General features: G+C 39.8%; 3 protein-coding genes, 2 long non-coding RNA genes and 1 other non-coding gene across 7 annotated transcripts in view; 2 read left to right on the top strand and 4 right to left on the bottom strand.

The window, feature by feature from the left end:
* The window catches only part of LOC110875312 (protein FAR1-RELATED SEQUENCE 5-like), a 2,009-nt gene extending 1,014 nt beyond the window's left edge, over nucleotides 1–995 (bottom strand). Inside the window, exons 1-2 of the mRNA XM_022123509.1 lie at nucleotides 731–995; nucleotides 1–103 (exon numbers count right to left, since the gene is read on the bottom strand). The exon at nucleotides 1–103 is cut by the window's left edge and continues 708 nt beyond it. Coding sequence (XP_021979201.1) covers nucleotides 1–103; nucleotides 731–995 — 368 coding nt within the window. The remainder of the gene's footprint in view (nucleotides 104–730) is intronic.
* A 19,233-nt stretch (nucleotides 996–20,228) lies between these two features.
* Nucleotides 20,229–20,334, top strand: LOC118482413. The gene has a single exon (XR_004868453.1). It is a non-coding gene; the product is annotated as a small nucleolar RNA R71 (small nucleolar RNA).
* Nucleotides 20,335–29,008: 8,674 nt separating this feature from the next.
* On the bottom strand, nucleotides 29,009–29,732 carry LOC110874135. Its single transcript, XR_002555672.2, has 2 exons — nucleotides 29,676–29,732; nucleotides 29,009–29,175 (listed from the first exon to the last, which is right to left on the bottom strand). It is a non-coding gene; the product is annotated as an uncharacterized LOC110874135 (long non-coding RNA).
* Nucleotides 29,733–35,234: 5,502 nt separating this feature from the next.
* Nucleotides 35,235–36,766, bottom strand: LOC110877226. The gene is made up of 3 exons (XR_002556845.2): nucleotides 36,609–36,766; nucleotides 35,990–36,046; nucleotides 35,235–35,489 (listed from the first exon to the last, which is right to left on the bottom strand). It is a non-coding gene; the product is annotated as an uncharacterized LOC110877226 (long non-coding RNA).
* Nucleotides 36,767–42,532: 5,766 nt separating this feature from the next.
* On the top strand, nucleotides 42,533–45,450 carry LOC110875313 (probable protein phosphatase 2C 51). The gene is made up of 3 exons (XM_022123510.1): nucleotides 42,533–42,641; nucleotides 43,766–43,996; nucleotides 44,315–45,450. The coding sequence occupies exons 1-3, from the start codon at nucleotides 42,533–42,535 to the stop codon at nucleotides 45,424–45,426; spliced, it is 1,452 nt and encodes a 483-aa protein (XP_021979202.1). The 3' UTR covers nucleotides 45,427–45,450.
* Nucleotides 45,451–45,625: 175 nt separating this feature from the next.
* On the bottom strand, nucleotides 45,626–53,799 carry LOC110877227 (disease resistance protein RPV1). 2 transcript variants are annotated; one of them, XM_022125387.2, is made up of 8 exons: nucleotides 53,166–53,795; nucleotides 50,300–51,440; nucleotides 50,153–50,218; nucleotides 48,752–48,973; nucleotides 47,905–48,639; nucleotides 46,870–47,473; nucleotides 46,705–46,781; nucleotides 45,626–46,108 (listed from the first exon to the last, which is right to left on the bottom strand). In XM_022125387.2, the coding sequence occupies exons 1-8, from the start codon at nucleotides 53,591–53,593 to the stop codon at nucleotides 45,857–45,859; spliced, it is 3,525 nt and encodes a 1,174-aa protein (XP_021981079.1). In that variant the 5' UTR covers nucleotides 53,594–53,795; the 3' UTR covers nucleotides 45,626–45,856. The 2 variants fall into 2 exon arrangements, with proteins under 2 accessions (XP_021981079.1, XP_021981080.1); XM_022125388.2 differs by lacking the exon at nucleotides 46,705–46,781 and having other exon boundaries at nucleotides 53,166–53,799.
* Nucleotides 53,800–72,089: the final 18,290 nt, after the last annotated feature.

Here is a 72,089-nt window from a genome sequence, read left to right as displayed (position 1 = left end):
TCAATTCTTGGTTTTAGGTTATCCGGAGCAGCCGGGCACCAGTAGCGTGTCCCATTTGGAGTGAACCAGGAAAAGCACTCATCCTCTGACTCTGTGGCGTGGTCTGCGAAACAAAACACACCAAAAAAATTTATATACTTCAGACATAAAAGCCGACTACATAAAAACAACTGATTTTTGGCGTAATTTAAAAAACTGAACAGAGGATTTAGTTTGCTTGAAACAAATTGTATTAGGTGGGGGATCTAGCACCAAAACATAAAACACACAAACATTTGTTTATTTTTCAAAAAAAAAAATCTATAATAACCAACAATTAACTATTTTTTACACTGAAAGTAAAAAATCTGAACCATGCGTGAACCTACATCAAAATGTATAAACTAATATACAAAATTAACAACAGGGTGAAGCAGTATAAAACTTAACCCCCCCCCCCCCCCAAAACTCAACCCCCACACCCAAACATCTGTTTATATACAATAAAATATGGATAACAAACAACAAATAAGTATTTTTTACACCGAACGTAAAAAAACTGAATTATGGGTGAACCGACATAAAAAATGTAAAAACTAATTTACACAATAAACAAAAAGGGTGAGGCAGTATAAAGTTAACCCCCAGCATTCAACCCCGATTTTCATTCTTGATTACCGATGCTAAGTCAGTTCCCAAAATAAAAAAATAAAAAAAGTCAAATTAAGGTTTTGACCGGAATATGTGTTACCAATGTCTGTTGCCTGAGTTGTTGGCATCAACGGAGTCTGGAAACCACCTGAACTTGATCCTCTCTCAACACCCACCGGATGGGCTTCGACATGTGTGCCCCCCCGCATTCCGGAGAAACCAAACTGCTCTAGAAACAGAGTGCCTCCGACATCAATCCCAGCCCCGGCTCCCCGTTGGGGGGTGCCAATGATCAGATTATTGGCTACCCCGGCGGCGCCACCGGTGATTTCTCCTTCCCCGTCGACATTCGGAGGATTATACATTTCTGGGACTTTTTGATTATTGGTTTGGTTTTTTCTAGTGAAGGGGATGGTTGAGGATGGAGGTTTTTAGGAGGTGAGAGGGAGAGGAAAAAGGCCAGAAGGTGAAATGTGGGGTGATTCAAGCAGGGAGAGTTTGTTTATATAAAGAGTGAGGGAAATATTGGGATTATGAAAAAGCTACAGTGGAAATCATATCATTTAACTGACAAATCGAAATTGGGGAAAACGGCCATGACAAGGTGGGCGATGGCTGATTGAAAAGGAGAGAGAGGTAAAATTACCTTATTAACCTTCACAAACGTCATGTGGAGAAATGACATGGCAACTTGTTATTGGACAATATTAGTTCTCATGGTTCTTACAACTGGAGGTGGTTTTCATTTTAGCGGTCCCCTATATATATATATATATAGGGAGAAAATCATGCGAGAACCACCTCTTATTGTGAGAACCGCGAGAACCAATGTGAACACACCAAAAATGCCTAAAAATAGCTAAAAATCACATAAAAAAATTTTTTTTGATTTTTTTAATATTTTTTAGGTTAAAATCGCTACTTTTCGAAGCAAAAAAAAAAAATTTTTTTTAATTTTTTTTTTTTTTTTTAAAAAAAAATTTTTTTTTGCTTCGAAAAGTAGCGATTTTAACCTAAAAAATATTAAAAAAATCAAAAAAAATTTTTTAGATTTTTTTTTGATTTTTTTAGATTTTTTTAGATTTTTTTTAGATTTTTTTAGGTTTTTGGGGGTTTAGTTTTTAGCATTTTAGTTTGGGTGGGGGGGGGGTTAGGTTTTTGGGGGGTGGGGGAGGGGGGTTTAGGTTTTTTTTGGGGGGGGGGGTGGGGGTTAGGTTTTTTTTAGTTTTTTTTTAGGTTTTTTTAGGTTTTTTTTAGCTTGGGGGGGGGGGTTAGGTTTTTGGGGGGGGGGGGGGGTTAGGTTTTTTTTTGGGGGGGGGGGTGGTTTAGGTTTTTGGGGGGGGGGGGGGTGGGGGTTAGGTTTTTTTTAGGTTTTTTTAGGTTTTTTTTAGGTTTTTTTAGCTTGGGGGGGGGTTAGGTTTTAGGGGGGGGGGGTTAGGTTTTTTTTGGGTGGGGGGGGGGGTTTAGGTTTTTTGGGGGGGGGGGTTGGGGGTTAGGTTTTTTTAGGTTTTTTTTAGGTTTTTTAGCTATTTTAGGTTGTGTTCACATTGGTTCTCAAGGTTCTCACAATAAGGGTGGTTCTCGCATGAGCTCCTCCCTATATATATATATATATATATATAGGGGAAGGTTCAAATGAAAACCACTAGTTATTGTGAAAACTAGAAAACTAATTAAAACCCACTAAAAAGGAGGGGGGAAGACTTTTAATGAAGGAGGGGTAAAATTGGAACAAAAAATATATAACTTTTCAAACATTTCCCATTTCTCCATACGTTATCATTTTAAAACAAAAATGGCACCATAAGATCATAAATTTTCTTATCTTTCATTCAAGTATATTCGAGCATATTTTTTATGACATAAAAAAAGATTTATGGTGTCGTCTTGTTTTCAATACTATTATTATAGTAGTGCACATGTGCAATATAACATGTACTACAATGTGCATTACATGCTTAAAATTAGCTTTTTGAGTCTAGTTTAGCTTTTAGGGTTAGATTTTTTGGAGGTTTAGGATTAGGATTAGGTTTTTGGGTGTGTGGGGGAGGGGGTTTAGGTTTTTGGGGGGTGGGGGTGGGGGGGGTTAGGTTTTTTTCGGGTTTATGTTTAGGGTTTAGTTTTAGGTTTTCGGGAGGGTGGGGGTGGGGGGTTTAGGTTTGGGGGGGGTTAGGCTTTTGGTGGGAGGGTGAATTTAGGTAAGGCGTTGCTAGATCTTGGAGCCGGAGTTAGCATTTTACCGGGGGGCTTATACGACCAATATGACTTTGGTCCATTAGCAAGGGTGGAAACGACGGTTGTTTTGGCTGACTTGTCTCATAAGTTGCCCCGGGGTATGGTTCAAAATGTAATTGTAAAAATTGATGAGTTTTATTACCCGGTGGACTTCTTAGTTTTGGATTACTCATCGGCGGACCCTAAGCAACAACAAAATATAATTTTGGGTCGGCCATTTTTAAGCAACGCACATGCTATTATTGATTGTAGATTTGGTACAGTTGATATGGCGTTTGGAAAACGAAAAATGCATTTGAATGTTTTTACTAACAATTCTAATGCTAACGGTGTTGATGAGTGTTTCATGGCAGACATAGTAGATGGATGCAACCCGCATGAGTATGAGGAGGATGGTTTGGATATTTGCCTGTGTGACTTTTCTGAACAGGTACATGCTTATGCACTACGGGTTGAAGAGGAAGCACAAGATGCTATCGCAATGAAAGAAGGTAGACCACCATGGACCCACCAATTCGAGGGTTTACCGGTGGAGATCGATTCGGGTACAAAACCATCATTGGAGGAACCACCAAAGTTGGAGCTCAAGGACTTGCCTAGCCATTTGAAGTATGTATTTTTAGGGGATAATGACACTTCACCGGTCATTATTGCCTCTAATTTGGAGTTGGCACAAGAGCAAGCATTAATGGAAGTTTTAAAAGCGAACAAGGGTGCTATTGGATGGACGATTGCCGACCTCAAAGGAATTAGTCCATCCATTGTCATGCATAAAATCATCACGACCGAAGATGCCAAACCGACACGAGAAGCTCAAAGGCGGTTGAACCCGAACCTAAGGGAGGTAGTTAAAAAGGAGGTAATTAAATGGTTGGATGCGGGAATCATCTATCCGATTTCGGATAGTGCTTGGGTGAGTCCCACCCAAGTTGTGCCTAAGAAGGCCGGCATTCAAGTAGTCAAGGATGAAAGTGGTGAACAAATTGCCACCCGACCGGTTACCGGGTGGCGGGTGTGTATTGACTACCGAAAATTGAATGCCGCCACTTCTAAGGACCATTTCCCGCTACCTTTCATTGACCAAATTATTGAAAAATTGTCGGGTCAAAAATATTATTGCTTCTTAGATGGGTATTCGGGTTATAATCAAATCGCCATACACCCGGATGACCAACACAAGACCACCTTCACATGTCCATATGGCACCTTTGCCTTTAGGCGAATGCCATTTGGTTTGTGTAATGCTCCGGCAACTTTTCAACGATGTATGATGAGTATTTTCTCGGACATGGTTGGAGAGTCGCTCGAAGTATTTATGGATGATTTCTCCATTTTTGGCACTACTTTTGATGCTTGTCTCAACGAATTGCAAAAGGTTTTGAAAAGGTGCGTTGAGAAAAATTTAGTGCTAAGTTGGGAGAAAAGTCATTTCATGGTGCAAGAGGGCATTGTGTTGGGGCATGTGATTTCGGAAAGGGGGATGGAGGTGGATAAGGCAAAGATACGGGTAATATCATCTTTGCCACCTCCTAAAAATGTTAAGGGTGTAAGGTCATTCTTGGGACACGCGGGTTTTTATCGACGTTTCATTAAGGGTTTTAGTGTTATCACCAAACCCTTATGTAACTTGTTACTAAAAGATGTCCCGTTTAATTTTACTAACGAGTGCATGCAAGCTTTCACTGTTTTGAAGGAACACTTGGTCAATGCGCCTATCTTGCAACCACCTGATTGGTCAAAGCCGTTCGAGATAATGTGTGATGCAAGCGACACCACTATTGGTGCAGTTTTGGGTCAACGGATTGACAAGAAACCGGTGGTTATTTACTATGCAAGCAAAACTTTATCCGAAGCACAACTTAACTACACCACAACCGAGAAGGAATTACTAGCGGTGGTGTATGCTTTGGATAAGTTTCACTCATATATTTGGGGAAGCAAGGTAGTGGTTTATTCGGATCATAGTGCGGTCCGGTACTTGATGGAGAAAAAAGATGCGAAGCCGCGGTTGATTCGGTGGGTCTTATTGTTACAAGAGTTTGATCTAGAGATCCGAGACAAGAAGGGAAGCGAGAATGTAGTAGCGGATCATTTGTCTCGGATTCCGGTGGAGGGGACCGATGATGTGAGTGAAATCAATGAAAGTTTCCCCGATGAGCAACTCTTAGCCGTTTCCACTTTCGTTGCACCGTGGTACGCTCATTACGTCAACTATTTAGCCACGGGTGCCATTCCAACTCATTGGACCAAAAAGCGTCGTCAACAATTTATGGTCCAAGTGAGGCAATACATTTGGGATGAGCCGGATCTCTTCAAGATCGGACCGGATCAAGTTATACGGAGGTGTGTGCCCGAGACGGAAGTGTTAGAAATTTTAACTCATGCCCATTCGTCCGCTTGCGGGGGTCATTTTAGTGGGCATAAAACAGGCTATCGGGTACTTTCTTGCGGGTTTTATTGGCCCACTATTTTTAAGGATGCAATTGAGTTCGCCCGGAATTGTATAAACTGCCAAAAGATGGGTAACATATCGAAGAGGGATGAGATGCCACTACAACCAATCTTGGTTGTAGAGATATTTGATGTATGGGGAATATATTTTATGGGTCCGTTTCCGAATTCGAATGGCTTTCTTTATATTCTTGTGGCAGTGGATTATGTCTCGAAGTGGATTGAGGCTATTGCAACACGAACGAACGACCACTCGGTTGTTTGTAAATTTGTTCAATCCAACATCTTCTCTCGCTTTGGAATCCCGCGGGTTATTATAAGTGATGGTGGTTCACATTTCAAGAACTTCAACTTCGGAAAATTATTGAAGAGGTATAGCGTGAACCACCGAGTCGCCACACCTTACCATCCGCAAACGAGTGGACAAGTCGAAGTGTCCAACCGTCAAATCAAGGAGATCCTCATGAAGACGGTAAGAACGGATAGAAAGGATTGGTCGAGCAAGTTGGATGATGCTTTGTGGGCGTACCGTATGGCCTACAAGACTCCGATTGGCACAACACCTTACCGGATGGTGTATGGTAAGGGTTGTCACTTGCCAATGGAGTTGGCGCATCGGGCGCATTGGGCGATCAAGACAGTCAACGCGGATTACGATGAGGCGGGTAAGTTGAGGAAGTTGCAATTGAGCGAGATAGAAGAGATTCGAGATGAGGCGTACGAATGTGCATCGGCTTATAAGGATAAACTAAAGAAAGTACATGATGCGAAATTGCGCAAGAAAACGTTCGAAGTGGGGCAGAAAGTTTGGTTGTACAACACACGATTGAAGATGTTCGCGGGCAAGCTTAAAAGCAAATGGATGGGTCCGTATGTTATTCGAAGAGTTGGGCGATTTGGTGATGTGGACATCCAAGATGAGCAAACATTGAAACAACAAACGGTGAACGGTCACCGCTTGAAGCCGTACTTGGAGGGAAATGACGTCAACAACTTGGAGCTTGACAAAGCGGGCTATATCTTACGCCCGGTCGATGAGGAACAACCATGAGAGGCCCAGGTTTGGTGGTAGTGTACATAGTAGTTTTGTTTTGTTTTGTTTTGTATATTTGCACAATTGCCATAGTTCCTCAAGGTCCGTGTTCGAAACAAGTGTGGGGATGTTCGGGTCACGAATTGCTCTTACATTGTGTTGAGGACAACACGGGATTTTTGAGGGGGTAGGGTAATTTTTACAAGTTTTTGAAAAAATTAAAAAACATAAAAAAATCGAAAAAGTTAAAAAAAAATCTAAAAATTTCACATAAAACCTCAATTTTTGACAAAACAGTGATGCCCAGTATGCACCGTAATTTACGGTACAGCCGTAATTTACGGTGGCTATTATAATTTTTTGGGCTTTTACGGTAAAACTCTCCTGAGTTACGGCAAAGGTTTGATGTTTGGTGTTCACCGTAAATTACGGTCACACCGTAATTTACGGTGGAAGTAGGAATTGTTGAGGTTTTACGATAGAAGTCTACTGTGTTACGGTGCAAGAATTGATGTTCAGGTCTCACCGTAATTTACGGTGAGACCGTAAATTACGGTACGCATAAAATCTGTGCCGGTCGTTTGGAGTTCCGCAATTAAAGAAAAAAAATATAATAAACAACATCACGTGACTTTAACCCCAGCCACATATTCTCTACATTCCACACTCTTCCATCACCATCATCTTTCTCTCAAACAAACCCACAAACCTCCATAGCTTCTTCTACCTTCCATCGTTCATAAACCTTTCAATTTTTGTCCAAATCTAGTGGAACTTTGGTCTAACTTGACTAATTTTTCACAAGAGTGTTGATTTTGACGAAAGATCTCTGAGAAAACGCAAGTTTGGGGTCCGAATTTGAAACCCTAATTTGAGATAATTTGGGGGTTTTGGGGTTTTTGGTTTCACAAGCACTCTTCCATCTTTAAACAAGGTATGAAAGCTTATTTTGTTATATTTTAGTGCTACATTGTGAAAAGTAAGGTGATTTAGGTTATGTGCTCTTGCCCACTTGCTTGTTGTTAAGATATGACTATGAAATTGATTATTGAACATGGTTTGTGGTTGTAGATGTAGGATTTGTGGTTAAAGTAGTGAACTTTTGGGGTGTTCTACATTGTAGAGACACCATGCCCAATTTTTGAAGAAAAATTCTTGATACACTTTTGGTTCACTAACATCTACAACCATGATAACAAGCAAGTGTGGGGATGATTTTGAAGAGAGGGTTTAATTTGGTGTTTGCTTTTGTTGCTTGTCTCATGTGTGTAGGTAATGGCTAAGACAAAGGAACAAGCGGGATCAAGTTCATCATCATCAAAAGGCAAGGGCAAACAAAAGGAGCAACCACCAAGAAAAAGGCAATATATGGGTAGGGTTAGTGAAAGCGAAAGTGAAGGCGAAGAATAGATGGCGTTAGACCCGAGTGAAAAGCCGGTATGGAACTCGGGGTCTTTGGATGATCAACCCGAGATTTGGCAGCCAACACTTTACAATGATTGCATGAACAAGTGGAAAAACAAGGCAGCCGTGTTTATTTGTGAGAAAGAAGTTGATGAGCCCCAATTTGGCCAGTTCGGGGTGTTTGCTAAGTTTCGCGCTTTAGGTTGGGAGGGGGCGCTTAAATGCTTCGACAAAGACAAGAGTAACCTGTTTATGACAGAGATTCAAGAGTGGATGGCAACCTTACAATGTCACAATTTTAACAAGCCATCACAGATGAAGTTGATTGGGAAGGTACATGGGGTACCGGTGGAGATGTCATTCGACACGTTGAGGAGGCTGGGGAAGTATGACAGTCTCCCGGCTGAGGAGTACATGATTCCCACACTTGATGACTTATTGCTTAAACCAGAAAAGCATGTGAGATGGAACGACATGTTGGCAGCATTGTTTTTGCCCGGTAGATACAGTGGTATTCTATACCGGAAGAACTTGAAGATTGAAGCTAAATTGCTGCATACAATCTGCCTTCTCAATGTCATTCCAAGTAGGGGAGACAAAGAACAGGTGAGGTACCCAGAGATACCCGTTCTTTATTCGTTGATGCATGGGTCCCCACGCTTCCCGATACGTTACCTTATCATGCACCACTTATGGATCTGCCGGAACAAATATGGAAGAGACATCGTCCCGTATTGCCGCATAATTACGGGTTTGATGAAACAACAGAAAGCGCTAACATCCGAAGACCGAGGTTTGACAAAAAGGCACCAGCCGTTTACATTGGATAGGTTGGGGAATGTTTGGACGTATACTCAGTCGGAACGTTATCATAAGCTGAAATCTGAAGGTCAAAGGTGGAGGGCATTAAAGTTGAATGCAAGAGAGTTGTTACCGGGAGAGCCGGATGAGCCGGAGAGTGATGTAGAAATGGTTCCGAGTGGGGACGAGGATTATGCGGACGAGCCGCATGGTGGTGCAAATGTTGGTTTAGGGGGTTTTGGTGGAGGTCACGGTGGTATGTTCTACGACTATGCGCAGCAACCTTATGAGCCGGGGTGGGCTTATAGTGGTTCAATGCAAGAGGTGATCAAAAGTCAACGTCCGCCGGCATCTATTTTTGATACATGGTCGGGGTCGGAGAGGACGTTGTATGATCAAAACACGAGGAATAGTGCAAGCATAGAGCGGTCGTTAAAACATAGCTTCGATCGCAATGAGGCATGGAACCGTACCCACGCATACTCTCGAGAGGTGGATACTAATAATAGATATCATGATGATCAAATGAGGCGGATGCATGCGGATTGGCATGCCGGAAGGCCGGTTGTTGAAGATCCACAACATGTGGACTATGCCTCATTACCGCCTTATGATGGTAGCATTTCATACCCGACTCCACCACTTCACCATTCTCAATGGCTTGACCCGAGGCAGCAAGAGGGAGCGCAACAACAAGCAGGGAGTAGCAGCGGCGCATTCGGATTTGGAGAGTGGAATGATATGATGTCATCCATCTTTGGACCTCCAGGACCGCGCTACTATTAATCAGGTGGTATTCTCCCTTGTGTATAGTTTGTACATATTTTTGGTTTAATGTTGGTTATGGTTGGGAGGATGGGTGGTGTTTGATCGTGTGGTTGATTGTTGGGTTGGTGTTTGTTGGTGGTGTCGTGTTTAAAAGAAAAACATAAAAAAATATATATATAAAATGAAAAATACAAAAAGAAATTTGGGGTTTGAGAAAACAAGCTTTTGTTGATGGTGATTGAGTTTAGTGATCAAAGCCTCCCAAAGCCATACATTGGGGTCAATGTATCCCAAGTGTGGGGATGGGGGGAAATTTTGAGGTTTTTGAAAAATTTTGAGCCAAGCGAAATGATGTGAAATTTTGAACGCCCTAACCTAACCCCAAGTTGATGCACCGGCAACCCTTGATACCTTTTTCATTCTTGGTGAGAGTTGTAGCCACACTTGTACATAAATAATAATTGTCTTTGATGAGAGTGGCTACGGGTGGGGGTGCAATAGAACTTGTGCTTGAATGCGATTTGAATCCTTAGTTAAACATGAATGTAGAAAGGATAAGGGCATTAGGTAGCCTCGTCGATGGTGTGAGCGAGTGTGGGACTTGGGGGGTTGGACCTCATAAGTATATATATGAGCATGGTAGTGAGAGGGGCGGGGGTTTGGACATTTAGTTGCCCATTTTGTGCCTGTGAAGCTTATCATTTGTTTCCCCTAGCTGCTTCCTTAAAATTTACCCAAATTTGACCTGGTCGGATAGTGTTAGTGATAGTATTAGTAGTTTTGCTAGTTTGAAGTAGATATGGTTAATGCGTTATCGTATGGTTGTTTGAATGAAAAAAAAAATCAAATCAAAAAAAAAAGAGAAAAGCAATGAAAAGAAAAAAGGGGCTTAATTGTCTTGTATATAGTAGTGCGTTTGTTTTTGTTTGTAATAAAAAGACCGGGTCGAATTTTCGCTACTTCATATATATTCCATTTCCTACCTATACACCTAGCCGCGTTACAACCTTGAAGTCCCTTTGATTTGCATTCATGTTTGACCCATTGTAGGAGAATGATCGATTTAGGTACAAGCTTATGATTGTGCAACCACCCGTTTGCCTAGTGTGTGTCTAGCTTATCTTTGCTAGTTTTCACTTGTAGACGAGAGGAGAGAATTTGAGAGGGGTGCATTGCTTGGGTGTTAAAAAGGGGTTGGTAAAGAGATTGCATGCTTTGCTTGGTTTAATTTGATCACTTGTTTTGAAATCATTTTGATGAGTTGCTTGAGACAAGCAACGGTTAAGTGTGGGGATGTGACGGGTGGTCCTTTGGACAACCCTTAAGCATGTTAAAAGACGAAATAGTCCTCCACTTAATCGTGTAATTATCTTGAATTAGATAACTACGGTGCTATTGTTTCAGGTGCGGTTTAGGAGCTAAAAGATGGATTAAACGCAGCTTTGGAGGCTTTGGTGAAGAACGGGTCGAGAGTGGAACAAGAGACGAAAGAAAGAAGAAAACTCAGGTCATCACCGTAAATTACGGTCCCACCGTAATTTACGGTGGACCTGAAAAACAAAAAGATCCCACCGTAGCACAGACTATTCTCACCATAGCACTTTTCTGTTCACCGTAAATTACGGTGATGCCGTAATTTACGGTGGAGTCTGCGAGCAAAATGTGTAACTGCCACTTTTAAGTTGGTTTTGGGGTGTCTTTTCGATATCTCTCATCATTGGACGATTGTAGAGGAACATTGGGGCGATTTTGGAGAACTTGTTGGGTTTGTGAACATTTCTTATCATTCGGTTTGTATCTTTGATTCGTATGAACACTAGTTTGATGATGATGATGATTCACCGAGCCATGTCCGGCTAAACTCTTCGGTGATCATCTTAGGTGAATGTTTCTTGAACTTTTGTGTGTTTAATTTCTGCAATTTCTAGAATGATAACTTGCGTTGCTTGAATATCATGGTGTATGTTTGATTGTTTGTAGTTTGTTAATCAATATTGCAATTTCTAGTCTTAATCGTACGTTCTTGGTACCGTTGGCAATCGAGATATCACGGGAAGGGTTAGGGTTGGTTATTGATTAATTGTCATCGGGAAACAACCTCGCATTTATATAATCCGAGTACTTTGTCCCCTTTTATCACTTCAATCATCTTTACACGAGTTATGTCTATGTAACTCTTTCTAGTTGGAATTACACACAATTGTTTAAAGAAACTGAAACCTAAGGTGATCATTGTTCTCTACTAATTTGTTTTACAACCAACTTTGATTTGAATTAGTTTTTAGTTTAGTTTTCTGAATCAACAATCCAAACTCTTGAATTTTAATTTTTGCAATTTAGTCTAATATTAGTTTAAGTACAAGGCTATACAATCGACGCATTTTCCACATACTCCCTGAGTTCGATACACTCTTACCACTAACTACAGTTGTTTGGGGATTAAATTTGCGTGACCCACGACATCACGTCACCTGTTACCTCTCCGGTAACAAACAACAAGGAGGGACTTTAAAGGTGATAGGACGAGTATATTATCCAACATTCCATATTTACCACAAGACGTGTTCCTCTCAGGAATACCCAATTGATTTACCCAAACCCATCCCTCTCAGGGATGCCTAATGACTGTCCCAACCACCGGGACGCATGCTCAAGAGAAATGAACTCACATTTGATTTGCTCGGTAGAATTAATTACTCGTTTAACAACAGGGGTCAACCAAGCCCTAAGATAGTTTCACATACAATCAGTTTGCATACAAGCACTTCACGTATCAAACCACATTTATTCATCAGATAGTGCACACGAATACAAGTATTGGCATTCACCACACCGATACCTTAGACTAAACAGTTACGCATGTAGTATAATAGTCCATCAACCAGGTACGGCCCAATAAAACCTAAGGCCCAACCAGTGTGCGGTTCGTTTACAAGCGTGCAGTCTAATGGACTCGAGGCCCGGCTGTTTGTGTGATTCACACTAAAGTGTGAATCCACCATCTAAATAAGTTTGTTTAGTCCACACGCAACAGGCCCAACTAACGAAGACCCATGTACTTACAACTGGGCCCAATACCATATGTGGACATGAAATTACGTCGCAGCCCAAGTGTGTGCACAAGTGCCCGTTTACCACGCTGTGCGGCCCAAGTTTATTCCAGCTTATGTGTGTGGCCCAAATTCAACAGACCAACTCTAGTGTGTAACCCACATGACAAAACCATAACGTAAACAACTCCCGACCCAAGTAGGTGAGTAAGCTTATTATCGTGTAATCCATTTAATTTCCAGGCCCAACACGTTAATACCCTCAACTGCATAGCCCAATCCCCCATTCGAACATGTGCGGCCCATCTGTATAACCCTACATAAATTCCCACTAGATTATTTCAAACCAATTTACCAATCTATGGGTCAACCTACATCAATTATTAATACGCTAAGTATGATACAAGTATTCCATAAGAGAATAATACACTTAATCATATAGTGGGCATTATGAATGCATATTATAACTCATCCCTAATTCAGCATAAAACGTAAAAATCATCACACAAACTTTCACATACTAAGCATCACGTGAGTCACCATTATAAACTAATCATCATACAATTTCGAATTCACATGTATATGTCAGACATGCTTTGAATTCAATTCTCAATTGAATCTCAGTCAATTAATAGGCTAAACTGATTGGACCGAATATTTGCAAACAACTCCTTAATTGGACCTCTTTTGATCTTTCACATGCAATAGACTTTTGAATTGAGCCTCATAAGTCTTCACATGCATTCTTATTAATTGATTGAGATATGGGCCGAACACTTAAGGTAACCTGATTGGACCGATAATCTACTATTATATCAAAGTCTAATATGAATCACACATCAATCATTATATATTCGATATCAACCCTTTTCATACACAACACAAATTTACAACCAAATACATCACATAGTTAATCTAAAACATACGCTAACCTGATTAAGATATACAAGAACATCAAAATCGAGGGGAGTGGGGTTTCGATCCAAGAAGTCTGCCGTCCAAGATAGAGGGGTGAGGAAAAATAGTAGGGTTTGGTTTATTATATTGTGATGATGTGAGGCATAGCAAGGTTACGTACAAAGTAATTGTAGTGCCAAAAATCTAATAAGTGGGCCGATCCTAATACCTCCTTGGGTTACAAAATTGGGCCGAGTTGATCAAAGAATATGTGAGGTGAGTTGGGCTCAATGATCATTGTGGGCTGATATAGTGTGTAGTTTTAAAGTGTGAATATGTTATCCAACACATGTGCGGCCTAACAAATGCTAATATGCCACTTAACAAGGTTATCTTACGTCTAAGTTTAACAGCATTAAAACAGAACAGAACGTTTTAATACATAGGAGAGGGATAACGAGAGTTAAGATCACAAGATTAAACGTTGCTAACCTTTGAAAGTTCGGGTTGTCACATCATCCCTAACTTGAAAGAAATTTCTTCCCGAAATTTGACAAGTAAGCACAGAGGAGTGAAGTGATAAATCAAGATTGCACCAAATTTTCCTCAGGCGCCACATCATCCCCAACTTGAAAGAAATTCCGCCCCAAAATTTGCCAGTGAGATCAGGAGTTGATCCAACTGTTTGAACAATTGAGGATACTTGTGTTTTATCTGATCTTTGCGTTCCTACGTGAACTTCGGTCCTCGTATTGAGTTCCAACGAACTCTCGCGATTGAAATTCTACTAAGTTTTCAATGGATTTCTCGACACCTGCAATTTGTCGTCGATCTTTAGTTCTTGAAGTGGAATCACAAGTGTTTCATCGGACAAACACTTCTTTAATTGCGAAACATGAAAGACATCTTGAATGTTACCCAGCTCAGCAGATAACTCAAGTTTGTAGGTTGCGCCACCGATTCTTCCCAGACTGTTGAATGGTCCATCGTGACGTCTGACGTGATGTCGTGGGTCACGCAAATTTAATCCCCAAACAACTATAGATAGTGGTAGTAGGGTATCGAACTCAGGGAGTATGTGGAAGATGTGCTGATTGTATAGCTTTGTATTTAAACTAATACTAGACTAACTTGCAGAAATTAAAATTCGAGAGTTTGGTTTGTTGATTTGGAAAACTAAATTAAAAACTAATTCAAATCAAGATTGGTTGTAAAACAAATTAGGGGAGAACAATGATCACCTTAGGTTTCAGTTTCTTTAAACAATTGTGTGTAATTCTAACTAGAAAGAGTTACATAGACATAACTCGTGTATAGATGATTGAAGTGATAAAAGGGGACAAAGTACTCGGATTATATAAACGCGAGGTTGTTTCCCGATGACCAATTAATCAATAACCAACCCTAACCCTTCCCGTGATATCTCGGTTGCCAACGGCACCAAGAACGTACGATTAAGACTAGAAATTGCAATATTGATTAACAAACTACAAACAATCAAACATACACCATGACATTCAAGCAACGCAAGTTGTCATTCTAGAAATGCAGAAATTAAACACACAAAGGTTCAAGAAACATTCACCTAAGATGATCACCGAAGAGTTTAGCCGGACATGGCTCGGTGAATCATCATCAACATCAAACTATTGTTCATACGAATCAAAAGCACAAACCGAATGATTGAAATTGTTCAAAACCAAGCAAGTTCTCCAAAAATCGCCCCCAATGATGTCTAGAACCGTCCAATCATGAAAAGATAGTGAAAAGACACTCTAAAACCGATTTAAAAGATGGCAGTTACACTTTGAATCGCAGACTCCACCGTAAATTACGGCTCCACCGTAATTTACAGTGGACATTATTCTTTTACGGCGCGAACAACCTGTGTTACGGTGGAGAAGAAAGTGAAAACCAGGTCCACCGTAAATTACGGCAGGACCGTAATTTACGGTGATCAGCTGCCTTGTCTTCTTTGTTGTTTCTTTTGTTCCACGCTCGACCCGTTCTTCACCAAAGCCTCCAAGGCTGCGTTTACTCCATCCTTTAGCTCCTAAACTGCACCTGAAACATAAGCACCGTAGTTATCTAATTCAAGATAATTACACGATTTAGTGGAGGATTATTTGTCTTTTAACATGCTTAAGGGTTGTCCAAAGGACCACCCGTCACATCCCCACACTTAACCGTTGCTTGTCCCAAGCAACTCATCCAAATGATTTTAAAACAAGTGATCAAGTCAAACCAAGCAAAGCATGCAATTTCTTTACCAACCCCTTTCTAACACCCAAGCAATGCACCCCTCTCAAATTCTCTTCTCTCGGCTACAAATGAAAACTAGCAAAGATAAGCTAGACACACATTAGGCAAACGGGTGGTTGCACAGTCATAAGCTTGTACCTGAATCGATCATTCTCCTAAAATGGATCAAACATGAATGCAAATCAAAGGGACTTCAAGGTTGTAACGTGGCTTGGTGTATAGGTAGGAAATGGAATATATATGAGTAGCGAAAATTCGACCCGGTCTTTTTATTACAAACAAAAACAAACTAACAAACAACGCACTACTATATACAAGACAATTAAGTCCCCCTTTTTTTTTCTTTTTCTCATTGCTTTTTTTTTCTTTTTTTTTTCTTTTTTTTTTCAAGCAACAACCATACGATAACGCATTAACCATATCTACTTCAAACTAGCAAAACTACTAATACTATCACTAATACTATAAGACCGGGTCAAAGTTGGGTAAATTTTAGGTAAGTAGCTAGGGGAAACAAATGATAAGCTTTAAAGGCACAAACTGGGCAACTAAATGACCAAACCCCCGCCCCTCTCACTACCATGCTCATATATACTTATGAGGTCCAACCCCCCAAGTCCCACACTCGCTCACATCAACGACGAGGCTACCTAATGCCCTTATCCTTTCTACATTCATGTTTAACTAAGGATTCAAATCGTATTCAAGCACAAGTTCTAATGCACCCCCACCCGTAGCCACTCTCATCAAAGACAATTATTTATGTACAAGTGTGGCTACAACTCTCACCAAGAACGAAAAAAGTATCAAGGGTTGCCGGTGCATTAACTTGGGGATAAATTAGGGCGTCAAGATTTCACATTATTTTGCTTGGCCTAAAATTTTTCAAAAATCTTCAAAAAATTCCCCCCATCCCCACACTTGGGATACATTGACCCCAATGTATGGCTTTGGGAGGCTTTGATCACTAACCCAATCAACATCCACAAAAGCTTTTTTATCTCAAACCCCAAATTTCTTTTTGTATTTTTTCATTTTATATTTTTTTTATGTTTTTCTTTTAAACACGACACCACCAACAACACCAACCCAACAATCAATCACATGATCAAACACCACCCATCCTCCCAACCATAATCAACATAAACCAACAAATATGTACAAACTATACACAAGAGAGAATACCACCTGATCAATAGTAGCGCGGTCCTGGAGGTCCAATGATGGATGACATCATATCATTCCACTCTCCAAATCCGAATGCGCCGCTGCTACTCCCCGCTTGTTGTTACGCTCCCTCTTGCTGCCTCGGGTCAAGCCATTGAGAATGGTGAAGTGGTGGAGTCGGGTATGAAATGCTACCATCATAAGGCGGTAACGAGGCATAGTCCACATGTTGTGGATCTTCAACAACCGGCCTTCCGGCATGCCAATCCGCATGCATCCGCCTCATTTGATCATCATGATATCTATTATTAGTATCCACCTCTCGAGAGTATGCGTGGGTACGGTTCCATGCCTCATTGCGATCGAAGCTATGTTTTAACGACCGCTCTATGCTTGCACTATTCCTCGTGTTTTGATCATACAATGTCCTCTCCGACCCCGACCATGTATCAAAAATAGATGCCGGCGGACGTTGACTTTCAATCACCTCTTGCATTGAACCACTATAAGCCCACCCCGGCTCATAAGGTTGCTGCGCATAGTCGTAGAACATACCACCGTGACCTCCACCAAAACCCCCTAAACCAACATTTGCACCACCATGCGGCTCGTCCGCATAATCCTCGTCCCCACTCGGAACCATTTCTACATCACTCTCCGGCTCATCCGGCTCTCCCGGTAACAACTCTCTTGCATTCAACTTTAATGCCCTCCACCTTTGACCTTCAGATTTCAACTTATGATAACGTTCCGACTGAGTGTACGTCCAAACATTCCCCAACCTATCCAATGTAAACGGCTGGTGCCTTTTCGTCAAACCTCGGTCTTCGGATGTTAACGCTTTCTGTTGTTTCATCAAACCCGTAATTATGCGACAGTACGGGACGATGTCTCTTCCATATTTGTTCCGGCATATCCATAAGTGGTGCATGATAAGGTAGCGTATCGGGAAGCGTGGGGACCCATGCATCAACGAATAAAGAACGGGTATCTCAGGGTACCTCACCTGTTCTTTGTCTCCCCTTCTTGGAATGACATTGAGAAGGCAGATTGTATGCAGCAGTTTAGCTTCAATCTTCAAGTTCTTCCGGTATAGAATACCACTGTATCTACCGGGCAAAAACAATGCTGCCAACATGTCGTTCCACCTAACATGCTTTTCTGGTTTAAGCAATAAGTCATCAAGTGTGGGCACCATGTATTCCCTAGATGGAAGACTGTCATACTTTCCAAGCTTCTTCAGTGTATCATACGACATCTCCACCGGTACCCCATGTACCATCCCGATTAACTTCATTTGTGATGGCTTGTTGAAATTGTGACATTTTAGCGTTGCCATCCACTCTTGTATCTCCGTCATGAACAGATTACTCTTGTCTTTGTCGAAGCATTTAAGCGCCCCTTCCCAACCTAAAGCGCGAAACTTAGCAAACACCCCGAACTGGCCAAATTGGGGCTCATCAACTTCTTTCTCACAAATAAACGCGGCTGCCTTGTTTTTCCACTTATTCATGCAATCATTGTAAAGTGTTGGCTGCCAAATCTCGGGTTGATCATCCAAAGACCCCGAGTTCCATACCGGCTTTTCACTCGGGTCTAACGCCATCTCTTCTTCGCCTTCACTTTCGCTTTCACTAACCCTACCCATATATTGCCTCTTTCTTGGTGGTTGCTCCTTTTGTTTGCCCTTGCCTTTTGATGATGATGAACTTGATCCCGCTTGTTCCTTTGTCTTAGCCATTACCTACACACATGAGGCAAGCAACAAAAACAAACACCAAATTAAACACTCTCTTCAAAATCCTCCCCACACTTGCTTGTTATCATGGTTGTAGATGTTAGTGAACCAAAAGTATATCAAGAATTTTTCAAAAATTGAGCATGGTGTCTCTACAATGTAGAACATCCCAAAAGTTCACTACTTAAACCACAAATCCTACATCTACAACCACAAACCATGTTCAATAATCAATTTCATAATCATATCTTAACAACAAGCAAGTGGGCAAGAACACATAACCTAAATCACCTTACTTTTCACAATGTAGCACCAAAATATAACAAAATAAGCATTCATACCTTGTTTAAAGATGGAAGAGTGCTTGTGAAACCAAAAACCCCAAAACCCCCAAATTATCTCAAACTAGGGTTTCGAATTTGGACCCCAAAATTGCGTTTTCTCTGAAATCTCTCCTCACAATCACAAAGCTTGTGAAAAATTAGTCAAGTTAGACCAAGATTCCACTTGATTTGGACAAAAATTGAAGGTTTTATGAAAGATGGAAGGTAGAAGAAGCTATGGAGGTTTGTGGGTCTTGAGAGAAGAAAGAGATGATGTAAAGTGAAAGAGAATGGGTGGATGGGGGAAATTTCACGTGACCAGGTTTGTTTTATTATATTTTTTATTTTTTTATTTATTACGGAACCCCAATCGACCAACACAACTTTTCTGCGTACCGTAATTTACGGTCTCACCGTAAATTACGGTGAGACCTGAACATCAATAATTTCACAGTAACACAGTAGAGTTGTACCGTAAAGCCTCAAGCATTCCAACCTCCACCGTAAATTACGGTATTACCGTAATTTACGGTAAACACTGAACCTCACATTTTTCACCGTAACTCAGGAGACTTTCACCGTAAAACCCAACCCATTTGAACAACCACCGTAAATTACGGCTACACCGTAATTTACGGTGAACGCTGGGCATCTTTCCTTTGTCAAAAATTGAGGTTTTATGTGAAAAAATTTTTTAGATTTTTAACTTTTTCAATTTTTTATGCTTTTTAATTTTTTCAAAAACTTTGTAAAAATTACCCTACCCCCTCAAAAATCCCGTGTTGTCCTCAACACAATGTAAGAGCAATTCGTCTAGTTGGTTCCGTTTTTGCATCTCCATTTGCATGCTCTTTAGCATCTCCATCACCTCGTTTCCACCCGAAGGCCCCCCTTGTTCTTGACCTGTTTGGTAATGCTTTTGATAACCTTGGTTATTTCCGCCTCAGTACCCGCCTTAGTTATTGTAAGATGGCCGTGAACCAAAATTACCTTGGCTACCTTGAAAATTTGGGTTCGCTTGATTTGAAGGGTTCCCATATCTAAAGTTCGGATGGTTCCTCAATCCGGGGTGGTAGGTATTAGAATTCATGTTGTTGTAGTTCCTACCACCTCCTCCTTGACCTCGACCTTGAACCGCATGGACTTCCTCGTATTGCCCGTCCAACATCCCTTGGCAATTTTCAGCCGCATGACCTATTTCATTACACAAAGCACAAACATTATATATTTGGTTAGTGGTTTGAACATTACCATCATCTATGGCGTGCACTTGCGGTCGGGTAGTGGTCGGTCGGGCTCTTCTTGAAGCTTGAGCTTTCCTCTTTGACGTAGTTGCCATGCTTTCCAAGAACTCCCAATCTTCATTCTCATAGTTTGTTCCAAAAGTCCCACCGGTGATAGACATCAAATCACGTGCGTCTTCGGCACTCAACCCCTCATGAAAGGCATTCATTAACTCCCACAATTCGATTCCATGGTGAGGGCAATTCTTTATCATCATATTGAATCGTTCGAACGCTTCATGGAACATCTCACCATGTTGTTGTTGGAAGCTCCTCAACCCCTTTCTAGCATCATTAGTCTTTTGGGCGGTATAGAATTCGTCTAAGAAAGTTTGTTGCATTTCCCCCCAAGTGTAAATAGATGCCGAAGGCAAAGTGTAGAACCACTTCTTTACCTTATCCTCCAAAGAAAACTGAAATAAGACCAACTTGACTTCATCGGCCGAAAAACCTTGACTCCCAAAAGTGTTGCAAATTGAGTCATAGGCCTCTAGATGGAAATACGGCTCCTCCGTTGCTAACCCTTTGTACTTCGGTAAACTTTGCAACGAGTTTGTTCTTACTTCAAAAGTTCTCCCTTGGTTGTTGTGAGGGATAACCACCGGTGAAGGGTTTTGAGTAATGATTGGCCTGAAATGTGCCTCTATTCCCCTTGCTTGTTCCCTAAGATGCCTTCTTGGAACACCCAATCGACCCCTTAGACGAATAGGACCCATTGGTCTTGGTATAGGCCCTTGTGGTGCAATTGGTTGTTGGGGCATCGGTGGGTATTGAATCGGCCTTTGAAATTGTGGTTGTACATGTTGTGGCCGAACTTGTTGCAATGGAATAAGTTGTTGTATTGGTGGCCCTTGTGGTCTTGGCCGAATGTGTTGTGGTATAATTTGTTGTTGTGGCATTCCACCAACACTTGCCATCCCTTGAGATTGACTTTGCAAATACCCGAACTCCCCTTGATCACCATAACCTCCATAACCGTACCCATCATCTTCATAACCCTCATAATCTTCAAATCCCTCATCATAACCATCTCCTTGAATTCCCGAGGTCTGCCCAAATGGGATGGTCGAATACTGGAAGCCCGACTGTTGTTGTTGTGGTCTAAAAGATGAAGTAGTATGCACGATAGTTGAATTGGGTGCAATTGTGAAAGTGGATGATGATTGACCCGTAGTTGGGGGAAAGAAGTGAGATAATGGTGGGATTGTGGTGGATGGATTGTAGGTGATGGTAGGCTCAGTTTGAGTGGTGATTGGTTGGGTGACATTGGATGGTGTAAATTCAGCGGTGGTATTAGGTAATGTAGTGTTTGGTGATGGTTGGGTAGAAGTAGGTATAAAGGATGAGGATGATTGACTGGTTGTAGGTGGAATTTGAGAATCAGCCATTATGTTTCTCGGTGTGATGGGTGAAGTGGGTGAACCAATGATTTTGTTTTCTCGCACTAAAACTCGGTTTTGTCTTAGCGTTCTTTCAATTTCCGGATCAAACGATAGCGGTGATGACCTGTGAGAGCCTCTAGTATGCATACACCTGAAGTACCTGCACACTAAACACAACCAACGTAAACCCGAAAATAACAAACAAAACTATTAAACTAACACACGTTGCGCACTACTCCCCGGCAACGGCGCCAAAATTTGACGTGATGTCGTGGGTCACGCAAATTTAATCCCCAAACAACTATAGATAGTGGTAGTAGGGTATCGAACTCAGGGAGTATGTGGAAGATGTGCTGATTGTATAGCTTTGTATTTAAACTAATATTAGACTAACTTGCAGAAATTAAAATTCGAGAGTTTGGTTTGTTGATTTGGAAAACTAAATTAAAAACTAATTCAAATCAAGATTGGTTGTAAAACAAATTAGGGGAGAACAATGATCACCTTAGGTTTCAGTTTCTTTAAACAATTGTGTGTAATTCTAACTAGAAAGAGTTACATAGACATAACTCGTGTATAGATGATTGAAGTGATAAAAGGGGACAAAGTACTCGGATTATATAAACGCGAGGTTGTTTCCCGATGACCAATTAATCAATAACCAACCCTAACCCTTCCCGTGATATCTCGGTTGCCAACGGCACCAAGAACGTACGATTAAGACTAGAAATTGCAATATTGATTAACAAACTACAAACAATCAAACATACACCATGACATTCAAGCAACGCAAGTTGTCATTCTAGAAATGCAGAAATTAAACACACAAAGGTTCAAGAAACATTCACCTAAGATGATCACCGAAGAGTTTAGCCGGACATGGCTCGGTGAATCATCATCAACATCAAACTATTGTTCATACGAATCAAAAGCACAAACCGAATGATTGAAATTGTTCAAAACCAAGCAAGTTCTCCAAAAATCGCCCCCAATGATGTCTAGAACCGTCCAATCATGAAAAGATAGTGAAAAGACACTCTAAAACCGATTTAAAAGATGGCAGTTACACTTTGAATCGCAGACTCCACCGTAAATTACGGCTCCACCGTAATTTACAGTGGACATTATTCTTTTACGGCGCGAACAACCTGTGTTACGGTGGAGAAGAAAGTGAAAACCAGGTCCACCGTAAATTACGGCAGGACCGTAATTTACGGTGATCAGCTGCCTTGTCTTCTTTGTTGTTTCTTTTGTTCCACGCTCGACCCGTTCTTCACCAAAGCCTCCAAGGCTGCGTTTACTCCATCCTTTAGCTCCTAAACTGCACCTGAAACATAAGCACCGTAGTTATCTAATTCAAGATAATTACACGATTTAGTGGAGGATTATTTGTCTTTTAACATGCTTAAGGGTTGTCCAAAGGACCACCCGTCACATCCCCACACTTAACCGTTGCTTGTCCCAAGCAACTCATCCAAATGATTTTAAAACAAGTGATCAAGTCAAACCAAGCAAAGCATGCAATTTCTTTACCAACCCCTTTCTAACACCCAAGCAATGCACCCCTCTCAAATTCTCTTCTCTCGGCTACAAATGAAAACTAGCAAAGATAAGCTAGACACACATTAGGCAAACGGGTGGTTGCACAGTCATAAGCTTGTACCTGAATCGATCATTCTCCTAAAATGGATCAAACATGAATGCAAATCAAAGGGACTTCAAGGTTGTAACGTGGCTTGGTGTATAGGTAGGAAATGGAATATATATGAGTAGCGAAAATTCGACCCGGTCTTTTTATTACAAACAAAAACAAACTAACAAACAACGCACTACTATATACAAGACAATTAAGTCCCCCTTTTTTTTTCTTTTTCTCATTGCTTTTTTTTTCTTTTTTTTTTCTTTTTTTTTTCAAGCAACAACCATACGATAACGCATTAACCATATCTACTTCAAACTAGCAAAACTACTAATACTATCACTAATACTATAAGACCGGGTCAAAGTTGGGTAAATTTTAGGTAAGTAGCTAGGGGAAACAAATGATAAGCTTTAAAGGCACAAACTGGGCAACTAAATGACCAAACCCCCGCCCCTCTCACTACCATGCTCATATATACTTATGAGGTCCAACCCCCCAAGTCCCACACTCGCTCACACCAACGACGAGGCTACCTAATGCCCTTATCCTTTCTACATTCATGTTTAACTAAGGATTCAAATCGTATTCAAGCACAAGTTCTAATGCACCCCCACCCGTAGCCACTCTCATCAAAGACAATTATTTATGTACAAGTGTGGCTACAACTCTCACCAAGAACGAAAAAAGTATCAAGGGTTGCCGGTGCATTAACTTGGGGATAAATTAGGGCGTCAAGATTTCACATTATTTTGCTTGGCCTAAAATTTTTCAAAAATCTTCAAAAAATTCCCCCCATCCCCACACTTGGGATACATTGACCCCAATGTATGGCTTTGGGAGGCTTTGATCACTAACCCAATCAACATCCACAAAAGCTTTTTTATCTCAAACCCCAAATTTCTTTTTGTATTTTTTCATTTTATATTTTTTTTATGTTTTTCTTTTAAACACGACACCACCAACAACACCAACCCAACAATCAATCACATGATCAAACACCACCCATCCTCCCAACCATAATCAACATAAACCAACAAATATGTACAAACTATACACAAGAGAGAATACCACCTGATCAATAGTAGCGCGGTCCTGGAGGTCCAATGATGGATGACATCATATCATTCCACTCTCCAAATCCGAATGCGCCGCTGCTACTCCCCGCTTGTTGTTACGCTCCCTCTTGCTGCCTCGGGTCAAGCCATTGAGAATGGTGAAGTGGTGGAGTCGGGTATGAAATGCTACCATCATAAGGCGGTAACGAGGCATAGTCCACATGTTGTGGATCTTCAACAACCGGCCTTCCGGCATGCCAATCCGCATGCATCCGCCTCATTTGATCATCATGATATCTATTATTAGTATCCACCTCTCGAGAGTATGCGTGGGTACGGTTCCATGCCTCATTGCGATCGAAGCTATGTTTTAACGACCGCTCTATGCTTGCACTATTCCTCGTGTTTTGATCATACAATGTCCTCTCCGACCCCGACCATGTATCAAAAATAGATGCCGGCGGACGTTGACTTTCAATCACCTCTTGCATTGAACCACTATAAGCCCACCCCGGCTCATAAGGTTGCTGCGCATAGTCGTAGAACATACCACCGTGACCTCCACCAAAACCCCCTAAACCAACATTTGCACCACCATGCGGCTCGTCCGCATAATCCTCGTCCCCACTCGGAACCATTTCTACATCACTCTCCGGCTCATCCGGCTCTCCCGGTAACAACTCTCTTGCATTCAACTTTAATGCCCTCCACCTTTGACCTTCAGATTTCAACTTATGATAACGTTCCGACTGAGTGTACGTCCAAACATTCCCCAACCTATCCAATGTAAACGGCTGGTGCCTTTTCGTCAAACCTCGGTCTTCGGATGTTAACGCTTTCTGTTGTTTCATCAAACCCGTAATTATGCGACAGTACGGGACGATGTCTCTTCCATATTTGTTCCGGCATATCCATAAGTGGTGCATGATAAGGTAGCGTATCGGGAAGCGTGGGGACCCATGCATCAACGAATAAAGAACGGGTATCTCAGGGTACCTCACCTGTTCTTTGTCTCCCCTTCTTGGAATGACATTGAGAAGGCAGATTGTATGCAGCAGTTTAGCTTCAATCTTCAAGTTCTTCCGTAATTTACGGTGGACATTATTCTTTTACGGCGCGAACAACCTGTGTTACGGTGGAGAAGAAAGTGAAAACCAGGTCCACCGTAAATTACGGCAGGACCGTAATTTACGGTGATCAGCTGCCTTGTCTTCTTTGTTGTTTCTTTTGTTCCACGCTCGACCCGTTCTTCACCAAAGCCTCCAAGGCTGCGTTTACTCCATCCTTCAGCTCCTAAACTGCACCTGAAACATAAGCACCGTAGTTATCTAATTCAAGATAATTACACGATTTAGTGGAGGATTATTTGTCTTTTAACATGCTTAAGGGTTGTCCAAAGGACCACCCGTCAACGTCAGTTAAGCTCGCCACGCTTCCCAAGCATTCCACACCCTCCCAGGGTGAGACTTTCAACATGATATGATCGCCTACAACGATCTTCCAGCGTTTCCCAAGTTTATCAGCTTTCCTGACGTTCACGCGTTGCCGCCCATCAACTCCCGATCCAAACAACCTTCCCAAGAGTTTCAAGTACTAGTCCTAGGCCAGTAACTAAGTTATCAACCATCTCAGTCTAACAAGAAGGTTGGCATTATCGTCTATGTATTGCTTCAATAGAGCTGTTTGGTTACCAGAATGATAACTGCCGCCATGGTACTCAACCATAGGTAAGAGTCCTTCAAATTTGCACCAAAGCCAGTCACACACATGCCCGCAGCATGTCTTCGAGTGTCAAGGGGGTTCGTTTATTCTGACCATTTATCCTACGGTGATAAGCAATGCTCATGTCTAGACATGAGCCAAGGGTGTTGTGTATTGCCTGACATGACCCAAGGATAGATCAAAATCAGAGATAACAGGAGTTGGCACCTCGTGCCCTAATGTCGCCTCTCACAGAGGAATATTCACAAGTTGTGAAGACTCGTCAGTTCATTGATTGCAAAAAAGTGTGCTGGTAACGTGAGTCCATCAACGATCACCCAGGTGATAATGGTTCCGTTTCGAGTTGTAAGTAGACCAGTGACAAAATCCATGGCAGTCTGTTCTCATTTCCATATATGTGTTTCTGGTTCCTAATATCCCACCTTGACTTTCCCACAAGTTGATGTGTGTAAAATGCAACATATAAATTACATCAAATGGGGCATAAAACTAACCCTTTTTAAGTACTAATGTTGGAAAAAGTGTGTTTTTGTCTTCCTTTTGTATTTTCAGGATTAAATGAGCTCAAATTAACAAAAGAAGCAAAAAGACAGCTAAATCTAACATAAATACAAGAAAAGGAACATAAGTGGACGGCCCGACCCCGCGACAGCATCCTCCCAAGCAAAACAAGGAAGACAGAAGGCTGAACACGCCCCGTGCTCAGCGAGCACGGGGCCGTGCCCAAGAAGCAGCAGAAAAGACAAACCTGTAGAAGCTTCTATTGCTCACCACGGGGCCGTGCCCAGTGAACACGGGGGCGTGCCCAAAGTACTGCAGGTGCATTAATTGTAATTGCGAATTACAATTAATGAAGAGAGATAGTGTCAGACAGGCACGGGGCCGTGCCCAGCGGACACGGGGCCGTGCCCAGGCCTCTGTTCAGCCTATAAATAGGAGTGCTTGGATTCATTGCAACTCATCCCTTGGCACACCACCTCTCTCACACTTCATCCACCACCCACCACCATCACAACACCATCATCCATTGTCCATCATAGAGTGTGTGAGTCGTCTCGGGATCCAAGATTGATCGTAAGAGTTCTTGACAATCAAGGCCATGTTTGCCTAAGTCTCTTACATCACTTGGTGAAGACAAGTGTTTAGTATAATACTTTTTATTTTTAATCTTTTGCACTTCTTAATTGGTTTTGTATTAATGACTTTAATAACTAGTTGCTTATGTTGAAGGTGATTCTTCCTTATCGTTTGTCCGTGGTGTCTTGGCATTATTTTACTGTCTATATAAAATAAAAGATTTTCACCATTCATATCTCCACGGTCTATATGGAGGTATGTTGGCTACCTGGTCGGGGGTTAAGGGAATGGTTTGGTAAGGGTCTTGCCCTTGTTCAGCGTTTAGAGGTCCTGCAAGGGACCTGGGTCAAATTTAGTAGGACCTCCTTCAATACCCAAAGGTATTGGATGGCAGGGGTCCAAACTCTTTGATCCCCTCATAAGTTAACTACTATTAATACTATAACCCGGCTATTTAGGACTCTATCCCTGCTGACTCAGACTAGTTAGTCGAGGGTAACGTCACCTCCAAAAGAGGGGCCTACCATAATTTGCATTAATAACTTAATTAATTATCTTTCAATAATCCAACCCTTTAGGATTGTATCCTTGCTGACTCAAACTACTGGGTTGAGGGTAACGTCGCCTTCAAAAGAGGGGCCTACTACAATAACTAAGATAATCTCTTAAACAAGTGCAAAAGTGCGAAAATAATCAAAGGTTATACTAACACACGAGTCGGATCCAAGTGATTCATCTTTTCTATCTGTTTTTATTTTTATTTTTTTTCAGCATTTAGTAAGTTTTATTTTCTTAGTTTAAAAATCTTTTTCTAACATTTTGATTTGATTAGACGTTGAGGATAAACCGGTACTAAAAGCTCTTGTGTCCTTGGACGACCTCGGTATCTTACCAACACTATACTACGTCCACGATGGGTGCACTTGCCCATATGTGTGTTTAGTGTTAGTAAATATCGTGTTTTATAAATTTAAAACTTGACTAAAAAGTGTAAAAAGGGCTTAAAATATATATCTAAAATATATACACACCAACACACATCACAAGTCAAACATCGTTTCCATGCGTTGCTATGTGGGCCTTCAGGCCCGGTTACCCGTACATGGTCTTCAGGTTTTAATACATCATATCGAAACTTAGATGAATAGGATATCGAGGCCCGTGTGCTTCGCCTGCACCAGTTCCCTAAGGTTGCTGTGTAGTGAGGTCCATATTTGTTCCATGAGGTAGCAAATATCGTCCGACCTGCCAAAGGTTGCTTCCCCATGCCCCGCATGGGTCAATCTTGAGAGTTCTTCAGTTTGAACGAGGCGAGTCTGATCAGGTATGTTAAAGTCGATAGCAAGCTTCCAAGCTCGTGCACGCCCAAGTTTTACGGCCGTACTCATTCAAAAGTTCCATCCAGCGATGCCATCACATGTTTAGCTCTCTTGAAACAAGGGTACACGGGAGGCCCTTGTGATCGGTCTAAGTGGTGCATTTGGTACCGTTCAAGTAATGCCTCCAATTTAAATCCAAAGACTACGGCTTCCACCGCAGGTCGTGAGTCATGCAGTTCTTCCTGTAAGTCCACCATGTGGGCCATCTCCTTCTCGTGTTGCATCGACGTGTAACTGGGACTCCGATTCGAACCATCATAGTATACCACTAGATCACCCGTACCCTCGGGTAAAGATAATATTCAGTGCATTGTAGAGTTGAGTTTTAAAAGTTGAAAAAGACGTTTTCCTATTCTGTCTCCCACGGATACACAGCACACTGCTGTGTTAAAGAGGTTAGGGCTGCGCAATCTTTGAAAATCCCACGATGAATCTACGATAGTATCTTGCGAAACTAAGGAGTTCCCGTATCCCCAAAAAGGGATCTTTGGTGTTGATCAGTTTCTAACAGGATGGATATTAGCGAGATCCACGTGTATTTGTAACGCCCACACTTTTCCCATTTGACAAATAACATAGACTTCATACAAATTTTTGGAAAATTTTGACATGACCCATTCGTAAAGTAAACGTTTTCCTGCTTTATAATGAAATCATTCCAAAATACATTCTATGACATGTTTCAAAAGATATAAAAGTAACAACCATACAAGATTTAAAATCCAAACTTACTTAGGAAACATCCTAGACATAAATTTAATATTTACATTATGAAAACGTTTTGACCCATTTACAAAAGACGACTTTAACCGGAAGCGCATAAAGGGCTATGTAGTGTGTTCGGTCCGAGCTCGCATCGCCAAGAGCGGGATTTACCTAACATACATAACGCAAACATTCATTAGTTCAATCACAAAACAAATTTAACGCCTATCCTTTACTTATTCCAATTCGACCCATTAGCGAAATAAAACATTTTATCAACATCCTTATTAAATCATTCTTTTCATTCTAGCATGAAATTTCTTCATGCTCATTTATTCTTGCCTTTCGAATACATTCAACATGTAAGACTTTCGACCCATTCATAATGGATCAATTTATACCATACGCTTTCAACGCTTTTTTCCTCATCCCGACTCGTTATCTATAAGTCTTTACTTAAACCACTACATTATCCTTCCTTTTTAATATTTCGACCCACTTGAAGCGGGTTAAAATGCATCCATTGCTAATACACTTTCTATCCATTACCAATACTCAACATAACACAATTTTACCATGAACAAGCGTAAAAATTCCACACTAGGATTTAATTACCCAAACTAACATTCGCAAGTCTACAAGTAGAGAAAATGAAGTTCATATGAACTTACCGGAGTCGTGCGCTCCTATTGCCTTTGCTTGGTTTGATCCCTTCCTTTCTTCGACCCTATAAGGTGCATCACATACGCGTTTAGCTTTCGCGTTATACCTCACTTACGCACATTTACAACGTTTACCATAATGTTCATTACTCACATTTATTTTTCATATCATCATTAGATCATCAATACTTCAATTTCTCATGTTCATACATAACCAATTCAACTCAAACATTTCATCGAACACATGGCGTGCGTACTATCTATAAAACATGATGTACAAGTAATTATAGCATATTCATCCTAAATTCATCAATGGGTTAACCTAATCTTTCACAATCAATATCATAATCATACTACATATGATTCATATCAAATTACCCATCTAAACACCTTCTATAACACGAGTTTAACATCCACATTGCACAATTTATCCATAAACTTTACTAAACCTCATTACCTTACAATTTCAAGTGGGTTTTACCCAAACTACTAATACAATCAAAATAGCACATAATATAACCTCTATATGATCATATCATGTAACATTCATGTTAATTCACACACTTAATCACGGATTACACATAACCCGTTTCATCAAACATCACCAAATCATGAAATCAAACTTACTTGATGTCAAGAATACTTAGGAGATCAAAGTTCCTTGCTCATGCATTGCAAATTCAGCCTTAAACCCTTTTAATTTGATGATTATGATGTTAGGGTTTTGAGGGAAAGGTCTCCCCTGGTCTATACTCACGATCGCACACACGCCCACACTTGAAACACTAGGCATTTTTTTTATAAAGTGTTTTAATTACACATTTTCATTTTCAACCCCTCATCCTTTCATAACATGTCACTTTTCCCTTTTCTACATACTAACTTAGTAAAACTTCATGCATTCATAAGAATTTAAGATTTACTAAGATTTTTAAAACTTTAATAATGGTGCAAATCTATGTTTACCATTTCTTTTCGTCATAATATTGCGATTAAAACATTATACTATGACATACGGAATTTGGGGTGTTACAAGTCTACCCCCCTTAAAGAAGGTTTCGCCCCCGAAACCTGAATACATACATTCTGACGAGTTTATCTGTATCCCTTCATAAATACATACTTCGAACTTCGATAACATGCTTTCATTCGATCATCCCTCATGATGAATCGATCGTTACTACTCTAAACTTGTCTAATACATTTGGTAATTCAATCTTGTATGAATCAAAGTGATCCGATTACATTATTTCATGATTATCATTCAATTGTTCAGGCCGATTTCTTAAAACTTATCTGTCAGATTATTCATTCCCGCATAACTCTAACATTTACTTAGGGGAAATAATTATCATAATATTGATACTTGTTCATTCCTATTCATTCATAATAAATCACAATTCAAACATCATTCACTAGTTTCTAACTATTTAGTTTCTACATATTCCCCATCATTTCAAGGCCAATATTTCTTCCACTGATGATCTATCATAACTGCATGGTTAACCACAACTTAATGTATACGTTTATTCAGATCGTGTACATATTATCCTGCTCTAACCTCTTTATCGTCTAACCCTAGGTTACAAGGGCCAACATAAGTCTTTAATCACGCTATCAATATGATCTCGTAATCAATACTTACGTTTGAGCAACTCATATTACACTCAAGGTTGCATACTCAGCTATACGTGTCATCATATTCCATAGCCGTCATGCATACGTCATTCCTTCTAGCAATTGTAATACTAAGGCAATTACCCAACATTGTACCTCAAAGGGTTAATTCTTATCAACCTAGGTTCCGCTACATACGAGATTATAAGTTTATTACATATGCCACTCCATTTCACGTATGAGTTACATTAAACTTGGCACAACCATTTATTCGATAATTGAGATTACACTCTACCACATAGGGTTGTTTTACAATACGAACCAAGAATCATGCGTATAAAAAAACTTTAAGTCTCGAACATTTCTTTAGAGGTTTATCTTCTAATAATTCCTCACATACGATAGGGAACTCGACAGAGGGTAAGATTTATCCAAATATCATTCCAATATTCATTATATTTTACATTCCTTTCAACCCCTCTTTAAGTAACATTCCACCTCTAACAGTTACGCAGTCTTATATTTTCATTCTAGCCTCCTTCAACGTTAATTTTTCACATTTTCCATACAGTTCTTTCTAATTATTCTAAATTTGGCATACTAAGTGTGTACCTCGCTTCAAAAAAAAAAAAACAGTTCCTCACTTTTCTTTTCTTTCTAATACCCATTTTCCGATATGCGGATCGACACTTACTATCTTTCCATCACGACATTTCAAGACATCTAATAATCTTACTCTACAATAAACAAAATTTAGAGCCGTCATTATTTCCTATATTGATGTGAAGATTATAATTTACTTACTAGCATTATGAGTCATTTACTTCTGTCTTCCAAGTTACTAACCATACATTGTTCCTTCAGTATGTTGTTTGAATCAATAATGCCCACCATAAGCCTACTACTTGATTCCTCTATTATAAACATCATCATTCTTCCTAGTCACCCTCTAATGTGACGTAAAAACTTTGATTACTAATGTATGTGTGTGTGTATATATACACATATACGTATACTGACCTCAAACATTTAGTAACTCTGTTACTACTAGTTACTCGTTAATCCATTACCATAGCATGGACTGATTCGCACATTTGTACTTCCTTACAGGTTTTAGACATACTTAATTTTCATCTTTCCATTTCTTGCATAAATCTCTATCCTCGTCAGTGATTAAATCATCCACCTAGGTCTTAGCCCATTATTTATTTAGTCCTCACAAGCCGATCATTACATGCTTAATACGCAACGTGTTCAGAGCATACTTCTCTCATCATAATCTTATTATCTCAACATCTTTCTACGTATATATATAATTACTTACACTATTATTTGTTACCACATTTGTCGTATGTTTTACTCTTACTTGTATATCCCGTTTAGGTGTACAACGATTAATTATCAACATATCCCTACTAATCTTTACTTTCGTTTGACAAAATTGCATCCTTAAGATCATACTATACTCGGAATTCCATCATTCTTTCATGTTCAATATTTTCTAAGCTTAGTCGTAAGTATCATTCTTACCTTTCATTACATTCTAGGACCATACCATCCTCTTCCGTAATCATTGTTTTTATTCCTTCCTACCATGTCAATTTTTTTTTACCGTTTGTATTTTCTTCGTCCGTCATCTACCTTAAGCATTTTTCTACATTCATTGCTTCATATACTTTCCATGTCATCTTAAGTTACATTGATGCATTCTTAATCATATTTCAATAACTTTCATTCCACTTGAGCATCCTCATCAACATCGGTCACGATAGTCCACATCATGCATGCCTTTCGTTCATAGGGAAATAGAATCCCTCATCCTTCTTACTTACTTTCTCGTACCTCTCGTTACTCGGAACATATTTTATTAACAAATTTCTTAGTTTTCACCAGCCATCTACTATATCATTCGAGATCATTATTAAAAATTATTCTTTGGTCACATTCATCTCATTCTAACATTTTTTTTATACTTTCCTTTATTGCATGCTAGGTGTTAACGGTCCTTTATGGCCACACCAATATCTCTCATTATAGGGTTGATAAACCTAACTAGAATTTCATTCACAACCTTCCAATCATATACGTTCTTATTTCGAAACATTTCGACATGATCCGGTTGACATTTAGAGGATCCTATTTATCATGGGTTGCATTTTTGGAAACTTAACGAAACTATTAGTTTTGCCTCAATAAATATTCTTCAACATAGTTTAGGAAACATGTTAATATGCCTAACATATTTCAATGACTTTCATTCTCTTACTTATTAGACATTCGTTAATTTTATATATAACTTTTCACTTCGTTATATGTTACTTCATACCATCATGCTTACGTTTTATTGACCTTTATCTTTTTTTTTAATTTGGTTATCATGATTTTATTTCATAATTCCGGGTGTTAATAGCCACTTAGTGACCATACCGCATTCCTTTCATCATCCTCGGTGTTAACGGTTACTTCGTCCCACACCGCATACTATTCATCATCCTTGGTGTTAACGGTCACTTCGTGACCTCACCGCATACCATTCATCATTCTTGGTGTTAACGGTCACTTCGTGACCTCACCGCATACCATTCATCATTCATTTCTTTATCATTCATGCATTATTTTGCTTTCAATAATTCATTTTCGCAGGTCATTTAAAACCATACTATCCTTCATTACGAACATTCTAAACATGTTAATCAAAACATACATCATTCTTATACTTACTTCTTATTCCTTCGTTCTTTAACTAATCGCCTTCGTGTTAGTAAACTTATATTCACGGTTCAATTGTCATTCACGTTTATTACATTCATTAGATTTCATTTCATACTTCCCACCATCATGTTTTAACATCATTTTATCATGACACATTCCATTCATCATTCATACTTCATGCCTTATTGTCATTGACGATCGTATCGTATCATTCTTTATTTTAGACATTCATTCATCCTTTCTATCATATAACCATGCTAGTGATACGTAGCTCTCATTCTTTCTAATACGTAAAAGAAATTACTCGCGACTAAATTATACTTAAACTTTCTTTGGAAACTCAACGTTTCCGACAACCAACTTCATAGTATTCTTTATCCCATATACATATACCTTGGTATCACTTTTTTTTATTCTTTTTGACTCATACATACTCATTCTATCATATACTTCATTCTGTTTATAATTCATGCTTTACACGTTATCATCTTCGATGATAATGTCGTATTGTTAGACCATTTTCATATCAAGTCATACCTTCTTTCTTATTAAACAATTTCCTTCTACCTTCTTGGTACGAAATGACCTTAATAAAGGATTACGGGGCCTTAGAAACTAATTAAAACAACCCCATAATCAAATCAACAACATAAAAAAAATTGCCAGCTTTTGGGTCCCTGGCGGGCCGCGTAAGCACATGCTTAATCTTACGCGTGGCGCCTGATAGTCACCATAAGCTACGGTGACCACCGTAGCTTACGGTGCTGATTTATTCTTTACGGTGTCTCGCTTCTGTCTTACGGCAGCCCCATTTTTGCCCAGTACCTACCGTAGCTTACGGTGGTCACCGTAAGCTACGGTAGTGCCCAGCAAAATTTACCCAAAACTTCATATTTTCGACCATTCCGAACCGTTTTCGTGTACGGTTTCAATTCTACTAACCCCTAGGTATCCTAATACACCATTTATTACTATTACTATATTCAAAACTCTTTCTATCACCTTATAACTTGTAACATTAATTACTATAAAGCTTTCTTAAAAGTTTTACCTCTATTTGCGTCTCGGAGCGAACACACCCATTCTTGCGAGCTTTCGGTTTGAGTTCGGGCACTACATTGTGTTCGAATCCCTCAAACCTAGGCTCTGATACCAACTTGTAACGCCCACACTTTTCACATTTGACAAATAACATAGACTTCATACAAATTTTTGGAAAATTTTGACATGACCCATTCGTAAAGTAAACGTTTTCCTGCTTTATAATGAAATCATTCCAAAATACATTCTACGACATGTTTCAAAAGATATAAAAGTAACAACCATACAAGATTTAAAATCCAAACTTACTTAGGAAACATCCTAGACATAAATTTAATATTTACATTATGAAAACGTTTTGACCCATTTACAAAAGACGACTTTAACCGGAAGCGCATAAAGGGCTATGTAGTGTGTTCGGTCCGAGCTCGCATCGCCAAGAGCGGGATTTACCTAACATACATAACGCAAACATTCATTAGTTCAATCACAAAACAAATTTAACGCCTATCCTTTACTTATTCCAATTCGACCCATTAGCGAAATAAAACATTTTATCAACATCCTTATTAAATCATTCTTTTCATTCTAGCATGAAATTTCTTCATGCTCATTTATTCTTGCCTTTCGAATACATTCAACATGTAAGACTTTCGACCCATTCATAATGGATCAATTTATACCATACGCTTTCAACGCTTTTTTTCTCATCCCGACTCGTTATCTATAAGTCTTTACTTAAACCACTACATTATCCTTCCTTTTTAATATTTCGACCCACTTGAAGCGGGTTAAAATGCATCCATTGCTAATACACTTTCTATCCATTACCAATACTCAACATAACACAATTTTACCATGAACAAGCGTAAAAATTCCACACTAGGATTTAATTACCCAAACTAACATTCGCAAGTCTACAAGTAGAGAAAATGAAGTTCATATGAACTTACCGGAGTCGTGCGCTCCTATTGCCTTTGCTTGGTTTGATCCCCTTCCTTTCTTCGACCCTATAAGGTGCATCACATACGCGTTTAGCTTTCGCATTATACCTCACTTACGCACATTTACAACGTTTACCATAATGTTCATTACTCACATTTATTTTTCATATCATCATTAGATCATCAATACTTCAATTTCTCATGTTCATACATAACCAATTCAACTCAAACATTTCATCGAACACATGGCGTGCGTACTATCTATAAAACATGATGTACAAGTAATTATAGCATATTCATCCTAAATTCATCAATGGGTTAACCTAATCTTTCACAATTAATATCATAATCATACTACATATGATTCATATCAAATTACCCATCTAAACACCTTCTATAACACGAGTTTAACATCCACATTACACAATTTATCCATAAACTTTACTAAACCTCATTACCTTACAATTTCAAGTGGGTTTTACCCAAACTACTAATACAATCAAAATAGCACATAATATAACCTCTATATGATCATATCATGTAACATTCATGTTAATTCACACACTTAATCACGGATTACACATAACCCGTTTCATCAAACATCACCAAATCATGAAATCAAACTTACTTGATGTCAAGAATACTTAGGAGATCAAAGTTCCTTGCTCATGCATTGCAAATTCAGCCTTAAACCCCTTTAATTTGATGATTATGATGTTAGGGTTTTGAGGGAAAGGTCTCCCCTGGTCTATACTCACGATCGCACACACGCCCACACTTGAAACACTGGGCATTTTTTTATAAAGTGTTTTAATTACACATTTTCATTTTCAACCCCTCATCCTTTCATAACATGTCACTTTTCCCTTTTCTACATACTAAGTTAGTAAAACTTCATGCATTCATAAGAATTTTAGATTTACTAAGATTTTTAAAACTTTAATAATGGTGCAAATCTATGTTTACCATTTCTTTTCGTCATAATATTGCGATTAAAACATTATACTATGACATACGGAATTTGGGGTGTTACAGTATTCCCACTTCGTTGGCAACATGACCAAGAAAAATATGTACCTCTCAAATCCAGAAGTTACACTTAACGAGACATCGCGTGTAGTGCCTCCTCCCTCAGGAGCTCTAAGATATGATACAAATGTTGCCCGTCGTGTTCCTTTCTCCTGGAACTGATTCAAAACGTCCTTAATAAACACGGTCGATTCAGGTGATCCATCAAGCTGCTGGTGTGTTGATTAACCCAAAAGTCATGGAATACAAAGTCGCAATGGCCGTACTGCGTTCGATATGCCGTTCTGAAAGCATTCTCCCCTTGGACTTCCTTCTGATGACAGTCTGGTCTAAATTCAGTTTCTAGGTAGAATCTTGATCATTGCCGCGGGTCAAGTAGGTCGTTGATGCGAACGGGGGGTGACGGTCGATAATAGCCACTTTACGGTAATTTGTACATGTACAAAAGGACTCGTCCTTCGTTTCCGAAATAGAGCGTGTTTCCCCAAAACGAGGAGCTAAATCTATTAAAACCCCCTTCCTGTAGTTTCCTGAAGTTGGTGGGACAGTTCTTGCAACCTTCCAGGCGCCAAATGGTTTAGAGTACGAGTAATCAAGGCTACCTCTAGTCGTGAAATCAAACTGAGATTCTACCTAATCAGCCGTGGAAGTAAACCTGAAAGTTCCTTGTGTAGCACACTGAGAAGAATCACGAACAATTGATGGATCTTCGATCCTGTTCTCCTTAGTTTTAGAATCGGTAACAGTTGCTAACGTAGCGGGGCAATCCCTCCGTAGACACTTCTGGTCTTCATAGCTGAAATGGCGCTAACCCTTGCGCCACTCTAATACTTTTAGAGCAGTTAACGATTTTTCACCAGGAAGAAGGATACGCAATATTTTCTTCTCACAGGGTATATCTATGTGATATCTGGATAATCCAATCCACACTAACTACTGCATCGTATCTACCCAGGATAGCAGGAGGAAGGTCGATGTCGTACACTTGTACCACAAGGTCGAACTTGCATCCCAACGAACATATGAGGTTCTAATTGACTGGCCATCAGCCAATTCTAGAACAAGTTCGGTTTCAAGAAGCGTCGGGGTTACACAGGTCAGAGACGAAGAGATTACTCACCAATCATGTGTAGGCCACTAGGTTGCTATCTACCTGGCGTTGCCCACGCCAAGCCTAAATGCCCTTCCAAGAGCATCATTTCCGGTGTTGTTGTTTTCGTTACGAGAATTTCTAGTACTGCCGTCGTTCCCCTGGTTGTTGTCGTCTTGATTTAACAACGGCCGATCCATGTCGTAGGCACCTCCATCTTCCATACTGTAGGCTATGATTACGAGTTCTTTAATGTTACCATGACTGTGGCCTCTAATGTCGTTGCTTGAAATGGAGCCCTACAATCTTTCACCAACAGGGTCCATCTTATCACATTCCGTGTCACGTCCCAAGGCGCTACTCATTGTGCTGGCAGCTACACATTCCACACCATAGTCCATGGTCATCGTTTATGTCCCAATTAACTCGTAAGAGTTGACTCCCATAAGTCGCTGACTAGGGTTAAGGATTCGGTTGAAGTCAATTTACTGATGTTCGTTGCCGGTAATCAGGGTCGTCCGAATACTAAAGTCAGTAAACTACTACGCTCATCCTCTTGTCCGTCGATCTAGCAAGTTGATTGAGCAATACATGGTGTGTTGTGAGAGTGTTGCAGAGGTGATCGCACTTCGGGACCTAAGCGTCAATACGTTAAGTTCTAGCAAACGAAGGGAAACGAGAAAGGTATAGACCAACTCAAGGACGTTCGGGCAAGCACCTAACATTCTACACAGTTCGCTAGGCGTTCAGATGTGTGTTCAGATAATACTCGATAGCATCAAGATTCGTAAGAATTCAGAGGGGAGTGAGAAGATCACGTTCAAGTAGGAAACAATCACTACTATGACTCCTAGAGATTTGTTACGTTTTACACTGTTCAAATAACGGATCAGAACCCCTTTTTCACTTGTTAAGTCTCACTGGGACTCACATGCACCCCACATTATTATTATGTGTGCACCCACAATGATATTGTGATTTGCATGCTCATCTCAGTTCCTCCTAATTCATGTCAAATGGTTCTTCAAACTCAAATGTCAAACGGGGGTTGTCAAGGTAATAAGATCACAGAAATTCAAAGACTATGGCATACTATCAACGCACCATGATATTGTCCATTTTGGCAGCCAGCACGCTCTTAGTGCCCGCCCCTCAGTTTTAAAATGCATCATAATGTAAGCAAACAATTCATGAAATCATGCCATAGTGACGAGTGTGTGTGTTCGTATGTTGCGTCATAAGCAATTGTGTACTAGTCATGTAATGTATGCAACAAGTGAGAAAAACAAACCTTGCAATCTGGAGCTGAGTGTCATGGTCGTATTCACGTATTCAGGACTTTTCGGTTATAGTCTGGTTTTATAAAAACGTTTTAAAACAAAGTTCACTATAACCAGTGGCTCTGATACCAAACTGTCACACCCCCAAATTACCACACGCGAAAACACCGCAGGACGTGTGACGTACCAGGATCTAGCCACCAATCACATTGAACTCATACAAGATTTTAAATAAACTTTCATTTATTAATATAAAGTATTACAAACAGTAATTACAAATCATCGTATTCAGCGGAAGCATAAATCATTTGTTAAGTGTTTCATAAACCATATGTATGATAACCATTAGACTCGTCTCGCGATTCCATGTTTCTCGACCCGTGACCACTCCAGCATCCCAGACAGCAAGTTCCACATCCACACATACCTAAAACCTGGGAGTATGCACACACGTGTATCAGACAACGCTGGTGAGTTCATAATTTTACGAAAACGTTAGCTACCAAGTGTTTAATTCTGTTCATTGATTCCAACGTTGATAATACCTCGGATACAAGACGGCTCCTGATTTATCTTGCCCTTTCCCCAATGCTCCTATCAAAGCATTGGTCATGACTAGGTCATTAGTTCACACCCGTCCTCTCCGGCACGGGGTGAGGGTGCCAAACCTAAGTAGCGCTACCAACTAATACCTTGTTACCTCTCCGGTAACAAACAACAAGGAGGGACTTTAAAGGTGATAGGACGAGTATATTATCCAACATTCCAGAATTACCACAAGACGTATTCCTCTCAGAAATACCCAATTGATTTACCCAAACCCATCCCTCTCAGGGACGCCCAATGACTGTCCCAACCACCGGGACGCATGCTCAAGAGAAATGAACTCACCTTTGATTTGCTCGGTAGAATTAATTACTCGTTTAACAACAGAGGTCAACCAAGCCCTAAGATAGTTACACATACAATCAGTTTGCATACAAGCACTACACGTATCAAACCACATTGATTCATCAGATAGTGCACACGAATACAAGTATTGGCATTCACCACACCGATACCTTAGACTAAACAGTTAAGCATGTAGTATAATATTCCATCAACCAGGTACGGCCCAATAAAACCTAAGGCCCAACCAGTGTGTGGTTCGTTTACAAGCATGCAGTCTAATGGACTCGAGGCCCGACTGTTTGTGTGATTCACACTTAAGTGTGAATCCACCATCTAAATAAGTTTGTTTAGTCCACACGCAACAGGCCCAACTAACGAAGACCCAGGTACTTACAACCGGGCCCAATACCATATGCGAACATGAAATTACGTCGCAACCCAAGTGTGTGCACATGTGCCCGTTTACCACGTTGTGCGGCCCAAGTTTATTCCAGCTTATGTGTGTGGCCCAAATTCAACAGACCAACTCTAGTGTGTAACCCACATGACAAAACCATAACCTAAACAACTCCCGGCCCAAGTAGGTGAGTAAGCTTATTATCGTGTAATCCATTTAATTTCCAGGCCCAACACGTTAATACCCTCAACTGCATAGCCCAATCCCCTTTTCGAACATGTGCGCCCCATCTGTATAACCCACATAAATTCCCACTAGATTATATAAAACCAATTTACCAATCTATGGCTCAACCTACATCAGTTATTAATTCGCTAAGTATGATACAAGTATTCCATAAGAAAATAATACACTTAATCATATAGTGGGCATTATGAATGCATATTATAACTCATCCCTAATTCAGCATAAAAAATAAAAATCATCACACAATCTTTCACATACTAAGCATCACGTGAGTCACCATTATAAACTAATCATCATACAATTTCGAATTCACATGTATATGTCAGACATGCTTTGAATTCAATTCTCAATTAAATCTCAATCAATTAATAGGCTAAACTGATTGGACCGAATATTTGCAAACAACTCCTTAATTGGACCTCTTTTGATCTTTCACATGCAATAGACTTTTGAATTTAGCCTCATAAGTCTTCACATGCATTCCTATTAATTGATTGAGATATGGGCCGAACACTTAAGGTAACCTGATTGGACCGATAAGCTACTGTTATATCAAAGTCTATTATGAATCACACATCAATCATTATATATTCGATATCAACCCTTTTCATACACAACACAAATTTACAACCAAATACATCACGTAATTAATCTAAAACATACGCAAACCTGATTAAGATATACAAGAACACCGAAATCGAGGGGAGTGGGGTTTCGATCCAAGAAGTCTGTCGTCCAAGATAGAGGGGTGAGGAAAAATAGTAGGGCTTGGTTTATTATATTATGATGATGTGAGGCATAGCAAGGTTACGTATAAAGTAATTATAGTGCCAAAAATCTAATAAGTGGGGCGATCCTAATACCTCCTTGGGTTACAAAACTGGGCCGAATTGATCAAAGAATACGTGAGGTGAGTTGGGCTCAATGATCATTGTGGGCTGATATAGTGTGTAGTTTTAAGGTGTGGATATGTTATCCAGCACATGTGTGGCCTAACGAATGCTAATATGCCACTTAATAAGGTTATCTTACATTTAAGTTTAACAGCGTTAAAACAGAACAGAACGTTTTAATACATAGGAGAGGGATAATGAGAGTTAAGATCACAAGATTAAACGTTGCTAACCTTTGAAAGTTCGGGTTGTCACAATTTACACACAAGTACAAGTCTTATATGCACATCAGTACAAGTTTCTTCTCTCTCTCTACACACACCACTACACAGCCACCATCCCCACCACTGCCCCACCACCATCGCAATACCGCCATCTCCAAACACCCACCACCACCGTCTCACCCCCACCACTGTGACGGAGTCCTCTTTGGCCAATATGTGTTGTACAAAAGAAACCGACTAGAGCACGTAAGTACTTAACAAACCACGTTTGTCCACCACCTGATCTCCACTCCGGCCACCGTCCGCAACCGTCTCCCTCCGCCGCACACCTCCACTCCACCCCCCACTTCACAGACATCACTCTCTCTATTTCACACTCTCTACAGCCTACACACACACACACATCTGTATCTATAATTGATAATTCTCTATCTGTCTATACATTCGGCGAACAAAGGGGAAAACGAAAACGTACTCCTATAATGCCATTTCCACATAAATAATGCACGCTAAAATCCGTCTACCTAACAGTGGACACAACACTCCGTCACCGCCGACATCTCCGCTCAGATCTCCTCGTCTCCGACATCCTCGTGCCGGAAAATCCTCCGGTAAGTTTCGTTTGTCGTTACTAACCGTTCAATCGCTCAACGGATCGCGTGGATCGTTCTATCTATTCTGTTACGTCGCCACCGTGACGGAGTCCTCCATCACCATCATCTTCACCACCGATCATCTAAAAAGGTTCATCTTCACCACCGATCATCTTTTTGTTCCGACTCTCACTCTCTCTGAATCCCTCTCTAAACTGTTTCTCTCTCTAGATTTGTGATGGTGTGTGTGGGAGTTTTGTATAAAAGGAAAGAAGAAGTGAAGAGTGAGAATGAAAATGAAAGACCAGAGAGATAAAAGGGTGAAGAAAGAGAAAGAGAAAGAATGTTTTTTTATTTTTTAAATATTTTAGTCATTTAACAATATTTAACCAAAAAATTCTAACAATGTTATAAAATTGGACTCAAATGGTTAAAGAAAATGCTTATGAAGACTCAGGTCGTTAAACTTTTTGCTTTTGGACTCAAGTGGTTAAAACTCATAAAACACAGGGACTCAAAAAGTAATTTACGCAAGATTATAATAGTATTACTGGTGTGATAACGATTATATAGAATTTTATGTTTTACATTTTTTCGATATTCTAACTCGTATAATATACATGTTTATAATACCTATAGACTAGAATAATAGGGATTTTTTTATATTTAATTCGTACAATAGCAAATGATTTAATACACGTATATGGATGATATGATAAATACCATAATTACTTCTTGAGGTAATTTACCTAATACGCCCTTTAAAATAAATTAAATAATTATAAATAATAAAATATTCGGTAACTTTAATTAATTATTTTTATTTGCATGAATTATTTGTTGCTCAAGACTTTAGTCAAGAGGAATTCTATTTGAGTCTGTATAGGATATATAATTCGTAGGTTAATAAACAGGGTCAGAAGTTTATTTTGTTAACCGTACTTTGAGTTCTAACAAAAAGAAAAAGCGTCGTGTTCAGTATAATCGCAGAATTAAGCAAGCAGTAAAAAAATTCGGAAGCTATTAATCAGGGTGTATAACTGATTGCATATCCAGTTTTTGCTTCTCATCATCGTGTTGATCAGAAAGAATCGTGTACGAGGTTAACATGTATAAAATCATATTCTTTTTATCCGTTTTAGGGTTTGTTACATATACCATTGGCGAATCATCGACGTGTTTGACGGTGTATAAAGAAGGAGGTGCACCGGTGGTCTTCTGGTCACCAGAGTGCCCGAGATGGAGCTTACCAAAACATGATTTAAGGAGACAGTCTACAATAGGGAGATGTCAATCAGCCACACGTCAAGGCCGGCGAAAATATCTTGAAGATCGCACATTCTGTATTGTTGATCTTCGGATTCCCTTTCCAGGTAGTATACATTGCTTTCTTTATAATTGTTTTGATCGATTCTTACTTTTATATTTTGTTACGATGGATATTTTTGTATAACTCATATTAGGAAAAATAAGTTAGTGTTTACATGACATACTCATGTATGACACGGAAAAATAAGTTAGTGTTTACACGACATACTCATGTATGACACAAAGATACAAGGTAGGAATGCTAGGAACTATTTTTGCCTTCTCAAGTCGTTCGATCCTTTGGAAGTTATGTAGAAAATAGTATTGTGTTTCTCATGATCATTAAGACGTTTTACATATGGTTTATTTCTCATGTGTTGCAGGCGCTAATGGTATTAGAGACACATCAGTTGCCATTGTCGCAGTTTTTGACGGACATAATGGCGCAGAAGCTAGTGAGATGGCTTCAAAAACGTTATTGGAGTATTTCACACTGCATACTTCTTTTCTTTTGGATACCACATTTTCTTTTTTGTCCAACATATCAAAGGGAATGTTACCAAATAAGGGGGGACATGGTTATGCCTCTCAAATGCCTGGTGAGCATCTTGGTGATTATGCGCTGCATACCGGAAGGATTAAGTTTACATTGTCAAAAATATTTAGTGAAGATTTCCACTTGGAAATCTTGAAAGAATCTTTGTTGAAGGCGATTGATGATATTGATGCCGGATTTGGTAAGGAAGCTTCTAGATACAACCTAAACTCTGGTTCTATTGCAGCGGTTATATTAATCGCAGATAATCAAATTTTAGCTGCGAATGTTGGAGACTCAAAGGCTTTCCTATGCTCTGAGATGTTTCAATCTCCTCATGAGGCTAAAGCTACGTTATTGAGATTGTATGAAAAGAGAAGACGTGAGGGTGCTTCTATACGCATGAAAGATTATAGAAATGTTAAATTGGGGGGCTTACCCCATTTTGTTGCGAAAGAGTTAACAATGGACCACCATCCCGACAGGGTTGATGAAAGATCTCGAGTAGAAGCGGCTGGCGGTTATGTCTCTGAATGGGCTGGTGTATCCCGAGTCAATGGCCACTTGGCTGTTTCACGTTCTATTGGTGATTTGCCCTTTAAAAGCTTTGGTGTTATATCTGTTCCTGAGGTGACCGATTGGCAACCTTTGACGGCTAATGATAGTTATTTGGTGGCTGTTTCTGATGGCGTTCTTGAAAAGCTGGGCACACAGGATGTATGTGATCTATTATGGGACTTACATACTCCTGCCCCCTTGGAAATGCAATACAGTCCTTCATGTTCATACTCATTAGCCGATTGCATTGTTGATACCGCTCTTGAAAGAGGAAGTATGGATAATGTGGCAGCTGTTGTAGTTCCATTTGGGCTACAGAATTTGTCTACTGTTGGATCCCAAGTGCAGAATTATGTGGACCGACAATCTGGTAATTTGACTATTTCAACTTTTTATTACTAAATGTCTAGTTGGCATCGATATTTGGTTTATATCGACACATTGAAATATACATTTGATTTTTAATACATTGAAATGTCTGGTTGGCATTGCTATTTGATTTATACACAGTTCTTGTTAATTGGATCAATATGCTTTGAACACACAGGTTTATGAAATTCATATGCTTTTTAACACTCAATTTATTGGCAAAACAACATTGTTAATAAACTGAATACTAAACTTAACGCTAGTATCTGAAATTGGAAGAAATTACTATATTATTACAATGACAAGTGACAACCTAATATCTGAAATACAATGATTTGGGAGGATTTTGAATTATGAATACATTTTAGGAAGATTCACATCGACCACTGCCAATCAACATCTTTGGCACTTTGCAGGGTTGAACTCCAGACCAGCAATAACATGTACCGGCATGGCGACACCTTTACCCATTGTGTAACCTCTTCCTCGACCTGGACTCCGAATAGTGACCATAATTAACGGATAAAATATCAACCATGTTCTCAAATTCTCTTACACAAGTTGCCACTGCTATAGGATCAGCATGTCCTACGACAATTAATCGTTTTATTTCTTTGCGAGTGGAAACATATTCAACTCCCTCAACGCTAGATACCGCCTTCTCTATCTTGTTTATTTCACTTTCACTGTTAAAGTCAACTCCCAGCACAATTTCCTGAAATATACACAAAGTGTAATTATATTCTGGTATCACGAGTTTTACTATTAACATTAAGACTAGTAGATAACACTTAACAATGTGAAAAACTTCATGACAATACTATTCTCGGGTCAAATTTTGGGAATATTTCATCTATAATACCAAACGGGTCGGGCCATGGGTCAAAACGGGTTAGGGTCAGAACGGGTTTCGGGTCGGAACGGGTTGGTTAAAAATGTTTTTTTAAAGAGATTGTACATCAAGGGGCAATTTTGTTCGGTTCGAAACGGTACGGGTCGAAACGATTCGGGTCGAAACGGTTCTCGTCGAAACGGTTCGCGTCGAAACGGTACGGGTCGACACGGTTCGCGTCTAAACGGTATGGGTCATGGGCCGAAACCGTTCGCATCGAAACGGTACAGGTCGAAACGGTACGGATTGAAACGGTTCGGTTCGGTTCGAAACAGTACAGTTCGAAACGGTACTGGTTGAAACGGTACGGGTCAAAACGGTTCCAAATGCATTTATTAACATCAAATATTCATTTATATGAAAACAGTTAATGGATTAAACATATCCATGCCAAAAATAAATAATAAGGTATATCGTACTTTGGGATAGGCGTCTATGTAACTTTTCAGCACCCAAGATAGCCCTGACTCACGAGTTTTCCTCCATCCTAACGAATCTGAGTATTTTGATATTAATGAAATCAACATTTGCAGCTTAATATGGACTAAAAACATCCTCTATAAACATCTCAATGAAGAACTTACCTGTATAGTGAACATTGTCACCAAACAACAGTTTCAACCGATATGAGGTATCGGAGTAAAAGAAATCACGGCGGCAAAGATAGTAGCCCCCTGTAGTCACCTCGAATTCAGACAGATCTCCACCAATAACTTCTTTCCCTTTGATCGTGGTATTTTCACAGTTTTCTTCTTCCTTAATTTCATCATCATCATCTGTATACACAAGGCTGCCACCACACCCGCTTACTATCATCATTCCTTTCTCCCAGAAGATATCTATAGTGACTTCATCGCCAACGTCTAATATGTTTCCAATTGGCCAGTAGCTTAACCACACAACATCTTCATCAACACTGGGTTTGCAGTAGACCACAGGGTTGTATATCCAAGTAAGACCCTTGGTTGTGTTGCTGACTTTGGCCAACAATATCCACCAATCGGTATCCTTGTAGCCTGATGATCTGTATAAGCAACTCACACTTAAACCTTGAATCTTGTCTTTCTTTTGATGCAAAGGCACACGAAAGGATAAGGATGCAGATGATGAAGTATATTCATATGTTGTCATGCTTTGATCCTTTATGCCTTGTAGATAGGTGCTCATTATACCATATTCATACAACATCTACACCACACAAAATTCAGTTAGGGGCTGTTTGGCAACATATCTGAATGGTTAAGTGCTGAACCAGTAAAAAGGTCTGAACCATTAAGTGTTGAACCAGTAAGAGGTCTGAACCATTAAGAGCCTGTATAATGGTTAACCGTTCAGAGGCAAATGCCTGACCAATTCAGATTAGAGGTCTGAACCATTCAGACTCTGTATAAATCTTAACTATTCAGAGGCAAATGTCTGAACCATTCAGACGTCTGCTCGTGAAACAAACAGTCTGAACCATTAAGTGCTGAACCAGTAAGAGGTCTGAACCATTAAGAGCGTCATTAAGAGGTAAACAAACGGCCCCTTAGTCATCAAACAATATTCAGGCAGGATATAGATGTGTGCTTATATATGTACATGTGTGTGGTGTTTTGAAAGAAATTAAGAGAAATAACCTGGATACGCCTATCTCTGCCTTTAGTAATATCATCACCGACAAGGTCCACCTTATGATCTTGATATGCTTTGATCCACTGCATGTGACCCAGATCTGCTTCATCAATTTTTGCTACGGGCACTAATTTGAAAAGCCCTTGAATTTCAGATAGTTTGAAACAGCCTTTATATCCAAACTCCCGCAGACTGAAACGACCTGATTGGAATGTTATTCTCTCTAGCGATGTACACCAATCTATACACAATTCCTCTAGCGTACTTGGGAGACATAGAAGAGACTTCAGGTTTGGACAAGAATACAGGTTTAGCAACCGAAGCATTTTAAGATCGATGTTATTAGGCATGTACTCAAATAGATTACCCCTTAAACTCAAGTTAAATAACGATTGGGCATGGAATACCACACGATCATGATTGTTATTATCAAGATTGCAGTTTGCAAGATATAAACTCTTTAACGACGGGGGCAAGAAAAGCAACAATGGCTGTTCTGGAATTCCTCCACCATGTTGATTCACATATTTTTTGCTCGGTAAAGCCTTCCATGGTTTGGTGCACCCTGATAAATCCAATAGAACAAGACTCTCAAGGTCTCCTATGGTTTTACAAACATGAGTCAGACTACTACAGCTCTGGAGGATCAAAGTCTCAAGCTTAGGGAGCAGGCTGAGTTTGCAGATGCTGACAAGTTTGCCACACTGTTTAAGATTTAGTATCTTGAGTGAATTAAGAACCTATTCCAAGAAGAAGAAGAAGTTAAAATTACGATTGAACATTTAATTGAAGACTGTCCAAAACAGAAAAGCTAAAAGATCAAGTGATAACAGACGATCAAATTCGTTGTACCATGGGGGCTTCAAACTTTTCCATGTGTCCATAACTCATATCTATAGCTACCAAGCTGCTCATGAATAAGCCAGAGGGTATAGTTTTTAAATTACATCCATGCCAGCACAACCATCTTAACTCCGGAAAGTTCTTGTAGGACCCAGTGAGTTTCACATATTTGAGCCGGAGCAATTTTAGTTTGTCCATGTTTTTAAACGCACTTGTTTTAAGAGGCAACACCTACAAATTTAAGAGGCAACACCTCATATCAGGAGTTAAATGCGTTAAAAGTTAAGGTAAATGCCCCAACTATCACAATCCTTTAATTACTATTGAAAACAACATAATTAAGTAGAATCAGAAATGATAACACGAGAAATTCCTTATCATTCAGGTTATAGTGGCAATCATGGCCTATGCAGTTAATGCGGTAAAATATCGGATATCGGTCAAGGACCGATATTTGAAATATAGGTTATCTCGGTGAGATATCGGTGGGATATCGGTAATTTGAATATAATGCAGAATTTATATGTATAGCAATTTAACACCAATAATTCAGTGATATATCGGTTATATCGGTCAAATATTGGTGATATATCGGCTATATCGTTCAAATATCGGTGATATATCGGTTATATTGGTCAATATCACTGATAATATCGGTACCGATATTTGACACCGATATTTTACTAAGGGACCGATATGACCAATATAACCGATATTAACTGCATAGATCGTGGCAATTGCTTAGTCTCTAAGCTGCGACTTAAAGAGCACTATATGTTAATAGCAGAAAATAACCACCAACTTCATGGCAACCATTAGAGGCACTAATGCTTCCCTGATTCTTTATGGTAACGACGTTCGTAAAAGCAAACAGTAAAAGAAGCATATGAAAGAGACATTTGAATGGTGTTTTTCTCATAATGTCAGTATCATCAACCCTTCATCCACCCTGGCTAGTTTACTGTTTTAAAACCGTAAACCCAACCAGTACCCGACCGCAACTGAATTAGTAACTCCTTCCTTGATACTGGTTAAAAATATAATTTGACAAGTCAGAGCCTAAAAGTAAACATAGTTTGTTGAGTTGTTACATACCAAACAAGAGAACACAACCCAAAAGACTAGTCTGGTGGGCGAGAGAGCCCATTTGGTATATAAACCCCACATTAATTGCCCATACAACCAATGTGGGACAAGTCCCATACCTTGCAATGGTTTCGATCCATAACATGAGGCCTTCAAATTGAACACAAAAAGAAAATGGAATTATGATATCCTTTTGACAAAACTTAAGTTTTGTGAGTGCGGAACACATTTGATCTTTAGGACCCAATTCCCGTATTGATGTATAAAAATTATCATCTATTAAGAAAATCTTAGTATATATTGGCAAGTACTTATTTGTCTTGCCTCTGATCTCATCCCTTGGTCAACCTTTCGCATGTCGAGTGCCAGACCTTCAATTGTATCCGAACCCTAATGAAGAAATACATAAAATTAGAGAATATTGCTAGTTGAAATATAAGAGCGTGGAATGGAATATAAGAAGCACATTACATCTCCTTTTTTCAACAAACGGTAAGACTCATCATCATGCCAGACTCTACTACGTCTTACAGGATCTTTGGACTCTTCGCAAACTATTTTTTTGCCCATATCTTGAAGCAATTGATGCATCATCAGTTCACCACCAGGTGAAACAGTAAGAAGGCATCTATTAATGAGGGTCACGATCCCAGATTTTGCATGCAAGTCATCCTCTAATATCGATATGACGTCTTCTTCATCTTCGCCAACAAAGAAACAAGCAATATGCAGAAACAACTCTTTATGACTGGCAAGTGGCAAGGAGTCAAAGCTCTTTTGTAGTACACCTTGGATTTTAGAATGAAGATCTCCTTTCAACGAAATCAATGCATTTGTCATACTTCTCCAAATTTCTGTCATGTTATTTCTCCTCCATGGGTCTTCATCACTAACATATAGAGAAGAACCTAATACTTTAAGAGCTAGGGGGTTTCCTGCACAATACTTTGATAATTGCATTGCGAGCTCCTTAAAACCTTCCATAGGAGTTTTGGATCCAAAAGCATGCCAACTTAAAAGCTCTAATGATTCAAGATCATTCAACAATTTGAGTTTGTGCACCCAACACCTCAAAGATATAGATCGAAACCATGCTTGTATATCTAGAAGTCTTGTTGTTATTATGATCTTGCATTCAGTAGGGAACAAATTTGTTCCAAGTAAAGTGTTCAATTCGTCTGGGTCATCGATGTCATCAAGAACTATAAGTGCCCTTTTCATTTGCAAGGCGTTCTCAATCTTACGTGTACCTTCAGAAGCAACAGATATCATTATCTTCCTTTCCCCTAAAACATCTCTGAGAAGTTGTTTTTGTAGCCCAATCGGACCACAAGGTTGTTTGTAGTATTTTCCAATCTCTTCAAGAAAACTGTTGCTTTCAAAATTTTGCTTGTGTGAGTTATAAATATATTGGGCCATTGTTGTCTTGCCACTACCTCCCATGCCACAAATTGCTAGAATGTTTGTATTGGATTGCTCATCTTTCAACCATGAACTGATAACTTCAGCTCGAGTCTCCATTCCAGTTAGATGGGCTGGAGTGCTAAGATGTTTCAAGTCTAGTTTACAACTGACTGTGTGAACCACTTTTGCAATAAATTCCGTTTCAGACCTAGAACATAAGAAAGAGGAACAATAGCACATTCAGACATCACATTCCAACTTCTAAAAATATCAATTGATACAGTTGTTCCCAAAAAGTGTTTTCGCGCTATAACGTGTGCAGCAGGTGGAAAGATGTTTCATACCAAGTTTGTTGGAAAGTCAAACAAACGTTTTTTTGTTAAAAACTCTTCCACGACTCCTTTTGTATTATGAATGAACAGCACGCAAAATTACACTACCCCCTAAGCCCACAAGCGGGGAAACCCCTGTTAGATCCACACAGGCATGTTTTCCTCTTACCCACGTTCCTACCATACCTAACTAGGGTTGTTCATAGCCAAGCCGAGCCGAGCTAGGACAAGCTCAGGCTCGGCTCGATTATAAACCGAGCTGGCTCGGCTTGGTTTGGCTCGATTTTAAACATGAAAATTAATACATAGCTCTCAAAATTCGGTATTCTAAAATATTATTCAATACTTCAAAATAACATATTCAAAATAAGTTTAACCTAATACATTACAAGCCAAAATCACGTTCAACAACGCAAAACAAGTTTTATATTTCAAGTAAATACAATATTTGTTCATTAGCACGACAATCAACCTTTAAATATGTCGTAGATATCAAACTACAAGCCTAAATACATGTAGGCAAAAGATCAAATACAAATAATCTTAACATACTAAACATACAAATGGAAGGAAAACCCAAAAAGACAAGGTGGCATTTTTGTAATTACCACCAACTATCAAAGTTACAACCAAAAATACCTAAAAAAACACAAATTTTTTTTTAACATTTTTTATTAAAAAATCGCTACATTTCGTTAGCAAAAAAAAAAAAAAAAAAAAAAAAAAAAAAAAAAAAAAAAATTTTTTTTTTGCTGCTACTAAAAGTAGCGATTTTTTAATAAAAAAATGTTAAAAAAATAAAATAAAATAATTTGTGTATTTTTTTTTATTTTTTTAGGTTTTTTGGGGGGTTTAGTTTTTAGCATTTTAGCTTGGGTGTGGGGGGGGGGGGTTTAGGTTTTTTTTGGGGGTGGGGGGAGTGGTTAGGTTTTTTTAGGTATATTTGTAGAGTAACTTTGATAGTTATTGATAATTACAAAAATGCCACCTTGTCTTTTTGAGTTTTCCTTCAATTTGTATGTTTAGTATGTTAAGATTATTTGTACAAGAACTTTACCCAATACATGTAAATAATAATCACTTTTTTTGTAATATATTATATGTATATAAAAATAAAATATATTATAAGTAAAATAATTCGAGCTAAGCCGAGCCGAGCTACCAACCGAGCCAATTTGGCTCGTCACGACCCGAGCCGAGCCGAGCTGAGCTAGGCTCACTTTCTAACCGAGCCGAGCCGGCTCGGCTCACTTTCAAACCTAGCCATATCGAGCGAGCTTTTTCCGAGCTAAATCCGAGCAAGCCTCAAGCGAGCTCCGAGCCGCGAGCTTTTTGAACAGCCCTATACCTAACAATTAAATAAAATCCTACATAATTCTTAATCTAAACAAAACAACCCACTCAAAGACTCAACCAATTAAATTGACTCTAAGTAAACCTATGAAGTGGCTACAGGGAACATGAAGAATTAAACAAATTTGATAAGAAGCATTGACTCCTAATCAATTTTAATCCAAGCAATTACCAAACTAATTAGCACTGGATCTAACAGCAACAACTGATAAAACATTAATAAATAAAAAAAAAAGCATATAATATACCCTGAAAGAACCAAGCCAGTCAAATTAGCAACCTCTGTTAATGCTGCCTTCCACCGCCTCACATCATCCAATATCCATTTTGACCCTTCTATAGCAAAACTTCGTGTTTGGTTCCTAACATCCGATGGATCAACATGATAAAAAACAGGTAAAACAAAATGATTACACTTCCTCCTTTGTTCTAAGATCAACCAAAGTTCATCAAGACACCATCTGGACTTGGCGTATTTCTCGGACAATACAACTACAGAAGCCCTCGATTCGATTATTGCGGTCTCGATTTCGGGCTTGAGTTCTTGGCCTCTGTCGATTGCATCATTATCTCTGAAAGTTCGAAGTCCTGCCCTCAATAATCTATCGTAGAGATGATCGGTGATAGAATAACGAGTATCTTCACCTCGAAAGCTTAGAAAAACGTCGTACCTCATTGTTAGATAAAGAAGTTGAGAAAGGAATACAAATGCCTGAAAAATATTGTAAGTAACTGTACCGACTCCGGATTGGCGTTTGCAAGTGGGAGTTGACCGAGACACACATCCACATATGAGTTCACGTGGGTCCAGAGTGGCTCAATTCACGCAATCTGTTTTAGGGTGGGTGGGGTGGTTAAACAAACACACATTTTTTATTTAGCCAATCATGTCAAGTTCTCTACTCACCTTTTATTAAGAGTTAGATAACATTTGGTACGAAGGAATATAGGCGGAATGGAATAGATCATTCTATTGAAATGAAAATAAACATGTTTGGTTATCAAGTGGTAATGGAATGGAGCATTCCATAAGAAATGTAAACCTTCCAAAAATAATAATTTTCATTCCTTTGTAAGGTGGTGTTTTTTTTCATTCCTTCAAGGAATGGAAAGATATATTATTATTATTATTATTATTATTATTATTATTATTATTATTATTATTATTATTATTATTATTATTTTGTTTACCATCCGTCGTCACCCACCTCCGCCGCTACCAACCGTCACCCACCATCCACACCTCCGCCCCCGCCGTCACTCGCCACCACCCACTACCACCGACACCACCGAGCCACAGCTGCCACCCACACCGCCTCCGCCGTCAGCCGCCACCCACCTCCACCACCAACCACCACCGTCTCCGTCACCCACCACCGCCCCCGTCACCCACCACCATTGTCGTCGCCACCACCTACCACTGCCCCCGCCACCACCCACTGCCAGCACCTCCGACCATCGCTACCATTGCCACCTATCACCACCCACCACCACCGACTACCGTCACTCATCACCGATTTTATTTCTTCGTCTATTCTTTCCTACCAAACAACACAAAGTAATGATTCATTTCATTCTCACATGGTAACCAAACAAGACATGGAATGGTAATGATCCATTCCATTACATCGTCCATTCCATTACCTCGTACATTTCATTCACCCGTCTATTCCATTACGCCATACCAAACAGACCCTTAGAGTATTCACATCCTCGGAATCAAAATATGGAATTAAAATATGTGTGTGACGTTTTTAAAATATAAAGAGTATAAAAAGTGATTGTAAGTGGGGGAGAGAGAAAATATTACTATTCATCTGTATATTTGGGGGGACACTGTTCACCCACTATAACTTTTTAATATATATTGAAAGTGGTTGTGAGTGAAGGAGAGAGAAAAAATGTAATGATAAAGGTATAAAAATATTATTTAATTGAAAATGAGAGGGAAAAAGTATTTGTTTTTAGTGGAAATATATTGATATAAGAGTTGTTTTTTAGTGGAATGTATGTATATATTTTTAGGGAGCTCGATGTGAATGCTCTTAAATGCCATTTTAGTCCGGTTTGAGTCATTTTGGCAGTTCAGTCTAAATGTTTCATTTTTCGCCTGTGGGTTCAAAAAGGTTTCACCATTGCTATTTTAGTCCATTAGGTTAACTTTATCCATTTTTTCTGTTAACGAGAAGGGTGTAGGTCCACCCGGAGGATCGAGTAACCTCTATTCCCTGTTTTCCGACAAACCCGACAGTGCGGAATCCAAACGGGTAAGTTAAACCAAGTTACGAACACGTAAAACACAATATTCACCGATTAACACTCCAATGTATTAATATAGAAAACAGTTACAAAGCAATGTTTACAAGATGCTCTCATAAACTCTCAGTGTGTGTGTGTGTTTACAGTGTTCGCTCCGAAATCTATTCAGACTTCTCTCTAAGTGTTTCTGTCTGATGTCTGTGCTTATATAGTAGATGAACGACGAAATCAAGTTCCTGACGAAAACCCATTGACGAAATCCAATATTCGGACGAAATCCCTTGATTTCGTCCCATGTGTTTTCGTCCATGATGTGTCTTCGTCACCTATGGTCTTCGTCCAACATGATGAAAGCCCAAGTCTGATGGAGGCCCAATATTAGTTGATTGGCCCAACAAAAACAAATGATCCAATCGTGCATTAGATTTGTGTTATCAGTTGTCATGCATGTGTGACATCAATTTCTCAAATTCATATTTGTAAAGTTTAGTCAACATGTGACATCATCATGATGATGTCATGGTGATGTGTAAACGAGAAATTGGTTCGCGGCTCTCCATGCTTCACGTGTGGAACTCTGGGGCGCACGACGGAAGAATGTCGTGACGTTGGGCTTGAGCCGAACCTAACCGGGTCGAACCGAACCGAGTCGAACTGAACCGAGTCGCGTCCACATAATATGTATCAACAAACTCCCTCTTGGACGCTACTCGTGAGGTTCGTCTTCCATATCTTCCATGTCGGAGGATCTTCAAAGTCTTCACGTGTCGCAAGTAGAAAGTATATCAACAAACTCCCATTTTCATTTAGGAAGTGTATCAATAAACTCCCCCTTTGATTATGCTTGTGAATCTTTTGATCTTTAATGCTTGAGATCCTTGTGGTGTTGATGATTGATCAGCGGCAACTCGATCATCTTTATCATTTGAGTGCCTTCACGCCGTGTCTTCATTCCGAAGCTTTTCATCTAACACGTTCTCTTCGCCTTTAGCATCTGCACATGCAAGAAATCTAAACACGTAATGAGAACAACTGCTTGGAATATAGTTAACATTAAACAAATGACACACATGTGACCATGTTTTCAACTACCGTCCGACAATTTAGCTTGAAAAGTTAATAAATTTTTCAATTTTGATTATTAACTTTCAAAACTTGCAAACTCTGACCGTTTATGAAGATTCAGTCGTTTTGGTTTTCATCAGATTTCAGGCAACGAAGACTTGAGTCCCAACATCGGTTAATCAAAACGAAAGCAAAAATGAAATCTTTTTGATTTTTAGAAAGTTTATATTAAAACACACCTAAAATCTTTTTGGATTTTTGAATATTTCAAACTTAAAGACTAAAAGCAGTAAATAAATATATACAGAGTTGCAGAAACTATGAAATGTAAATATATACAAACATTCTTTTTGCGAGTTTCAAGGGTAAGAGAATCATATCAGTGTACGGTCATGCCAAAACGCTCTTGTTATTCTTTTTGTTAACAATTAGATAAACATCCTATAACGATTATCGGTATTGTTATCCACATAAGCTCAACTTATCATATGTAATCATTGCGAGGGGATACGTTAAGGTATGATTTATACTTACCGACCGGTGTTCATCCACATCACGACACATTCCCGTATCAAGGTATGCACGAGAGTTCATCTCACTGGTGAGTATACCATTTATCATCTGTTTGACCGTATATGAAAATGTGAGAAACTCACTTATTTTGATTGAAAACAAGCCCTATGTGATAGAATCACTTATTGATGAGGAACTTGATTTTCAGATGCATGAAGGGCACAAGAGCAAGTCCATGAACAGGTCAGTACAAACGTACAGCAAAGAGACGAACTTGACTCCCGGATAAATGTGATATATTATCACTTATTTTGTGGACATGTGATTGTTGATCACTTATTGAGGTCGTATGCAGTATGTACACGTATGTATGATATCATGGAAGATCTAGACTTCGTCTCTGTTTGTTTCGGTAAAAGAAACAACCATGATACCCAGATGATAAACAGCATAAAGACCACATATCTCAGAACCTCGGCAATCTCTCAAACGAAATTTCGGTACTAAGACCATATGCCAATGAGTGGTTCCTACCTGGTCTTCAGTCGATTTAAGTTTATATCACCCTGCACACTTTAAGATGATTGTGAGCCTACCGATACATCTTATATAGAGCTGCTTAACATTTTTCATTTTGCATTTCAGTTTAAAGAGGTTTCAACAGACCACTGATGTACTATCATTTTTTCTTTTGCTCGCCAGGAAACTCATTTTTGTTTTTCTATTGTTTTTGAGTTTTGAAATTTTTCGATGTTTTTGAATTTTTCAAATTTGGAATTACTCCCTCTAAAATCAACAAACTTACAATAATTTAAAAAACATAAAGATATTAACAAAAATGATTTTCCAATGTGGATTACTCTTGCTTGACCTTAATGCCGTTTACCAATAATAAAAAGTCAAATCTTGATTTATCAAATGCTTTGGTAAAAAGGTCGGCACGTTGGTCATGGTATGGACCTTAACAACATCGATTAGCCTTTTATCAAAGCAATCATGTGTGAAGTGATACTTAATTTCGATGTGTTTGGTCTTTGAATGCTGCACAGGATTTCTAGTGATAGATAAGGCAGCAGAATTATCGACTAAAATAGGAGTAGTTAGGAATTCAAAACCGTAATCACGCATTTGCTGTTGAATCCACAGGACTTAGGAGAAACAACTTGAGGTAGCAATGTATTCAGCTTTGCATGTTGATGTAGCGACACAAGTCTGCTTCTTACACTGCCATGTTACGAGGCGATTTCCTAAAAACTGGCATCCAGCCGTTGTGGATTTGCCGTCGATTTTGCATCCGCCAAAATCAGAATCACTGAAAGCGACTAAGTCAAAGTTATCATCCTTAGGGTACCATAGACCGGTGTCTGGGCAACCCTTTAAATAACGAAAAATCCTTTTTACAGCTGCAAGATGTGAGGCCTTCGGGTTCACTTGATATCTGGCTAGCATGCATGTTGGATACGTTATATCTAGTCTTGATGCTGTGAGGTACATAAGGGATCCAATCATCGCGCGGTAGTATGAAGAGCTAACGAGTTCACCCTTCAAGTCTGGATTATTTCCATGATTTTGCTGCAGTGGGGTACCAATGGGCAATGTGTCGGACATCTGGAATCGGTTCTAAATGTCTTGAACATACTTAGTCTGATGGATGAAAATCCCAGACTTCGTTTGTTGCACTTGCAAGCCCAAAAAGAAAGTCATCTCCCCCATAGCGCTCATCTCGAACTTATCCTGCATTACACGCTCGAAATCCCTACACATAACATTGTTAGTAGAACCAAATATAATATCATCCACATATACTTGTACCAGTAGAAGATCTTCATCTTGTTCTTTTATGAAGAGAGTACAATCGATAAAACCTCTGCGAAATCCATTCTCCAACAGGTAATTAGATAAGGTTGCATACCAGGCTCGTGGTGCTTGATGTAGACCATAGAGAGCTTTGTTCAGCAACCAAACCCGATTGGGATGGATATGATCTTCAAAACCTGGAGGCTGTTCAACATACACCTCTTCTTCGACTAGACCATGTAAGAATGCACTTTTGACGTCCATCTGGTAAACCTTGAATCCTTTGAATGAGGCATAAGCCAGAAAGATCCGAATTGCTTCCAGACGTGCAACAGGTGCATACACTTCGTTGTAGTCTATACCTTCAATCTGACGAAAACCTTGAACGACCAATCTTGCTTTGTTTCGAATAACGATTCCATGGTCGTCCTTTTTGCATTTATACACCCAACGGGTACCAATCTTCTTGTAATCAGCAGGTTTCTCTACGAGCTTCCAGACACCAAGTTTCTGGAATTGTTGCAGTTCTTCCTGCATTGCTTCAACCCAAGAGTTATCTTTCAAAGCTTCTTTCCAAGTTCTTGGCTCTTCCTGTGAGACATAACACACAAAAGACCAATAGTTTTGTTGACCAGATTCTCGAATCGCCGCATACAAGCCTGCGTTGTTGTTGTTTCGCAACATGTTTCTTGTTTGAATGCCACTATGTGCATTACCAATGATGTTTTGTTGAGGATGGGTTGTAACACCCCCAAAATTCCACCTGCGGAAACCCTGCGAGGCGTGTTACGCATCAGAGTTCGAGCCACCAATCACATTGAACCAATGACAAATATTTAAATAAGTCATGACATTGAATACTAAAATAAGATGTCAAATATCAATTCTCAAAAGTTGTGTAGCGGAAGCATGTAATAAGTTGTTTAGCAATTGTTTCATAATAATACTTAAAACCAATGTATCAAATGTAAGTTAACCCAAGAGCCTCGATCCATGACCACTCCAGCACTCCCAGATAGCAAGTCCGTGTTCCAAATGTTAATGACCTACAAGCATGCAAACAAGTGTGTCAGACTACGCTGGTGAGTTCAAGGTTTGGTTAACGTGTTGAGTTACCGGATGTATGTTAATGCGATTCAATGTTGCGTTACGATGTTGCTCATGTTAGATACCCCAGGGAGTGTGCCCATGTGTATCCGGGGAGTGGTTACCCCTTAACGACTGTTTGCTATGCTGCCATCGTTAGATACCCTAGGGAGTGTGCCCATATGTATCCGAGGAGTGTGCCTCTAACAACCATAGCCATACCCAGATAATTAGTTCACGCCCGTCCTTACGGCCCGGTGTGAGGTTTCCCACCTAATAGCGCTATCAACTAATTACCCCATTGCCCTCCAGGCAATAACCAAAACCGATTAAGTTGTTTACCCAATGTTTCCCTTCCAAATGTTTACCAGTTGTCCCCAAACCACTGGGACGCATGCTTGAGAAAATGCAATGAACTCACCTGGGGTTGCTCGGTATGATACACGAAAAGGTTCAGTTAAGCTACAATGTAATCAACCACGTCCTAGCATGTTTATCATACAAGTCAGGTTTGTATTCAAGTATTGCACGTATGTTCTACACGTATCGTAACAAGTTGTGTACAAGTATTGACCATTGTATTCACGTATAAGCATAGCAGTTCAACAGTAACCTTACATAAACAAAGTCCAATATGCGACCCAATCAGCTGGGCTCGTAACAGTGTGCAAGTCCAACAGTGTGTATGTGTGTATGGTCTCGAGTCGAGACCAGAGATCTCGAGTCGAGACTAGACGGTCTCGGGTTGTACTGGTTTCACAGTCTCGAGTCGCAACAGGGTAGTCTCGAGTCATCATGTTCTAGCCGAGATCACACGGTCTCGAGTCGCAACCGGACCCGCAACCGTGGTCTCGGTTTGTGCTGTTTTGTGTTGGTGTGTTGGTCTCGAGTCGAGACATTGAGTTCTCGACTCGCAATCCAGGCTGTAACTGATTGCCTTTGTTGCCGTTTATGATTTCCGTGATATCAGCTAACATCTTTGGCAGTTTCACTAATCAGATCGAACACAATCATTAATCATCATTCAACCGTATTCATCATTATCAAATCAAGAACACTAATCAATATCCTAATAACATATAATCGGACCATGTGATTTACGAATCCAAGGACTAGCATGCAACCCTATATCATGTGTGAAATAAACCAATTAATCACAAGAAACTCACATCGAATGTTGATCCCTATCAATGATGTTTAACAGTAGCTATACCCCAACCCCTAATCTCACTCGATCCCTTCCCCATGCACATAACTGCTAGTGTTTTATTCAGCAATAATTATAACATAACACCCTAAATCAATCCATCATGTGTGCTTTACTTTAAGATTTAAATTAACTATTTATGGCTCCCATAACAATATTCAATAACCCTCATCGATAATTCACATGGATGCAATCAAATTCAATCCATAGTCACAGGTTACAATTATTGGATGATCATAATTAAATTCATGTGACCTAATCATCACATAATCTACATGCACAACCTTGTCACTCAATAAACATCAAAATAAAATTATTACTACATGCTATAAAAAAACTACTAACCTACAAGACTTTATCGGCTGAGATAGTGCTTCGATAGGGTGTTTTCACGGCCGCCGATGGTGGGGAAAAATAGGGTTGTTAGGTTGCAAAAGTGAGATAAGAAAGTGGGTACGTATAATTACTTTATAAAGCCAATCTCCAAGTAAGTGGGTCGGTTGTGAATTTATAAGGCCAATGTTCAATTAAATAATTAAGTGGGTCGGTTGTGAATCACTAATCAAATTGTGGTTTGGGCCGATTACTTTACCAAGCAGGGCAATGATTTGGGGCCGAAACCACTCAGCAATGTGGATCAATATTTGGGTTAATTCTAAAGATTATTCACTGATGTTACATGTCATGTTCGGGTCGAGTTCAAACAACTATGCCAATGGGTTTCTTAATCAAACAAACACACACACATTCACATATAATAAAACATAACATTCATACATTCATTCAATTAACATAGTTCACGTAAGCACGTAACGTTACACAGAGTAGGTTCGAATTACGAGTTGTCACAGTATCCCCAACTAAAAAGAAATTTCGTCCCGAAATTTGGTACACACTCACTGAGAAAGCTAGGTAAGTTATATCGTTTGCTGGTTTTCCTGGGGTGTCACATCCTCCCCAACTTGAAAGAAATTTCGTCCCGAAATTCACCAGTGATATCAAGAGTTGGTTCAATCCCTTGAACAATTGAGAACATTGAAGTTTTAACATATCCTTCCGTTCCTACGCGAACTTCAGTCCACGTATTGAAGTTTAACAAGCCCTCACGATTGTCATATGACTCATGCTAGCGAACCTTGACTTCTTAGCCCATGCTTTCGATAGATTCCCTGATATATACAACTGATCCGATGACCTCAAATTCCGGTGAGGGTATCACCAGGGTTTCATCAGGCAACCGCTGCCTTAAACCTAGGGCATACATATCATTACGATAGTTATCCCGTTTCATCAATTATCCTGAGTTTGTGAGCTAAGTCACCGTTTGTTCCAGTAATCCGTATGTCTCACGCGTCGTAAAGTAAGCTTGCCAGGTTTTCTATAGCATACCGCACCCCCCCCAGGGTGATGCTTTCGATTATGACACGTTTGCCTACAACAAACTCCCAGTGTTTCCTAAGCTAATCAGTTTTCCTAGCGCTCATGCGCTGCCATTTAACAATTTCCGATCTAAGCAATGTTCGAGAGTTTTGAGCTCAGGTCCGGGACCTGCGATTACGTTGTCAACTGCATTAGTCCAACAAGGAGATTAAAGTTACTGTCCAGGTTATGCCTCTGCATGGGCTGTATGCATACTATCATGGTGCCGCTGCATTAGAGCTTCTCCCCAAGATAAGTGTCCTTCCCAAACGTTTACTAAAGTCAGTTATGCACATACTTACATCATGCCTTCGTGTGCTCAGATGGTTCGTCACTTTGCTCGATTGTCCTCATGCCTATAATCCGTCTCTTCCAGAGAAGTGTTCACAAGCTGAGAAGACTCATCAGTTCCCTTGACTGCAAGGAGGTGTGCTGGTCACATTCAGCGATCAACGATTGTTTCTGTTTGTGTTTCCATTTCGAGTTGTAAGTAGACTAGTGGCAGCATTCATAACAGTCTGCTCCCATCTTCCACATAGGTGTTGCCAGTTTCTTATACTTCGCCTTGACTTTTCCCAAAGTCAAAAGTCATACCCATACATTGTTAGACGGGTTTTCATGCCCAATCATCAGTACAAGATTTACATGTCCAACATTTTTCTTTAAAATCCAGTTGAATAGAATTTTCGAAGCCAGTGTGTTTTGCTAACCACAACTTCCCTACCGTTGCTGTGAAGTGAGATTTATAGTCGTTCTATGAGTTAATGAATATCATTCGTTTCACCAAGGTTGCTCTTCCATGCCCCGCATGGACTCAACTTGAAAATTCTCTCCCGTTAGTTCCCTAGTTTGTACAGAACGAGTTGTGTCAGGTGGGTTAGAGTCGATGGCGAGCTGCAAAGTCCATACCCGTTCAGGTTCCACAGTCGTAATCCACCCAGAAGTTCCATCCAACGATACCATTTACTGATTTAGCTCCTTCGAAACCAGAGTACACGGAAGGCCCTTGTGATCGGTCTAAGTAACGCATTTGGTACCGTCCAAGTAATGCCTCCGTGTAACCCCAAAGACCACGGTTCCCACCACCAGTTGTGTGTCATGCGGTTCTTCTTTGTAATTTCAGTACGTAAGTCGTTATTCTCTCGTGTTGCGTCGGCGTGTAACTGGGACTCTGATTCAAAACATAATGATATATCACTGTATTACCCATGCCCTTGGGTAAAAATGAGGCTCAGTACCTTACTGAATTAGGATTCGAAAGCTGAAGAGTCGTCCTCATGTTCTGTCTTTCGTGAGCACGGCACCCCGCTGTGCTAAAGGGATCTAAGCTATGCGGCCTTCGAAATTCCTGTGATAAATCAAGCGGAACCAAGAAATCGTTGTATCCTCGAAGGACTTTTAATGTCGATCAGTTTCCAAAGAAAACGGGTCTTAGCGAGATCCACGTGCATTCCCACTTTGCTGATTACATTACCCAAAAGGTACCTCTCGAATTCGGAAGCTACAATTATCAAGACTTCGCGTGATGTGGCTCCTCTAGCAGGACCTCCCAAATAGGATAGTAAGTTGTCCATGTTGTTGCTTTTCCCCCGAAAAGGGTTCAAAATGTCACCCAATAGCACGGTCGGTTCACATGATCTATGAGGCTGCTGGTGTGATGATCGCTCTAATGGTCATGGAGTACAAAGTTGTATGGCTGAATTGCGTCTGGTAAGCTTCTTTAAGAACTTTCTTCCCTTGGATTTCCATCTGATAATAATGCGCTCGTAATGTAATCCTCGAATGAAAGCTCGTCTCTTGCAACTAGTCGATCGGTTTTCAATACATGGCCGCGGCAAACGGTCCTCAACTGTCTTCTTGATGAGTGCTCGATAATTGGTACGTACACATAAAAGGCTTATCTTCACGGATATAACTGGGGCTTCCCAAAGTGAGAATTAGGTCCAACAAACTCTTGTGCAACAATTCTTGTAGTAGATTACACAGTTCTGGCAACCCTCCTGGTGTAAGACGGTAAGAGTATGAGTATTCGGAGCTCCCTCCAATCGTGAGATCACTGAGTTTCTGACTAATAGTTGTGGTAGTAGATCTGAAAGCTCCCCCAATTGCACTTTGAGATGGGTCACGACAATCGGTGGGTCCTCGATCCTATCTTACTTAGTCTGATCATTAGATATAGTTGTTAATACAGTGAGGTCCTACTTCCATAGGCGCTTTCGAGGCTGTCATTACTGACATGATGCTAATCTTTTCACCACTCTGGTACTTTAGAGCATATAGTGACGCTAAATTTCTTCTCACAGGGTACGTCCGGGCGATATGTCCTAATAACCCACCAACACTAACTATTGCGCCGTAACTACCAAGGATAGCAGAGGTAACACCGGTGTCGAATGTCTGTCCCCCGCAATATCGAGTTTGCATCCCAACTAACATATGCGGTTTCCGCTGACCTGCCATCAGCCGGTTTCATAACAGGTTTGGTTTCAAGAAGCATCAGGGTTAAACGGAATCGAGCCGAAGCGACTTGCTATCCATCCAAACTACCATATTGTTATTGTCCTGTCGTCGCCCACGTCAATCCTAAATGGCCTTTCGCGAGCACCACTGCCGGTGTTATTGTTACAATCACACGGATTTCTACCATATTGTCATCGCTCCCTTGGTTGTTGTCGTCTTGAATTATCAACTGCCATTACATGCCGTAGGCACCTTCATTTCCATACTGTAAGCTACTATTACAAGTACCTTGATGTCACGATAGTTGTTGCTTCTAATGTCGTTGCTCGAAACAGGACTCTACGATCCTTCACCAACGATGTCCATCTCTTCATATTTCGTGCTAAGTTCCAGGGCGCTACTCGTTGTGTTGGAAGTTACACAGTCCTCATCCTGGTCGATTGTCATCGTTTACGTTTCGATTGATTCATAAAAGTCGGCTCCCATAAGTTGCTGACTAGAATTAAGGATTCGTTTGGAGTCAAATCGTTGATGTTCATTGTCAATAATTGGAGTCGTTCAAATGCTGAAGTCGGTAGAGTACTATATTTACCCTTATGCCCATCGTTCTTACAAGTTGACTGGGTAAAACACGGTAGGTTTCCATAGTGTTGCAGGTGTGACCGCCCTTCAGGGTCTGAGATGTGAGTATATTGAGTTCCAGCAACAAAGAGGAGTGGGGGGAAAGAAAAGGGGTATAAACCCATCATGGACGCTGCAACATCCACTCAGGGACGTTCGTACAAGCACCTAGCATTCTACTTAGTTCGCTAGGCGTTCAAAGGGACGTTCAAGTAATACTCGATAGCATTGCGATTTCAAAAGGATTCAAAGAGAGGTGAGAAAGTCACATTTGTGTAGGAGACGATCACTGTTATGACTCCTATTAGTTTGTTACGTTCACACTGGTCAATTAACAGAGCGGAACCCCTCCTTCACTTGTTAAGCCTCACTGGGACTCGCATGCACCCCACATTATTATTATGTGTGCACCCACAATAATACTGTGATTTGCATGCTCATCTCAGCTCCTCCTAACTCATGTCGAATGGTTCCCCCAACTCGAGTAGCAAACAAGGAGCATCACATATCATAAGTCACGAGTGTTTAGGGAGTTACCACCCTATTAGTCATATAAGATGTGCAAGGGATACGTAAGTTCATACTATCATGTTTAACGTGCACCAGCATGCAATATCATATGTAAGTGTCCACTAGTTACGTAGTACAATGAGTATACGAAAGACGAACCTTGCAATCTGGAGCTGAGTGTCATGATCGATTTTCGAAGGTGTTCGGTTATAGTCTGGTTTTACAAAAACGTTTTTAAAACCTAGTTCACTATAACCAGTGGCTCTGATACCAACTGTAACACCCCCAAAATTCCACCTGCGGAAACCCCGCGAGGCGTGTTACGCATCAGAGTTCGAGCCACCAATCACATTGAACCAATGACAAATATTTAAATAAGTCATGACATTGAATACTAAAATAAGATGTCAAATATCAATTCTCAAAAGTTGTGTAGCGGAAGCATGTAATAAGTTGTTTAGCAATTGTTTCATAATAATACTTAAAACCAATGTATCAAATGTAAGTTAACCCAAGAGCCTCGATCCATGCCACTCCAGCACTCCCAGATAGCAAGTCTGTGTTCCAAATGTTAATGACCTACAAGCATGCAAACAAGTGTGTCAGACTACGCTGGTGAGTTCAAGGTTTAGTTAACGTGTTGAGTTACCGGATGTATGTTAATGCGATTCAATGTTGCGTTACGATGTTGCTCATGTTAGATACCCCAGGGAGTGTGCCCATGTGTATCCGGGGAGTGGTTACCCCTTAACGACTGTTTGCTATGTTGCCATCGTTAGATACCCTAAGGAGTGTGCCCATATGTATCCGAGGAGTGTGCCTCTAACAACCATAGCCACACCCAGATAATTAGTTCACGCCCGTCCTTACGGCCCGGTGTGAGGTTTCCCACCTAATAGCGCTATCAACTAATTACCCCATTGCCCTCCAGGCAATAACCAAAACCGATTAAGTTGTTTACCCAATGTTTCCCTTCCAAATGTTTACCAGTTGTCCCCAAACCACTGGGACGCATGCTTGAGAAAATGCAATGAACTCACCTGGGGTTGCTCGGTATGATACACGAAAAGGTTCAGTTAAGCTACAATGTGATCAACCACGTCCTATCATGTTTATCATACAAGTCAGGTTTGTATTCAAATATTGCACGTATGTTCTACACGTATCGTAACAAGTTGTGTACAAGTATTGACCATTGTATTCACGTATAAGCATAGCAGTTCAACAGTAACCTTACATAAACAAAGTCCAATATGCGGCCCAATCAGCTGGGCTCGTAACAGTGTGCAAGTCCAACAGTGTGTATGTGTGTATGGTCTCGAGTCGAGACCAGAGATCTCGAGTCGAGACTAGACGGTCTTGGGTTGTACTGGTTTCACAGTCTCGAGTCGCAACAGGGTAGTCTCGAGTCATCATGTTCTAGCCTAGATCACACGGTCTCGAGTCGCAACCGGACCCGCAACCGTGGTCTCGGTTTGTGCTGTTTTGTGTTGGTGTGTTGGTCTCGAGTCGAGACATTGAGTTCTCGACTCGCAATCCAGGCTGTAACTGATTGCCTTTGTTGCCGTTTATGATTTCCGTGATATCAGCTAACATCTTTGGCAGTTTCACAAATCAGATCGAACACAATCATTAATCATCATTCAACCGTATTCATCATTATCAAATCAAGAACACTAATCAATATCCTAATAACATATAATCGGACCATGTGATTTACGAATCCAAGGACTAGCATGCAACCCTATATCATGTGTGAAATAAACCAATTAATCACAAGAAACTCACATCGAATGTTGATCCCTATCAATGATGTTTAACAGTAGCTATACCCCAACCCCTAATCTCACTCGATCCCTTCCCCATGCACATAACTGCTAGTGTTTTATTCAGCAATAATTATAACATAACACCCTAAATCAATCCATCATGCGTGCTTTACTTTAAGATTTAAATTAACTATTTATGGCTCCCATAACAATATTCAATAACCCTCATCGATAATTCACATGGATGCAATCAAATTCAATCCATAGTCACAGGTTACAATTATTGGATGACCATAATTAAATTCATGTGACCTAATCATCACATAATCTACATGCACAGCCTTGTCACTCAATAAACATCAAAATAAAATTATTACTACATGCTATAAAAAAACTACTAACCTACAAGACTTTATCGGCTGAGATAGTGCTTCGATAGGGTGTTTTCACGGCCGCCGATGGTGGGGAAAAATAGGGTTGTTAGGTTGCAAAAGTGAGATAAGAAAGTGGGTACGTATAATTACTTTATAAAGCCAATCTCCAAGTAAGTGGGTCGGTTGTGAATTTATAAGGCCAATGTTCAATTAAATAATTAAGTGGGTCGGTTGTGAATCACTAATCAAATTGTGGTTTGGGCCGATTACTTTACCAAGCAGGGCAATGATTTGGGGCCGAAACCACTCAGCAATGTGGATCAATATTTAGGTTAATTCTAAAGATTATTCACTGATGTTACATGTCATGTTCGGGTCGAGTTCAAACAACTATGCCAATGGGTTTCTTAATCAAACAAACACACACACATTCACATATAATAAAACATAACATTCATACATTCATTCAATTAACATAGTTCACGTAAGCACGTAACGTTACACAGAGTAGGTTCGAATTACGAGTTGTCACATGGGTATTGTGAATTCTTGTTTCTGGATTTTCCGGAACTGGAATATTTGTACCCAGATTGTTGAGATTGAGATCAACAACTAATTCAATACCCGGAACTGACGAAGAGGATGATGCAGTAGCTTCAGCTGTTATAGGAGCGTCCACTGCAGGTGTAGCCTCTGAAGTACCATGTACTGCTGATGTAGGACCTTCTTGATCTGCATCTAGAAATTCATCATTCTCTGAAGATTCGTTCAGTTCGGTTGCATCATGAAAATCCTCGTTGTCGAGAGCATTATTATTCACTGAAGATGGTTCTTGATTGACAACAATTGGACGAACTGTCACGGCCCCCGACCCGGTTTGACCCGTTTCAGGAGCCGCGGGACAGAAATCCCGTGATATTTATTTATATGATTTTAGCAGCGGAATTTTAACATCAGGATCGTTTTAAAGCTAAAAACTTTTCCCGATTATTTTATTTCACAACTCGGGATAAAACCCCGATAATTTACAATAATAAGATTTTTCTGATAAATCTTTATTTCAAAACATATTTCTTTATTTTATACTGAGCCACTATCTTAAGCTTGAAATGCTTCCCAGCACTTTTCCTGAATTACAACAGATCACCTGAAACATGTTTGAAAAAGGTTTTGTCAGCGGGAAATACTGAGTGAATCATTCTATTTATTAAAATGACTCATTTATTATAATTTACAGTATTAAGAGTTTTTACATATGTTTATTATCTACCAACTACCCACAGTATTTGTCACTCGACCGGATCTGTGACTGTGGTCATATCACCATTGGCTGCCCCAATGAATGACGTATATCACTAAATTTTAGGTTCGCCCACCTAATGTGATTAAAACAGTAGTAATGTGCACAATACACCACATACTGGCTGTAATTTGGTGATTACATAAACTTAATCACTGTAATTATAACTCTGAAAATAATTTGGAGTATTGTAAAACAGTTGATAAAAAGAGAATGACTCACTTTGCAGATTTAACACGGATAGAATATGATTTAGCCTTGTTAATCTAATTTCAATAATAATGCACACAAAACCTAGTTAGTGATCAATACAGCAGTCACGATAACTCACGAGATCAAATTCTCACAACGAACGACAAAGTGCAATACTTAAACATTCATCGATTTAACGACGAACGACAAAGTATAACCCTATGTGGGTGGCACTTAAACATCCATTGGATATATTGATCTCGGAAAATGAATCGTAATAGCGATCGAGTGATTACCCTGTTTTGCGACAGCACCTCGTGATCAGTGTGTGTTTAATTGTGATACTATAGCTCTAATTCGACGTACAGAGAGTATTTTTACGTCGCTTCAACTTCAGAAAGCTACTGCCAAGGTCTGCTATTTATAGTGATTTATGAGACACTCTTACGGACCGTATGGCATTTCCCCTTACGGTCCGTAAGGGGTGCAGTCTATTTATGTAGACTAGCTGAGTTCGGGACTAGCTTGCATGACTCAACTTTAAAATGAATTTCAAATTGGAGAACGAATTTTATGGATAATCATCACTAGGGTTTAACCCCCCCTGAGTTTTAGGGCCCTGATCCTGATTCCGATTGTTCCGAAAATTTTAGGGTTAATGCAGAATTACTTGTGTGTCTCAATTAGGGTTTTCTTATTGACTAATTATCATTCTAATTATGGATTTTAATGAGAGTTGTTACATCCTCCCCACCTTAAGAAAAATCTCGTCCTCGAGATTCATTGAAATAGATGAGGGTATTTGCGCTTCATTTCTGACTCTAGTTCCCAAGTATATTCTGGTCCCCTCTTTGAATTCCATTTGACTTTTACCAGTACTAGTCGCTTGTGTTTGAGAAACTTGATTTTCCGATCTTCTATTTGTAAGGGTTTCTCTATGAATTTCAGCTTTTCATTTACCTCTACGTCTTGAAGAGGTACTACCAGGGATTCGTCTGATAGACATTTCTTGAGATTGGATACATGAAATACATCATGTACTCCAGCTAGTTCTTCTGGTAGTTGTAAGCGATAAGCAACTGGTCCGATTCGTTGAATCACTGGGAATGGTCCAACATATCTTGGACTCAGTTTTCCTTTCTTACCGAATCGTACTACTCCTTTCCAAGGAGATACTTTCAAAAGTACTTTGTCTCCTATCTGGAATTCGAGTGGCTTGCGGCGATTGTCTGCATAGCTTTTCTGGCGATCTCGAGCCGTCTTTAGTCTCTCCTTGATTTGTGTTATTTTGTTTGTGGTTTCTTGCACGATTTCTGGACCTGATAATTGACTTTCTCCTATTTCTGCCCAACATACGGGAGTTCTGCACTTGCGTCCATACAGTGCTTCGAATGGCGCAGCTTCGATGCTTGAATGATAACTATTGTTATAGGAGAATTCGATTAATGGTAAATGGTTATCCCAATTACCACCAAAGTCAATTACACATGCTCGGAGCATGTCTTCTAGGGTTTGGATTGTCCTTTCACTTTGTCCGTCTGTTTGTGGATGATATGCAGTACTTAAATTGAGTCGGGTTCCCATTGCTTCTTGGAAGCTTGTCCAGAAACGGGAAGTGAAACGACTATCTCTATCCGATACAATGGAGAGTGGAACTCCATGTAGGGATACTATTTCATCTACGTACAACTTGGCTAACCTTTCCATGCTAAAGGTTTCCTTTATTGGTAGAAAATGAGCGGATTTGGTTAATCGATCCACAATTACCCAAATAGCATCATTACCTTTTCTGGTTTTGGGTAACTTGGTAACAAAGTCCATTGTTATAAGTTCCCATTTCCATATAGGCATTTCTAACTGTTGTAATAAACCTGAAGGTTTCTGATGTTCGACTTTAACTTGTGAACAAGGTAAACACTTGGATACGTATTCGGCTATATCCTTTTTCATTCCTATCCACCAAAAATTCTTTCTTAAATCTTGGTACATCTTATTGTTTCCTGGGTGTATAGTATACCTAGATTTATGAGCTTCCTCTAAAATCTTTGATCTTAAATCTCCCTGTTTAGGTACCCAAATTCTGCTTTTGTGGAATTTCCAAATTCCATCATTTCCTTGTTCCAATTCTTTTAGGTAACCTTTCATTCCTTCGGCATCGTCCTTGATTGCCGTTTCCTGAATTTCCTTCAATTGTTCCATTAAATCTACTTGTAGATTTATTCTAAGGGCACGGACTCGCCTTTGCTTCTCATGATACTTACGACTTAAGTCATCTGCGACTACGTTTGCCTTTCCTTCGTGATATTGAATATCACCGTCGTAATCACTCAGGATTTCCATCCATCTTCTTTGTCTCATATTTAACTCTTTTTGCCCAAATATATACCTTAAACTTTTATGATCTGTATAAACAGTAAACTTACTTCCATACAGATAATGTCTCCATATCTTAAGGGCAAAAACTATAGCTCCCAATTCTAAATCATGAGTCGTATAGTTTTCCACGTGCTTTTTCAATTGTCTGGAAGCATACGCAATTACCTTCTTGCGTTGCATTAACACACATCCGAATCCTAATTTTGAAGCATCACAATATACTT

The sequence above is a fragment of the Helianthus annuus genome, chromosome 9, assembly GCF_002127325.2.
Source record: "Helianthus annuus cultivar XRQ/B chromosome 9, HanXRQr2.0-SUNRISE, whole genome shotgun sequence".
NCBI lineage: Eukaryota > Viridiplantae > Streptophyta > Magnoliopsida > Asterales > Asteraceae > Helianthus > Helianthus annuus.
The sequence above is the reverse complement of the archived record's forward strand: the minus strand, read 5'-3'. Positions and strand labels throughout refer to the sequence as shown.

Bases quoted from the DNA above. Each gene is read 5' to 3' on its own strand.
- LOC110877227 (XM_022125387.2), bottom strand. From the start codon at position 53,593: ATGAGGTACGACGTTTTTCTAAGCTTTCGAGGTGAAGATACTCGTTAT. The intron at 51,441-53,165 runs GTATATTATATG...CTTATGTTCTAG, and splicing joins ACTGGCTTGGTTCTTTCAGG to GTCTGAAACGGAATTTATTG. The intron at 50,219-50,299 runs GTAATGTGCTTC...TTTCTTCATTAG, and splicing joins GTTTGTTGAAAAAAGGAGAT to GGTTCGGATACAATTGAAGG.
- LOC110875313 (XM_022123510.1), top strand. From the start codon at position 42,533: ATGCACGCTAAAATCCGTCTACCTAACAGTGGACACAACACTCCGTCA. The intron at 42,642-43,765 runs GTAAGTTTCGTT...TATCCGTTTTAG, and splicing joins TCGTGCCGGAAAATCCTCCG to GGTTTGTTACATATACCATT. The intron at 43,997-44,314 runs GTAGTATACATT...CATGTGTTGCAG, and splicing joins TCTTCGGATTCCCTTTCCAG to GCGCTAATGGTATTAGAGAC.